At 32.3% G+C, this 61,694-nt stretch overlaps 1 protein-coding gene across 1 annotated transcript; it reads left to right on the top strand.

The window, feature by feature from the left end:
• Window positions 1–17,708: 17,708 nt before the first annotated feature.
• LOC148283367 (lysosomal acid glucosylceramidase-like) lies at window positions 17,709–31,953 on the top strand. Its single transcript, XM_088223632.1, has 8 exons — window positions 17,709–17,715; window positions 18,241–18,370; window positions 21,737–21,893; window positions 24,310–24,470; window positions 25,294–25,417; window positions 30,227–30,371; window positions 30,682–30,761; window positions 31,672–31,953. Exons 1-8 carry the CDS (start codon window positions 17,709–17,711, stop codon window positions 31,951–31,953), a joined length of 1,086 nt encoding a protein of 361 aa, XP_088079758.1.
• Window positions 31,954–61,694: the final 29,741 nt, after the last annotated feature.

Below are 61,694 nucleotides of genomic sequence, written 5' to 3'. Positions count from 1 at the left end.
CCTTCTCTCGTTTCTTTTTTCAAACAGGAGAAAATAATTTCAATAAGAAAGTTTTTTTTTTAAATATGTAAAAAAAACAATTTTTCAGTAGGCACAGTTAGATTACATTATAATTATCATTTGCAATTTACAAACTGCAAACTTGCAAACTTTTAGCATTTTCTTTATGGTTGTTTAGAGTGAGGAAATATCTCTCGATATACACCGATTTAATAAAAAAATTTAATATAATTTTAAAATATAATTTCATATTCATCATTTGTGAGTATCACATAATTATCCCATTTTACACATAAAATATTTATTTCAAATTATACCAATGTAGAATGTATGTCATTCAAACGATATTTTATTTAACGTCTTTTCCGGTGTAAAACATCGTATGCGCATTTTAAAAAAAACCGCAAAACGTTTATAGTTTTTTGTATGCTTATATAAAAAAAAAACAGGTTAAAACTAAAATGTTTTTTTTTTGAATCGGTCTATATTTACATTTATACCGGACAAAAATGTGTTCAAATTTTCCTTCTGTAAAATCGTGTTTTGTGGGTTACGATGTTACACATAAGATTTATTAAGATGGCAAATTATCTTGTGGACATGCTTATTATATAACATCAATGCAATGCCAGTCACTTTTTACACCACATCAACTTTTTACTCGCGCACAATCTATTCTGACTGCTGATTTTCAAATATTGACCATATCGTAATGTAGTTTCCAGGAGTGTCTCCAAATAATTTGCAGACAATGGATACAACTTCTATCAGCGTTCAGCGATGCAGAACTTTAGTTCCTACTTCAATATTTGATTCTCAGCTATGTACCCTCAACAAAATGGGTCAAGGAGCTTGCTATGTGAGTATACCTAATTATCAACTACATTATTCTTTCTTTATCGAAGAATAATTATGCACAACTTAATTGAAAGCACCCCCCACAAATCTGAAAAGCGTTTAAAAGACCAAAGATCTTGTATTGCACTGACTACAAGTATTTTTAGTAATCAGTGGAATACAGGCTCCTGACGTCACTGCGACCTGTAAAGATCTATTGTGACGGATCCCCGTGAATAGTTCTCGTCCTCCAAGCCCAAGTCCATAAAGAGTCTGGCTACTGTGTGGAAGGCGAGAGTTCTCATTTTGCTAAACCTTCCCCTCCAAGCCCAGATTCGTAAAGTATCAGGCTGTTAGGCAAAAGACGAGCCCTTTAACATTCTCAGATTTAACCAGTGGTCCCTCGAGGATCAGACTTCTTTTATGATGCAAGGCATCACATTCACGTAGAATATGAATAGGTGTTTTTTTATAATTATATACAATATTCCCAAGGAGTTTTTTTAAAAAAAAACTCATTTAGGGACATACAGATAACAAATTTATTTAAAGACGTTTTTATATTTTAAACTATAATATTATTTACAAAAGAAGAAAAATTAAAATTATGATATACTACATATTAAAGAAGGTATGAAAAATACTTAAAAATAACAAAATAAACATAGTACAAGGCATGGGAATAAATTCAAAATAATGTATACATTATGCAATCTGGGAAAGAAAATTTAAAAATTATAAAAAGTTTAAAAATTACATGTATGTACACCGCAAGACAAAAAAAATTACGAGTTTACCTGCTACCGCGCCCCTTGACTTTACTGAACCCTTTTTCTAAGAAATCCTTTATCGATACCTCTTTCTTTTGTTTAAAAAATTAAGGACACTATGTGTCACCTTTCTACAATATTTACATTTTAAAATGTCTCAACAGTCTTGTTTTACCCGCGTTTGAGTGAACATAACACAACAATCATGGAAAGTGCAAAGCAAATGTCGATTGCGATAAAATCCAAAATAATCACATTGTCGCAAGAAAACATATCTAATTGTGAAATATCTCGTCGAGTTGGGTATTCAGAAGGTGCAGTGAGGTTTTTATTTTAAAAAATCCAAGAAACTGGATCCATAGAACGGAAAAAAGGAAGCGGACGGGGGCGCGTGACATCTGCCCGAGATGATCGCTTAATAAAAAAAATTGTTATGCGCGATCGATTTTTAACGGCACCTGAAATACACGCAGAGGTGCAGTCTACCAGCACATCAACATTTTCAGTAAAAACAGTGTCCAGGCGGCTGTTAGAGCATGGTTTCCAAGCACGGAGTCCCGCCAAGAAACCATTACTCACGGACAAAATGAAGAAGGCTAGACTGGATTGGGCGAAAGAGCACCAGAATTGGACCTTGGAGGATTGGCAAAATGTTGTTTTCTCTGATGAATCAAAATTCAACCTTTTTGGTCCAGACGGCAGAAAGATAGTTCGACGAAAACGTGGGGAAAGATATCATCCGTCGTGCGTCACTCGAACCGTTAAACATTCACCCTACGTGATGATTTGGGGGTGCATGACAGCATACGGTTTAGGACCTCTAAATTTTGTACAGGGTACGATGAATGCCATTCAGTACAAAAAAGTGTTAAAAAAACATATTATTCCAACAATCGAGGACATTACGCAGTATACCGCGGACCCAATTTTTCAGGACGATTCTGCGCCGTGCCATAGAGCCCGCACTGTGAGTACAAATATATATATTTTTAAATGCATTTTGTGACCACATGATAAATAATTTATTGTTTTTTTATAGATCAATGAATTCAAGGAGAAAATTGGCTTAAAATCGTTGACGTGGCCCGGGAATAGCCCTGATTTGAACCCGATAGAAAATTTATGGGCGATTATGAAAAAAAAAGTCGGGAAAAAAAAATCAAAAAACATTGAGGAATTAAAAAAAAACTTAATTCAAGTTTGGGAAGAAGAAATAACATCAGAAATTTTAGATTCGCTTTACGCTTCTCTAAATAATAGAATTTTACATGTTATAAAAAATAAAGGTGAATTCACTAAGTACTAAATATTTTTAAATGTTATAAATATGTTTAAATGTAAAATACTTTAATTTAAAATAAAGCGATAAGAACCTACTTCTTAAATATGAATTAAAAAATAACATGTCTTTTATTATTCCATCACAAACACTCGACCATAAATGAACCGTTATGGGTCTCTAAGGTTCGGGTAATCTGATACCTGATATATAATGGCAATTTCTAAGTACAATTCATGAGTAAGATTTTTTATTTTAACCTTGAAATAACGAGTAGTCATCACATATGTCAAACAATATAAAAAAAACTAATTAAATATCAAGAATAATTCATTATATGTCAATTTTAGTTTTTTTTGAGAACTCGTAAATTTATTTGTCTTGCGGTGTATATATACAAACTGAACTAGTACAAAATAAAATTATTTTTTTTAATTAAAAAAATATGCGCACACCCAATATAGGTTAATTTTTTTTATCAAAAACGTATTAAAATTACGTATACAAGCTAAAAAAGTATAAAAAAACACAAATAACATTTCAGTAGTATTAAAAATTACATATACAAACAAAAACGGTAAAATATTAAAAGTTATATGTTCAAGATGCGCATTCTCTGGATAAACTAACTTACCTTGTCTTGTTTTTGTTTATTTTTCAGGCGGATTCAGGCAGTCCGTTAGTCCAATCTGGTTATCAGGTCGGAGTTGTATCATGGGCGTATCCTTGCGCAACTCCTACTCCCGATGTCTATACTAGGGTGACGTCATATCTTCCCTGGATCTTTTCGAACATGGTTTATTAGCAGCATTCTAGAACACCTTATTTCTCCCTACATCTTTTCACCCTTTTTATTAGCGATTCTACGATTTATGTATCCAAATATTTCTATTTTTTATTTTTTTATTTTATTTATTGGGGATATCAACAGTAATACATTTAACAAAAATACAACAAATAAAATATACAGGAATAAAACCAATGACAGATATCCACAGAAATACATTAAATACACGTACAATACATACTAGTGTGTTTGTGTGAGTGTAAGTGAGTGAGAGGGTGGGTGTTATATTGGAATGAGGGTGGACATGTGTGTAAATATTGCACAAGTGTCAAGTGTCGAAAATATAAATATATTTTAAATATTAAGCATTAGAGATAAAATATAATAAAATAAGATAAAATAAGAATTTATTATTGAAACTAAGGAACTTTTGGAGCTATATCTAATATAATTAATTATTTTATTTTATTATTTTTTGACGACTCAGTAAAATTCATACATGTCTAATTTATACATGCTTCATAAAGTTAGTTCATAGCATCTTAAAAATATATGCTAATTTTACATGTATATTTATATATATATGCTGATATTATCCGTGGTTGTACCCGTCTGACTTCATACTGGGAATGCTTGGCTACAATAGTTTGGAGAAAAGAAGAAATGCATACTTGCTTATGTATTTTTCCCATTTATCCGTGGTATTACGATCAACATAGGTGTAATTTAGAGTATTTTTCTTTATGTTCCTAATGACTACCTTAGACATAGACAGCTTAAGCTGTTTTATCTTCCTGCTTGCAGAACCAACCTGCCGATGGTAATGCCAGTAGGAAGAGCAATGTCTTTACTCAACCGTATCTCATCGGATATTGACATCTTTCATATTAGTGAAAAAAAGTTCAGAGAGGATAGCATTCTTTCTCTATAATTGCTGGGTATTTTTATTTTACCATTTTTGTAGGTATATTTAAATTTAAGTATAAATTTTTTCGTGTTATGTGTATATTTAAATATTTTGTAATGTACATAAACGTTTATAAAATAAATAAATAAATAAAAATTGAAATATGAAATAAAAAAGTGATTGATTTTATTATTTCATTGTTTTCCATTTTTTCGGGTAACTCTCTGCACACTGTTCAGTTTTAAACCATTGCAAAATGAGTTTTGAGATTCTGTTTTTTGCCTCATTGGTATTTATTTACAGTTTTGTATGGATGACAGTGTCTGTTAAATTTCGTGATATTTATTTTATACTAGCGGACCCGACAGACGTTGTCAGCGTTGGTTCAGCAAACGTTTTTTTCTGTATTCTGAATTTAAAAAAAATGTGCATTCATATAGACTCTTTTTTGGCAAGTTCAACCTTAAGTGTTCCATTTTTTTACTGAATATATTGTTTATTTATGCTAAAAAAGGTTTAAAAAAAAAAATAATAATAATAATAATAAAATATGTTCAAACGAACTATTTTGTCTATACAAGTATATTCCTATTATTTTTTTAAGAGTTAAAACCTTTTTCATCTAAAACCAACATATAACAACAGAGATGAAGAGCATTTTAGAGAAGGTAATACAGAAGTCTAGGCATCTACGGGGCTTATGACCTGTCAATGGCTGTTTTAAGTGGCCACTTTACACACTGTGTAACATTCACTATTCTACCCATATTTGAACATCTATATTCCTTCAATTCTTTCATCTGTTGATGTTAGTGAATTTAAAGAGCTGAAACCTTTATTTATGCGGGTGAGATTCATATAATGAAATTATATCACCTACATACTAGGCAACGCCTGAAAATGTTATTTTTTCAATTTCTTTACTTCTTCATGGCCCAGGTGGATTTATCAACAATATTTTGAGTTTGTCTAAATGTTTGTTGACAAGAACTGGATTCAACTCCCCGGGGAGCTGTCAATACCAACATACAACAACAGAGATGAAGAACATTTCAGAGAAGATAATACAGAAATCTAGGCATAAGCCCTGTAGATGTTTGATCCAGTCCTTGTCAACAAAAAATTGGACAAACTCAAAATATTGTTGCTTTATTGTGTGGGTGAGATTTATCTGGCTGAACCAATTGACCTTCTAGGCAACGCCAGAAAACAATTTTCCTATTTTCATACTTCTTCTTTTACCAATAAATTGATTGAACAATGTTTTGAGAATGTCCAAATGTTTGCAGATAGGCTGGATTTCCTACCTTAGAAGTTATTTAGATCTAAATTTGTTATACACAGTGTGTAAAGTGACCTTTTAAACCGTTACACAGTGTGTAAAGTGGTCACGTAAACCAGCCAACGACTGGTCATTATCCCTGTAAATGCCTAGACTTTCAAATTCCCTTCTCAAAAATGTGTTTCCTCTCTGTTGCAACAAATGAATAAATGTATGTTTATGTTTATAAAAGGCATTCGTGCCGTGTACGCTAATAAATTAACTTATTGAAAATAAAAGTAAATAACATATTTATTGAGTATGCAATTGATCGATAGAATTTCATATTCAAATTTGGTAAGGTATCCAAAAAAAAAATTTTTTTTATCTAATTATTATATTTATTTTTAAGTTTGTACCCCTAAAAATATTTAAAAATAATTTGAGGCTTTCTCAGTATACCTATTATGTACTTAATACAGTGAACTCAGTATATCCTAATTGACTTTTAATTACGTTACTTTTCTTGGTCTAAATAAAAATCCTCAATTTTCGTTAAATACCACCATAAACTATTAACTTTAGAGTAATAATGCGTAACCTAGAGAGAAGCCCTATCACTATATTTCATATAACGCAAGCGATGTTGGTTTGTTGGTTAGCAACCAATTGGTGGCCATTTTGTTTTATCTGACAACATAAACATAACGGTTCGATTGGATGCTTTTGTAGCTGTGCTTGGCTTTGTTTGTAAATAACTTGGATATTTACGTTATAATAAATAAAAATCGACTATGGTGAATTGCAGTATGTTTGGTTGCAGCAGTAGGAGCGTCAAAGGTGTTAAAAGAGACAGTTTTAACAGGTAATTGATTTCGAATATTTTTCCATGATTTACATTGATTTTTGGCATTTATTGTCCCGACTCTTGTATTATGTTGCATAAAAACTTTCCTTATATCAACATATTTACTTCAGATACTATTTTTTCTCAACTTCGGTGATAAATTTGTGAATAAAAGTATGTTTACTGTTGATAATGACAGTTGATTATGGACAGTATGTCAAGGCCGCACTAGGCATCCATATAAAGTTTGAGTTTTTATCGCGTAGAGGTCGATTCAAATTTTACTCAAAAATAGCAACGTTAACCTTGAAATCGCATCGTAAATGACGTGTCCAAATTTCAGGCCGCTACGACACGCCGTTTTGGAGATGTGACGGACAAACAAACAAACTCAACACAGGACTTTGGTACCATGGAGTTGGGATTTATGTCTCAATAAATATAACATAAGTATATTGTGAATAAAATGAATAAATAAATAAATATAAAAACACGCACATGTGTGTATTTTCAGTTTTATCAAATAATTATTGGCGAATTATAGAAAAATAAATTGGAATAACCCTGCAATAATAAATACATAGGTACATATTTAAAAATATTAACAATGCAAATTAATATTCATTTGTCAATTCTCGACCTGAGTACGACCTATTGTTTTATTTATTTATTTATTTTGTTCATTAACGCCCAAAAGGCATTTACAAAAAATAAAAATGAAATACATGCTAACATACTAAATAATAAACAGAATATACAGAAAAAAATTGTGAAATTAGTTAAAAAGGATATGATAAAAAGTTTTACAGAATTAAAAAAAAAAACAATAATAACAAAGGTATGCAAGAAAAAACAGTAAGAATATAAACAAAAAATGCAAAGATATAGGCTTTTTAAATAAATTATGTAAAGCAAACAATAAATACAGTGTTACGGTAAGCAAGAAAGACATTTTTAAGTTAAATTAATAAACAAGCAAGCATATATTATCACGAAAAAATAGGAAATAAAAATATGTATCGATGAAGTGCGTATTTGCCAATACTACAATGCAATTTGATATAATAGTAAAAAATAAAAAACAAGTAAAAGGTAATAAAAATAAACAAGTAAGTATTTTATTTTTAATTTATGAAATAGAATTGTCAATAATAGTTTGACGAGCAGCTACAAATAAACTTGATATTGTGGAAAAACTTGTTAACTTGTTTTGCTGCGAACTGTAGCTAACGTAATACCCAATACTCATAGAATGGTTTTCCTACGTTTGGGCTCCTCTATAGGTTGGCGCATTATTACTTTGAGCTATTAACACTATTATGCACCTATATCATTAAACATAAATTATTGTTAGTATATAAGGAAGTTTCCTAACGCAGTTGTGTAAATATTTAAGTAAGTTTGATAATGTCATAACTAGACGAAACGCGTCACTCTTGGATATGAAAAAAAAAAGTAGAATTGAATCCAATAAAAGTACTGTATTTTGGATACTTTGCCTAATTTTAAAAGATAATAGCAAGTGACATAAGGAAAATATTATTTTAATATTCGTTCTTATATTTATGATTATTTTGTCACTAGGCAGTATGATAATATAAATGTATACATTAATTTTTTTAACGATTTTCAATTCATCCGACATTTTTTTGGGCTTAATACCGACTGGGAAAAGACTGCTTACCACCCAGCTCCTGGTTTGATTCCTAGTAAAACGAGAAATGTTGTATGGTTTTAAAAAAAAAACTACATCCGGTACCTACATTGAATATATGGTTTTTACAGATACAGGTAACTGAATTCGATTTTTTTTTACATTTTACATTTTTTACATTTTTTTTTGCACCACAACAGGCCAAGAGGCCTAATTACAGTGGTGAATTACATCACAGAGCACCCAGGCTTGAGAAAAATCACACTTTAATTTTTGTGTTCTCACCGGGAATCGAACCCGGAACCTTCCGTGCGTGAGTCAAGCGTCTTGACCACTACATCACGGAGGCCGCCACGATTTATATGTACCTGGCACAATTGGAATTTTACCTGTGTGATAATAATAATAATAATAATCATGGTGTATGTCACCATGGTTGTTTAATCTATTCATGGACAACTGTATGAAAGAGATAGAATGTATGGGTATTGGAGCAAAAATTGATAATTTTTCAGTAAGCTGCTTGTTGTATGCTGACGATGCAGTTCTGTTAGCAAGCAGCAAGGCTGATTTGCAGCAAATAGTCTCTAGAATGTATGATGTATGCCTGGAGAGCGAATTGGCGATGAACGAAAGTAAGTCAAAAGTGATGGTATTTGAAAGGGATAGTGAGGTTACTGACTGCATAGTATATGTAAACAACGAATGTATCGATCAAGTAGAAGAATTCGTGTATCTGGGAAGCATGTTTTCAAGAGATGGAAGAGTAGAAAAAGATGTTGAAAGAAGAGTGAATGCGGGCAACAAAATGAACGGAGCACTAAGCACGGTAATTTCTAATAAAAATATGTCAATCGAAGCTAAACTGGCAGTGCACGACGGAGTTTTAGTCCCAACACTTATGTATGGAAGTGAAACATGGAATTGGCAGAGGAAGGATGAAAGCCGAGTGAACGCGGTTAAAATGCGATCTCTTAGACGAATGTGTGGGAAATCAATGTATGACGGGGTTACGAATGATGAAATCACGCGAGAGTGTAAATCTGAGACAAGTATAATTGATAAGATTAAGAAAGGGTCTCTGAGATGGTTTTCTCACGTAGAACGAATGGACGACGAAAGAATGGTAAAACAAGTATATCTGGCGAAAATGAACGGCAACGTTAGACGAGGACGACCAAGGAAGACGTGGCATGATCAGATCAACCAAAATCTTAAGTCTGATCATGTCGAAAGCAGACAGAACCGAAGGGCATGTATGACAAGATGTATGAATGTGGAAGAGGCTAGGATTGTATGCCAGGATAGACGTGTGTGGCGGTCCATTCTCTCTGCCTACCCCTACGGGGAAATGGCGTGATGGTAGTAGTAGTAGTAGTGTATTAACAAAAATAACAATTTCTTTATCTACTACATACACACTAAGGTAATAGATTTCTCTGGATCATGTCTAGTCTGCCTAACTGGGTACAACCTGTTTTAAGGCAGACATTTTTATGCAAAATAAACAATAACCTCACTACTTACTAGTTAATTTATTATACAGTTATGCAGTATTAATTTATACCATTTACTATTTAAGAATATTTTGAAGTAAATTTTCTGATTTTTCTCTACCTAATCCCAGTAACCAATTTTTTACAAATTTATTTAATTGAATTAGGGTCATAGTTTTGCAATGTTCGGCAACATATTGAATATTTTGGGGCCCAGAAACCTGAAATTTCTTTGCCCGAATTCAGAGTTTGTGAAAGACCCCATGAGCCATCCTCTAGTTTGACTTCTGGTAGTGTGGGAGTGTTCCTTTTGAGATTTGGTAGAATAATTTGCTTTCACAAACTTATATAAAATCTTAATATATATATATTGATGACTAGCACGCTAGTTTAATTGGTGTCCTGCCAATGAGATGAGTACGCCTCGAAACCGGTACACCTAGAAAACTCGGTAAGTGGTTTTATATATTATATTGAGTCGGGTTGTGGTCCCGTGGATAGCGTTGACTCACGGATCAGAGGTCCGAGGTTCGAGCCCCACTCTACCCCAACTTGATTTCCATTTTCTAATAGTGAGTTATTTAAAACTCGTTGAAAATGGCCACCGAAATTGAAATGTTTGGGCAAATCATAAGAGCGTTAATATTTATTTTTTCTAAAAAAAATAAAATATTTAATTACATTTAGTAGAATGTTTGACACAAAATCAATTGTTTAAATATTAATAATATCGATCCAGATGTCCTGTCTAATTGGAGTACCGATTCACCACTGGGTGCCAATGGGAAAATTATTATTATTTTAGATAACTTATATAGCGCCATCCTTTTTTTCATATATTTCCGAGAAACTGTGCGGCACAATTAAAAACAATTTTCATCAAATTTCCCATAGTACTGAACTTCATCATTGAACCTCTGGTGTTGATTCAACGGGACAGTATTGAAATAAGAAATTCATAACAGACGAAAAATGATTTTTAACCATACATTATCGAGATTGAATAACGGCCATAAATTGTTAGCACCGTATACTAGACAAAAAGTCATATCGTTTTACATATAAATAATGAATTGTAAAATAAATATTCGGTGTCTGGATAGATAGATTTAAGAAGTAACATACGTACAAAATGGCCGGATTTGTAATTCGATAATTGTTCAGAAATACAACAAAAATATATTTTTTGTGCTTCGTACACAGTAAATTAAATCAAGAGCGACATTTACATTGTGAATAACAGAGGTAAACCTAGTCTGATATTGTTTAATTTTAGGTTATAAGTTAGTGGCAACTAAATATCAGTTAAACAATGTTTTGAGTTTGTCCAAATTTTTGTAGTCATGAAATGGATTCAACCCCCTAAGGAGCTGTTAATATTAAATACTAAAACAGAGAATAACATTTAAGATCAGGAAATATCCAAGCCCAAAAATTTTAAAATTATTTTCAGGCGTAGATGAATCTCACGCACATCAATAAAGATTTCACCCCTTCAACTTCACAAACATCATCAGATAGAAAAATTGAAGGAATATATAATAGATGTTCAAATTAGGCATAATAGTGAATGTTACACAATGTGTAAAGTGGTCACTTAAATCTGTCAATGACAGGTCAAAAGCCCTGTAAGCATGGACTCGTATTTTTTATTCAGTCGTTGCCTAGTATGTAGATGAAATAATTCAATTAGATGAATCTCTCCCGCATAAATAAACGTTTCAGCTCTTTAACTTCACAAGAATCGAAGAAATTGAAAAAATATTAATGTTCGAATATAGGTGGAAAGGAGAATGTTACACAGTGTGTAAAGCGGCCACTTAAACCAGCCAATGACATGTAATAAGTTCTGTAGATACCCAGACTTCTATATTATATTCTCTAAAATCTTCTTTATCTCTGGTGTAATATGTTAATATTAACAGCTCCCCAGGGAGTTGAATCTAGTCTTTTTCTGCGAAAATTTTGACAAACTCAAAATATTGTTGATTACCTAAGTTTATAATTTGGAAGTTGATAAAAAGAAACACAAAAATATTTTTGAGACACAAAAAATCCACAGAAAGCGGCACACAACTAATACACTTTCATCGTGTAATATACATTTTTTTACATTTTTTTTTTTACATTTTACATTTTTATTTTTGCACCACAACAGGCCAGGAGGCCTAATTACAGTGGTGAATTACATCACAGAGCACCCAGGCTTGGGAAAAATAACATTTTTTAATTTTTGTGTTCTCCCCGAGAATCGAACCCGGAACCTTCCGTGCGTGAGTCAAGCGTCTTGACCACTACAACACGGAGGCCATATAGAGGCAATATAGTATCTTCTAGCCCCGCCACACTATGCTCCTTGCGCTGCTCATGCTCATGCTCATCGCGCTGCCGCCCACTCCTCCGATGTTGCCCTCTCCACCCACACACTGCTCTACTCGCGCAATTAATCGCAACGCTCTGCACTTGTCATTAGTATTTCTGTACAATAGACGATGAAACTGTGACAGCATGCGCGCTATGCATTTTTAGTATGGCATATTATATCACATGCGTACTGCGACCGCGCGGTTATGTGGCCAACCACTCGCGCTCATATTGCCGGTCCTCTGACTAAAAAACCGACAAAATTGGGAGCGATGAGCACGACGAGGAGCATGACGTGCGACATGACGAGTAATGTTGCCACACTACGTCTCTGCCTCCTTTCCTTTCTACTTCTCATGCCACTCGTCGTGTTTGTCAGGCCCATTAGTACTATATTATAATACAATCTTAAAACAAAATGTTCAAGTTCAGACAGGAATCAAATAACTGCAATTGTCCGTTTCATGGGACGTTCGTTTCATGAACTCTCTCCCCTATATAAAAAAACGCTTCAAAAATACTAAGGTTTTTTATTTTTATTTTTAGATTATTGACAATGTGGTGTAAGAGATATAATATTTGTGTCCCAATTATTTTACTTCTGATTTCATTAGTGGATAGTTTGAATGGTAAGAATTTTTATATTTTCTTAATAGTTTTATAGATTACATGTATAAATATTTGCTAGTTGTGAAGTGTCACTGTCTGTAAAATCTAATTATAATGTAATGTTGGAGTGTGTTTTTCCGTGTCTATGCGGATAAAAATATAAAGATATACGTATTTTATAATTAATTTATTTTCTATTTTCTTCACCCCTATTGTCACAATGAAACGGAAATATATTTTTAATTGGTGTTTGTTGATATGGTCAAGTATAATTAATTTGTCATACCTAAAAAATAAGTACAAACATAAATTTTCATATATCACTAACTATGTAATCGGTTAAGGTAATTAAAGATTTTACGCCAGCATTTAAGCTGTCGTATTTATACTTTAAAAAATGTGCAATTTTTTTTTGAGTACGGTTTGTAACGTCATTAAGCAAAATATGAAATATTCAGAAGATTAGACATTTGAAAAAAAACTGTTAAAAAATTCATTTTCGACGATTCATAAAAACAATAATATAATTTAGGTCTATTATAGCAAAATAAATTGAAAATCATTTTTATGCCGGTCATTTAACGAGCGTGCGCTCCCGCGCACTGCCAATAACCTACTGATTTGAACACCCACTTACCCGGATCTGTTTTTTTTTCAGTAGTCCTAATGAAAGAAGAATAAGCTGTTGTTTTTTTTAATGTTTTAATTTTTAACAGCTGTATCTATCTAATTATGGAGTTTCGTGTTGACTATCACTCAAAGAGCGGTGGTGATGGCGGTTTCGCTCTGAAGTTAGCCACCAGAACACAAAGATCTTTTGATCTTTGTGACCTTTTGGGCTGTTTCGAGATTTGGGTAGTTTATTATGCAAAATTCATGGGAGTCTTTTTTTTTAAAAAAAATATGACTGATTCAAATCTTATTTTTGCAATAAAGCGAAATTTCGGGGTTTTCGATTTGTTTTTTTTAAAGCAGCGATGCTATCTGGATGCTGTTGTCTCTTTTACACAAACGCCGGCCAAAAAATAACGTATTATTTGTCTTCATTGTTATAAATTCTATACTCGTGCTCTTCCTTATATATATATTTATTGTTGCATTGGCCTCACTTTCATTCATAGACTAATATTTTTTATATTAAAATCCTGCATATTTATACAAAATTATTTTCCAAATTCGGTGTAAAAATGTCCATTTACAGATTTAAAAAAAACATAACTTCTTCATTTAAAAATATAAGTGAGAAATATCAAGTCTGGTATCTCCATTTGTATCAACCGCCTTTGGTAAAAAGCAATATAATGTAATTGCTCCAAAAATATATATCAATTTAATGCCAAATATAAAAGACTTAAAATGTAAAACAAATTTTAAAATAAAAATAACTGCAAACATAAATAGTATAGCAAAGAGAGTTTTTTAAAAAACATATGTAGATAAATAAACGTAGTACTTTTTATAATTAAAAAAATAAAGTTATATTTATTTTAACAAATAAGTAACATACATAATTGTATTTTTGTTACTCATATTATTTATAATTTTATTTATTTCATTACTTTATATTTGTTTTTTATTATGTATTATACTTTATTATTTATGTTTATGTAACATGTATTCTTGGCACATTTTATTTTATTTTATTTTATTTGGGAAATCATCATTTTTACATACATATTTATAGTGAACAAACAGATATAGTGTATAAACTGAGAACTAATAACAGATTTCCACATATTATACAAAGTAAGTAAATAAAATATATTACATATCAAATAAATACATATAATTTATATATTTAAAAATGTCATTTTCATGTACTCAATAATCAAAGATTTTTTTGTATTTATTTTAAGAACATTAAGTTACTGTAAATTGGGCGGGATTAGGACAAGAATGCTTGAAGAGAGGATAAGGAAAGGAAGGGAGATGTACATATTTATTAATATAATGTCTACTAAGTTACATAATGCATTTTTAGTGTAAATTTTAAATCTAACAGAGTGCTGTTTGTGTAATCTTTATTTTTAAATTTTGTATTGTACACTGAAAAAGTCCTTCGAAAAAAGATATTTTTAATATACGATGTACTTTATATTTGTATAATAACGACTATTAATTTCTTAGATTTGATTAGCTAGGCATTTATAATTAAGTTGTTTTAATTTTTTTTTTGTTATTGTTATATTAGTATAGAACTACTTATTCTTTTAAATATAAAAAATCTCCATCTTAGAACTGGCTTAGTCATGTTAGATGGAGACTATCGTAAACAGAGAACACTCCGTTTTCATTTTCTATCCACTAGTTTTGTATAGATTCCCTGTTTTTAAATATGTATACTTATTTTATGCAACAAATTTATAAAATAAAAAAAATCTATATCTTGTACACCATAGCCACGCAAGAATTAAAATCTCGAATTGAGTATATGGACAAAACTAATAAAAATTTTAACCAGCTTCTTTACGTTACCAAACAGAAAAATCAATTTCTTACGAAGTGGTTTTAACAATTTAATTATTGTACATTTTTTTTCTCATGAAAACAAAACGAATTATGGAAATTATTCAATGGTTTCAATATGTCGGTAGAAATATATACATTCATTGTGTCTCAATTACATTATGGGGATAAATTTTATTATAACATAATAATATTTATGCTAAGTACTTGTTTTAGTTACAAAAAAATAGTATATCAATTTTATTTTTGTACATGTTAGTAAAGGCGAGAATATATACTTATATAGTGTGAGAAGGGTGTGTATATGTGTTTGGGGGTGTGAGTATTGTATGTATGCGAGAGTGTGTAGTGAATATGAGTTTATATATCTTTTATGTAATCGTATATAGATAAAATTAGTTATACTAAGAAAAGAGTAACAAAGTTATATTCAAAATTCTTTTCTGAATACTTTTTTATCGTAAGTGTTTTTTAGAATATTTTAAACGTATTATCACTATCATCAAACCCGCATCCGCTCTCAGTGGAGCATAGGGCACTGCACAGTTTATTAACTTATTTACGGACATGGTCCATTTATACAATTCACAGGGATAAATATTACAAAATAAGAACAGTTAAAAACATTTAAAAAATATAAAAGAACCATTGACAAACATAAGGGATATCGAGACAAGATGTGGACTATTTAGTTAATGCTCGTTAAAATCGTTGTAAACTTAAACCAAGAAAGCCCAGATCTTGTCTTGAGTTAACAATACGACAAAGACGGATCATTGAAGAATTACGGCCATAGTTTGATCTAGGCTGATCGATGAACAGTACTTCATTTTTTCTCAACCTACGAGTCGGAATATTGAATTTTACCTGTCCCAGTAATGATAACACATTGATTATAATATTTAGTAGTTAATTACGTAAAATTAAATGCAGCCTTTTTTGATCATCTATTACAAGAAGGTAAGGTGATAAGATTTACGCTTCAGATTTCAGTCCCGGGACTATGAGATATTTCAGTAAAAACCACCTAATAAACAAATACATTTCATGTCGACCAGTAGCCTAACCCAAAACTGCAAGCATGGCAAACGAACGGGCCAACCACTACACTACAAGGCAGAGTTTTTTCGAATAGTAATCACTCGTCCAAAGTTCGGGTTCTATTTCACCCACAGAACTGTATTCGCCATCCATTCGGACACATGAAAAAATAACTATACAACTTAATTTAAACTTCCTAAAAAAATATTCAAATACCAGCCTAGAAAATGTTTTTATTAGGAAGGCTGTTGTAACAAAAAAATCTTTAATAGATTTATTGTATTATAAACTGTCATAAAACTTTATGGCAGTTATAATAGTTTATGTACAAATTAGTTATTCATAACAGTTTGATAATTAAATCAGCCTTCAAAAATATAGTTACAAAATAAAATAACATATATTTGAAAAAAACAGATTGTAAAATAATCAATAATTTAAAAAGGGCTACATTTTTTTAAGCACAAGACCTACCATGTATACAGCGAAAATATAACCATAGTTCTGTGGTCTGTGTCTGTAATTCTACCTATTGTGATGAAATCTCAAAAGTGACACCTTTGTCTCCGGGAAAGTTTGTTCTCTACACGTCAACCCAAGTAAGTGACCTATAGCATGTCTAGAGCGAAAATATAACCACAATTCTGTGGTCTGTGTCTGTAATTCTATCTATTATGATGAGATCTCAAAAGTGACTCCCTTGTCTCCGGGAAAGTTTTTTCTCTACACGTCAATCCAAGTAATTACCTATAACATGTCTAGAGCGACAATATAATCACAGTTCTGTGGTCTGTGTCTGTAAGTCTGCCTATTGTGATGAGATCTCGAAAGTGACTTCCTTGTCTCCGAAAACTTTGTTCTCTACACGTCAACCCAAGTAAGTGACCTATAGCATGTCTAGAGCGACAATATAACCACAGTTCTGTGGTCTGTGTCTGTAAGTCTGCCTATTGTGATGAGATCTCGAAAGTGACTTCCTTGTCTCGTGGAAAGTTTGTTCTCTATACGTGAATCCAAATAAGTTACCTATAGCATGTCTAGAGCGACAATACAACCACAGTTCTGTGGTCTGTGTCTATTAGACTACCTATTGTGATGAGATCTCAAAAGTGACTCCCTTGTCTCGTGGAAAGTTGGTTCTCTATACGTCAATCTAAATAAGTTACCTTTAGCATGTCTACAGCGACAATAAAGCCAACATTTATTGGTCTGTTAGTGGTTTAGCCTACTATTTTGTCTTTATGTACAAAAAAAAATATGAACCATGTTATCAAGAAAATATTTTTTACAGGACGGTTTGCGCTTCCAAAAGACTGGAGGTTCCATAAGTCTTTTAAAATCCTCTCCATTTTCAAGATTTATCGACAATCTTCTTAGTGGGGTAAAGGATATGACAAGTATGTATTGTGTTTTTATTATTAACGTCACACGTGAAGTGATTTCAGAAATGAGGGAAACAGATGCAAATTTGGAAATTTCCACCAAATACGGAAAATTTGTTATTGATGCCAAAATAAACTATGCCTATAAACCTACCCTTCTAAGGAATAGCGTTATTCAAAACTATCTTTAAATCTTGCAAAAACAGATTTCAATTATAGGTTCTACTTGACACCGCAAATTAAGCATTATCCATTGAATTGGTGAAGCATTAGAAATCCCATGATTTTTTCGTTTTCAAAAAGTTTTTCGTAAAAATCTCAGTAACTCCTTCAATGGAGATTTCTAAGTTTGCTCCTAATATCCTCAAGTGGAAAACTTAAAAAAATCATAACGCTGATAAAACGATACATTCAATTTTTTAAAAAATCAAGCTTAGTTTAAAACATGTAAAAAAAAAAACAAAAAAAACACTGAACTACCTTATTCTGAATGGTGATAACTTTTAATTTATCTCTAATATTTTTAAATTTTTATTTCAGAAACTATCGTTCTGGAAATCAACAGAAATAAAACATATCAATCTATACGAGGATTCGGAGGAAGTATTACTGATTCTGCAGCAATAAATTATTTTTCCTTGAGCCAAGGGGCAAGAGATAATTTTATTAAGTATGCAAACTTATTAATTGAATTTTCTTCTTCTTTTTCTTCAGCTTTGTTCTTTTCAGTGTAGGATAAATGCCTCTTTCAAACGTTTCAGCTAATTTTTATCCCCGCTATTATCATCCATGTTTATTCACTCTACTTACATGAGTTTTTGACGGTTTTACTTTGTGAGGAATAAAGCAATTAAATAACGGACACAGCAAACTCCGGTGACAACCGATGCTAGTACCCAAGTATGTGTTCCTTTATCTTAAACTGATTTAGTACTCATGGTAGGCCTTTACCCAGTTTCTCCCATTTTTCCACCCATTCGCTCACAAAATGAAAAAAATGCTTTAACGTTAGTTGGATTAGCCAATAAGCTTGGATTCCACATCGGCCTCGTCACCTCTGTCAAGCCGTTCAGCATGTTTTCTCTCTCAGTATCTAAAATCGTGCAATGCCATAGGATATGTTCAGCCGTCCGACGGGGCTTCCCGCAAGTCCATGCATACATGCATATGCAATAATATGCATACATACACAGTATACACACACATGGCAGACGCCGTGGCGCAGTTGGTTAGACGGCCAACTGTGAAACTGGCGTCACGGGTTCGATTCTCGCCAGCTGATAAAAAAAAATCCACGAATGATATTTTTCTCAATTAATCTGGGTGTTGTAGTGTATTTTCCATTACCTCCTTCCATATCCCCTTTATCCCACCTGCTGACAAGCCTCAAAAGAGAGGTTTAGCGGGTTATTCCAAAAAAAATAAAAAATAATTACAGATACCTGTAAAAAATAATGTAACATTTAGTCAAACTTAGCAAATAAAAAAATATATTGAAAAATTTTATACAGCTTGCCCACCAAATACCGCACACCGCATCTAAGGACATAAGTCTCATTGGCAGTGCCCAAATACACGGAATTTGCTCGTTGCCGAACGAGAAAAGCTGCCCGAACTAGCTCTCTGTAATCTGGTACCCAAAATTTCAACGCTTATCAGTTCATGGTTTACCTCTTCGTTCTCATTCTCAAGGCACTCTCTTAATACCCATACACAATTCCATTTTCTTCTCTAACTCATTTAGTGTCCATGCGGCTCGACTGTGGAATCATCTCCCATCCACCATCAAAGATGTTACTACATTATCTCTGTTTAAATCACGTCTGAAGAAACATCTCCTTTCTCTTCCTTAATCTCTCCTCCTTTCCTTTTTTTTCTTTCCGCTTTTTTCCTTTTCCCCATTGAGTAATAGTTTTGATTTAAGGTAATTTATAAACAAATACGTTTATTTCTATTTTCATATATTTTTAACTTTTTAATCTTTTTTTTTTTTCTATTGAATATGTTCTGTAACTTGAATTATAAAAAAAATAATTTTTATTTTATTGGTTGGTTGGAAGAAATTGCCATTTAGCAATAAGCCCGCCAATGTACAAATAACATTATGTACAAAAAGTTAAATAAATAAATACCCTTAGCACCTTTGTGCTGAAAGTAAGTAATCCAGACGTACATTATTTGCACTTCATTGGATTGAGAAAAGAGGGAAGTGAGTTTTTCACCGACTGGGATTAAATTGATTGGACATGATCAATTCGCCGAAATGATTACAAAACTTTTAAAAAGCCTTAATATTCTCTTTGGAATCCACAAGATATATTTATCTGACAGGACCTATTACAGGACCACGGATAGTAGCGAGAAGCTCCATTCAGTGATCATCGAAAGGGGGAAAAGGACAATACCACAGGATATGTTCAGAAGACTGATTAGGATATCCGCAGCAGCACGTAGGGGAATAAACAATATTGAAAACAAATAATTTTTCATAAAATTTACGATAACCTGATAAAAAGCGTATTCCAGTGATCGAGGATAAATCAAGAAGATTTTAAACGCTGATGGATTGAAGGAAACAAAATATATAACCCTCCCTGAAGGGGGGGATTCCCATCGCGATTACCAAGCATCAAGAGGAGCATTTAAAGTCACTTTTTTTATATTCGATTGAGACATTCTTTCAGTTGGGAGTAGACGGAAGACACCAATAACAGAAGAACGCCTTTTTTTTAGTGGAAATTTGCTAATCGTCGCTGGACCTCCAGATCCATAGGGAACAAGCCAAGAAATTTTCATTCAGATTAATTTATAGCCTTCAGAATATTCTACCTATAAATATATAATGACCAACGAATTATACCAATTTCACCAAGCCAGTGTAGTCTAGGATTTAGAATAAAATGTATGAATACTATGAATAATAAATTAATTTATGCTATGCGAAGCAATTATTTTTAAAAATATGCAAACTATCGCCAACTGCTAAACATAGTTTTTGCGGTAAGCAATTTAAGTAAAAAAACTCAGAACTGAGTTCACATACTTTTGACGATCGAAGATTTCAACAATATTTCGAGTGTGTCCAAATGTTTGCAGACAAGACTGTATTAGCAGCTTAAGGAGTTATTAAAATTGAAATTTATTGCGGCATAGAGGAAAACTATTGTTAGGAAGGGAATATGGAAGTCAAGGTATTTACAGGGCTTATGACCTGTCTTTGGCTCGTTCAACTCTCTGAAGCACAGCGGTATAAAAAAACGTACGACATATTTTTTTAAATTTATACTAGAACCGTGGTAAATGTTAATAATATTGATAATCCAAATTAACATTACATTTTCGCTAAATAAGTTCCCAGCATAAAATTAAAATAGTCCAGAAACCGCAAACGGGCATCAAACTGAATCCAACTTAACTACTCACATTTGAGTAGTTTTCCATTTTGGCCATTATGTACTCTGTAGACGTCGTTTAGTACGCAACTGCCGACATAAATTCAATTATTGTTATTGTGGATAATTTATATAGCACCATTTTTGTAATATAATACCTTAAGAGCGCTTTACATAGTAGGTCTATAGATACATAAATTGAATGGAAGCTTTTAAATTTGTAATTTAATTAAAATAATTAATTTTGCTATCACATGCTACGCATTTATTCAAATGATTTAGATAACAAGTGGGTTTTAAGTTTTTTTTTCTGAAACATCGGTTCACTCTTACAGCCTCCCACCTCTGCTAGAAGACCATTCCATGCCATAGGGCCTGCGAATTTAGTGCGCTGTTTGCGTAGAAGTATGAAAACGTTTTCTCTCGCCGTAGACGTAGCGTAAGACGCCCGTCAGTTAGTTCATTTGGAATGCATAGTTCCCTTAAATATTCCGGAGCAGAATTATGCCGAGAATTGTAAATTAGAAGAATTATTTTTTTCATCCAATTTTAATCTAACATTTCTCTTATCTCGTACACATTTACATTCAAAAAAAATTCTTCAATGTATCAATTTTTTTACCAAAAATAATATTTCTATTTAGATCATGCTTCAGTGACAAAGGACTGGAATACAATATGGGAAAATTGCCTATAGGAGGAACTGATTTTTCCACATATCCATATGCCTACAACATGCTTCCAGTCAATGATCTTAAACTCACAAATTTCTCTCTTGCTGAAGAGGATTTCAAGTACAGGGTAAGCTGACGCAAAATTAATTATCAATCGTGGTCTGATACTAAATCTAAATCAAGTTATTTAAATGATTTCACAAAACAATTAAACATGTATTTTATACAATAATTAGATAACAATATCATATATTTTCATCATATATTTTCACATACATCCTTGCCTTACAGTCAAGACAATGTTTTTCAACACAAACACAGCTTCAAACTATCAATATAGTCATTATTTCAGTCTGAGGCCGTGTCGACCTGTTTTCCGTATCGGTCGCGTACGCGAATAATGCAAAAGGTCCATTTATTGTTTTTTTTCCTTCTAATATACTCGTATACCTGTATTAGTTTTCATCTGCTTATTCGGGGTGTATTACTATCTTCATAATTTAACCCCATTGCGCTAGAGTCAAGCGGTCTGCTAATATCATGCAGGAGGCTTACTCTCCGGGTCAACATTTCTTTTCTGCTGTTCTGTACGACTCATTTAAATGAGTCGTACAAAGTATTAATATACTCACTTACGTCATACTTAAGTATTTTAGGGTATTTCTGTAAGCTTCTGCCTTAGTCCTTTTAGGCATAAAATCAACCAAAAAAAAACTCCCTTACAGTCCCAGAAAACTGATGTCATATATTTTCTGGCTGAGTGGGTCGTTTTAAACTTCTTGGTGGATGAGGAAGATAAACGACGCCACTGAAGAGATTGTTTTTTGGATTCTGGGGTGTAGTGACACATCCACGTTTCATTCTCCGTCACGGTAGAGTCAATAAAAGCTTTTCCTTCCTGTGTAAAACGATCCGAAAATTCCCGCGCGGTGGCCACGCGATTTTGACGGATAGAAGGTGGCGGGAGCGTGCGACGTGCTCTCCATCGGAAAAATTTACTGCGACTAAACAAAATGGCCGACAAACACGCGCAACCCAATAAACGGACCGCTAGCATTCCTCCTACACGTCAAGTGCGCCAACTTTGGAACGAAAAATTTCTCGTAGTCTCAAAAGCCTTTGTAACCTTATTTTCCGGGTGACCCTCGTATAACTGTTTGTTTTGCCTCTACGTTACATTTTTCTACATGTACGAGAAGATTTTGAAATTGTATTTTTTAGTTATAATTAATGTATTGTGATACTTTTTTTGTAATATTATTTCAGTGTTATGTGTTGCACTACCTAAACTTCTATGTTAAAATGTTCTGTCTTGAAATGAGTTGTATATAAATCTAATATTTTGATGATTATGAAAGACATAAATATTTTTAAAAACACGCCCTAGCTTGACTTACTTAAATGAATCAGGTTCTCTAGTCCTGGACGTCTAATGCTGATAGTTTTTTTGGCAGTTTACACCCAAATGGGATGTAGATTTGGTGCGAAAGTGGGCAGCCCCAAGTAAGAAACCGGCAGAGCAAAGGAACATTTATAGAAAATACCAATGGCCTTTAATTTCATATCCCATCGGAAGCGGACATGAAATTAGATCTCTGACGTGAAGTCCGCTACAAATAGTTTTTTCATGTTTTCATCTTTTATATTTCAAATATTATTAATATAATATTAACTTTTGTTGTAAATAAAGTTGAATGAAGCAATTCCCTATAAATGTTCCATTTTTCAGATTTTAAATCCCTCATTTTAATATGTGTATTAACTACACAGCATCGATTTTTTTAGCACAGTGAGGGAAGTTTTATGTCTTCGGTGTTAATAATTATTTTACTGTTTGTATGAGTGTCCCATACAAATAATACAAAAAAAATGTATGTATTTTACATATTCTTATTCTTAGAGGTAAGGATCAGTGCTATGCAAGCTCCTGATGTCACTGAGACCACTATTGTGACAAGTTTCCAAGAATAGTTCTCGCCCTCCAAGCCCAGGTCTAGAAAGAGCCTAGCTAATGTGTGGAAGGCGAGAGTTTACATTTTGCTAAATCTCCCCCTCCAAGCCCAGATTCCTAAATTAGGCAGAAAGCGAGCTTTTTAACATCCTCAGGTTTAACCAGCGGCCCCCCGAGAATGAGGCTTTTTTTATGATGCGAAGCATCACACTCACATAGAATGTGTATAAGGTATTTTAGATAACGGTTGCTTACAAATAAAAAAAATAATGGAGAGTATTTTAGGTATGGTTCATTTGATCATGTCCCGATAAGACGAAATGCGTCAAACTGTATAGGTACTCCTGTATATATTTAAAAAATAAACGTAGAATTGAATGCAGAAAAAAGGTTTTATTTTTGGATTCCAATTATTTGATGTTTGATGCTGTGGCACGCCCAGTTTTGAAATAAATTACAATGTTGCTTCAGTATCATGTTCCACAGCTGCCATAAGTTTGGGATTTCGTAGTGCTGGGAGAGCAATAGCAACAATTTGTCTGTTCCATATTAATTTAATTTCTTTTTATAACTCAATAGCAAATTGTTTTAGATTCCTCTGATCAAAAAGGCGAAACTAGCATCAACTGAAGAGATTTTACTAATGGCGAGTGCTTGGTCTCCGCCAGGATGGATGAAGGTTGATGGGAAAATCGCTGGACCTTCTCATTTGCTTCCAAAGTACTACCAGACGTGGGCAGATTATCATATCAAGTAAGCGATTTCTCGTTTCGATAAAATTACATACCAATTTTATCTACCAAAAGTAACAATTTCAAGTTTGTCTTTGAAAATTCTTGGAGGAAGTGCATTGTGATTTATTATAGAAATAAAAGACGAGTGATACTTAAATCCACTTATTTTGAATATCAATGGCCTGTTTCATTGCTTTCACGACGTTTTCGAGACTAGTTATGATAAAATTTAGTGAATTTATACCAAAACACCAATGACAAAAATTCAAAATTTTATGAAAGATTTTTTTTTCCTAAATGTTATTAAATCTTTGTATATAGCCACTAACCGACCTTTCTATGTCTACCAGTTTTGAGATATGCTTGTCCCCTCATCAGGACACCAATTAAACCAACATGCAAAACCCACTATACACCTTCACCATAGTTGTTGCTCAAAAACAAAAAAGCCAATACGACATGCATTTAAATAAGCATTCCTTACAAGCACTGTTAGTGAAAATATTTTATGTTATGGGAGAAAAAAATTTAAAAAGAGGAAGAGGATGAAGGGAGGGGAGTGAGTTTAATAGGTAAAGGGTGACCATTACAATGGAACATCGTAAAACGGGCTATATTGAAAGTTTGGTTGATTATTGATCAGAGAAACATTATTTTTTACAGCTTTTCTTATGTGAAATATTTCCATTTTGTTCACTTTTAACCCTTTATTACTTTTATGTAAGATTTTAACTACTGTATCTTTGTTAAAGCCATGATTAAAATTGAAAACTTCTCAACGTGATCCATAATTGATGCAAAAGATTACTTTGATGATTAATGGACAATATTTTTTGTCAAAGGTTTTTACAGGAATACAAAAAGGAGGGTATAAACATGTGGTCGGTATCAGCAGGAAACGAAGCGAGCAATACTTTTGGTGCGGTGTATTCCTTTAACACACTTGGCTGGACACCAGAAAACCAAGTTAGTCGAACTCTTTATGGCAATGTATTTATATCAATCAACCGAGAAATTATGTTTCAATGAAAATAAGCAACGGTTAGATCTGGATATATTTAATGTCGTATAGCAGTATAAAAATAAATTAAGGATAGTTATATAATAATTATTTGTAAGTATTCCTGTTTATTTTTCATATCAGATCAACATCGATTTTTAAGAAAGATACATTTTTGAGTTAGAAACTACCTTAAATATATCTTCTCTTCAAGACACTCTCTCTCTAGTCCTATTAAAAATTCTCAACTCACTTTTTGATGCGCCTGAACTACTGAGCTTAATAAAATTAAATATCCCAACTAGAAACCTCAGACAAAACTTACTCTTTCATACCGATAACCATAGAACTAACTATGGTTTTCATTCCTCTCTGCTGATAATTCTTTGGCCTACCAACAAACAAACCAGTCTTAATTTCTTTGATAACAAGTTGTCTTCTTTCAAACAATCACTGAATCTAATTAAATTATAAACACCTCTCTCCCGTTTCCACTCCCACTAAGTCTTATTAAATATGAAATAATAATAAATGCTTAGTAAATAATAAATTTAACGTACTTAATTCAGCCAGATGTTTATTTAGTAATAGAGAATTCAGCTACTTATACATGCGTTTTCAAAAAAATTATAATATTTATAAAATACTAAAGGAAGCATTTGTTGACATGTATTGTGAAATAATCAACCTTTAGATAATTACTCGTACTCTGGTAATTCTATTTATATTATTATAAATTAGTGTTCCATGATGTATGTGAGTAAATGTTTTTAAAATTATTGAAAATCTAAAACTAACTAACTAACTAACCATCACGCCATTTCCCCGGAGGGGTACGCAGAGAGGATAGAACGCCACACCACTCTGTCCTGGCACACTTCCTTTGCTTCCTTCACATTTATACATCTTCTCATGCACGCACGTCAATTATTCCGACTTTTCACATGACCACTTTCAAGAATTTGTTGTACTTGATCATGCCATGTCTTTCTCGGCCTTCCTCGACTTCTACAACCAGACACATTCGCATCATAAATCTTTTTAGCCGTTCTTTCATCATTCATTCGCTCCACATGACCGAACCATCGCAAAAGACCTTTCTTAATTTTGTCGATAATGCTTAACTCAGCCTTGCATTCTGCTCTAATTTCGACATTAGGGCACCTATCATACATTGTTTTTCCGCACATTCGCCTGAGGGATCGCATTTCAACAGCATTCAGTCTACTTTCGTCCCTTTTTTTCCAACTCCATGCTTCGCTTCCATACATTAGGGTTGGTACCAGAACTCCATTATGAACTGCTAATTTAGCCTCTTGCGATAGACACTTATTTGCTACGACAGACTTTAAGGCACCATTAACTCTGTTACCGGCACTAACCCTCCTTTCAATATCCTTGTCCATATTTCCATCTCTAGTAAACATACTACTCAGATATACAAATTCTTCGACCTGTTTCAAACTATCTCCATTTACTACAATCTTACATTCAGTCATAGTTACATTTCTTTCAAAGACCATGACGTTCGACTTTTGCACATTCATTAGCAAATCACTCTCATTGCACACTTCGTAAACCTTTGTAAATCTACATTAATAAAAATGTATTTTTGAATTATTTATATTAATTACACGATTTGAATATTATAAATAATGAATGTAAACATAAACGTTTATTAAAATGAATTATTTTCTTTTTAAAGACGCATCATGCAAACGCGTACATAAAGTGAAATAATGTTATTAATTCAAAATGTTTAATAGTGGTGAAGACAATAGGCTCATTTGTTCAGTTATTATTTTTAAATTTGGGGTGTTTAAATATTTATTAATTTCCATTTGCTCTAGTATGGTTAGTTTACGCGCTTTGCTTTCAATATGTAATATTACAATTATAATATGGAGTTCTACAAAATAAACACTAAGTCAATTAATAAAAAAAATGTAAAAATTGTTTAGGTTAAGACTGTTTAGGTTAAGTTTATTTTAATATGTTATTTGTCAATAATTCCAATCAATAAGGGCTTCCATAAACCCATTGATTGGCTAAAAATAACTTAATTTGAGATCAAAAAATGATTAATGCAGAGTTGATTATCGTTAAGTTCAGCAAGCCCGCCCAATAAGCCCCGACTAGATTTATGGTGGCAAAAGTTAGGTTAAAAAAAAACGGCAAGATTTGGGATCAAATGGTTATTATAAAAAATACAATCAATATGTAAAATATCAACACTTATGTGATCGTAGGTGGCTGTTTTTGTACGAGTCCAGGATATATAACAAAAGCATTTTTTACTTTTTAGTCTCAAAATAAAAAAAGCGTCCGTGAACCTTAATTGTTAGCCGTGCGGCAACTAACGATCGCGCGATGTATTTTTTTTTTCTTTTTTTCCTTTTTTTCTTAGTACTTACTTATCGGGCCCGGACTTCAGACTTTTCCACTCCAATGTGCAGCGACAGATATCGCCTTGTCAGTGACTATCCTCAAATCATCGTCTTCACAAGTAAACCGCATTTGTGGACTCCGCAGCTGATGAGGAGCATCGTGCACTTCTCCATAATTGTAGCTTGAGTCATCTCCCTCTAGAAAACTCCACCTCTCTTGGTTTTATTTGCAACCAGTCACTCCTACCCTTCGTCTGTTGAGAACTTTACACGTAAAGAAGTCCAAACTGTGAGTAGTGTTTGTTCTTTCGGATGGCATTGTCTAGAGTCTATCGCCAAGTTCCTCTTTCCGCATATCCTGTCTGCGTTTTTCTGCAGAGGTTTCCAAGTCAGATGTGACTTTGAAGAAAACTCTTCTCGATCTAAGCCTCGGAGGAGTCATTCGATGGTCGCGAAGACGGGTCTAGGGTCATGGATCTGTTTGTGTTTCTCGGTGTCCGCTTTTGCATTTCTCCTGATGTTGGGTGGAGTAATTCCTATCAAAGTTTTATTTTTTTTATCTGCTCACGACTTTTGCTCAGAGAAATTCCTCTTTTGTGACCCAAAAAGTGTTAAGTATCCTAGATGAACATCTTAAGTTCTCCAAAATGAAAGCCATTTTCAGGAGAAGTCTACCAAATTTGAATTTTTTGTAAGGAACTATACCATTACAGGAGATTGCTGCGAGATATTGCATAGATTTATTATATCAGCATAGAACAAACTATGGCCTAAATTCTCCAATGACCCGCCTTTGTCGTATTGTTAACTCAAGACAAGATCTGGACTTTTTTGGTTTAAGTTTACAACTGATTCTGACTTTTCTCTTGACGCTCAAATGAGTACAACGATTAGTTTTAACTTCTACCAGCTGAGACAAATAAACGTAAACGCAAAAATTTACCGGTTGATGCCGCCCGTCAATTAATAAATGTGTTTGTAGTGTCTAGAGTCGATTATTGTAATGGTATCTATGCAGGTCTACCAATGAACACAATGACTCGCATACAGTCTATTAAATGCTCCAGCAAAACTTGTTTTCGGAATCTCTAAGTTCAGTCATATCACTTATTACACTGGCTATGTTTTCCACAGAGGGTGGAATACAAACTCTGTTGGCTTATGTATAAATAACTGCACAGCTCTGCTCCGGAATATCTAAGAGAACTATGCATTCCAGATGAACTAGCTGGCAGGCGTCTTACGCTTAGATCAGCTACGTATACGGCGAGAGAAAATGTTATTAAACCTCTACGCAAACAGCAAACTAAGTTCAGTGAACGCGCATTTGCGGTCGCAGGCCCTATGGCATGGAAAGTCTCTTAAAAACTTAAAACTCACTTGTTCTCTAAACCATTTGATGATTGACTTGAGATGCTCTCCATGATGACCTGGTAAACTTTCGAAATATGTTGTTTCTGGCGGAGACTTTCTGTTGAGTATTGGTGCCATGCTGCGTATAGGAAAGCGTCCTATCCAGTGTTACCCCAATTTTTTTGGGTGTTTGGCAATGTTCAATTCTTTTTCTGCGCAGCCCCGCCCTACACTACCTGAAAGATATTAAAATATGCATATTTTTGGATATCATCTTCCTTATCCGCATCCTTTTTACATGCATCCCCGTTCATATCCCATCTCTTTTACAGTTGGTATATTTCTCTTACTTTTCACGAAGACTAGTTTTTTAGTTACTTTTTTGTGAACTTGGTATTATTTCCTTGCAATATTATTTACCTGCCAAAGTGTGTAAAAATGGACTGTGGGATTTCTAAAAAAACAAAATAATAAAATTCCATCTTGCTTTTTTTAGGCAAAATGGATAGGTGAAAATTTGGGTCCTACGCTCAGGGGAAACCCGGAATTTTCCAATCTATTGATTATGGGTCTAGATGATTTAAGATCGAGCTTTCCTTGGTGGATGCGAAAGGTAATAAAGTTCATCTACTCAATTTTAAACCCCAATATATAATCAAAAACATTAACAACCTATTTGAGAACGGAATATTATCAGTATAGGAGTAATCAATGAATGAAAAATCTTTGCTGAGAATTGTTCAAATACATGCAGAATAGAAAAAGACAACATGACAAAAAAGTCAGTCAAGCCTCACCTAATCGGCCTTTCAGGTCTCAGTCATACAAACCTACCGGACTTATCTGATGGACCCCTGCTAGTTTTTTCCATCGATTTCCCTGGCTTAAGATCAGCATACTGAATGTCTTCAATAGAACATGGAGTCGATGTTAGTTCAACGATAGCGATACATTTTAAACTTATTATATTCTCACATAATGTATGTAATTTCCACTCTTGATGACTATTATCCATGCTATTAACATTGTTTCCAGCTTGCCAAGAACCCAACAGCCTTAAAGTATATCGATGGAGTTGGTTTGCATTGGTATGTCGACTTTATTGTAGGGCCAGAAGCCCTAGATGATACTCACAAGGATTTCCCTAAACTGTTTATGATTGGAAATGAAGCCTGCGTTGGTATGCTGAGTTTAATAAACATTTTTGTTATTTATTCAAGAGATGATGCAATGTTTATATTGTGTATTGTATATCTATTATCTATATATTATTGAGTATTATCTTACTCTTATTCAATAGAATAGGACTCATTGGTGTTGGCGCTAATGTTACGCAGTTTGGCTTTTCGTGTATTTTTTCCAGCCAGACACACCTCATCACGACCATAACAACTATTACAGCTTATATAATTGATTTAGCTTCAATGATTATATTTTTCACTTCCGTGAGCTCCGATTTCGTACGTATTTTTAAAACTTTGTTATTTCAGGTGCGTTGCCGTGGGAATTTGAAAGAGTTCAATTAGGATCATGGAAAAGAGGAGAGAGCTATATTTCTGGTATTTTACAGGTAAAATCAAAATTATAATAGAGTTATTGATACCATAGCATTGAGTTTTCACAAATTTTCGGAAAAAATCATTTGAATGGATCTGAAGACGAACAGAGGCAAAATGATAAAACTGTTTTGTCTTCGTTTTGCGACAGTCAAAACGATCGTTAGAATGCTTTTCAAATATTTTTTTTGCGTAACATAAATAAATGTTCGTAAAACCTGATCAACACTACTATTTTGATTATTTATTGAAGATAGCTTTCAGAACTCCGGGTGATCGCGCCACTTGCCTGTTGGCAGATGAACGCTTGAAATGGTTTGGTCCGAGGAATGCGTTATCTACTTTGCCACCGAACCCTAATACAATGAATACAATTACCTACCTTGTACCGGGGTTCTAGCACCTTATTGTTTGGAACTTCTGTCACGGCAGTCAGGATCCAATCAGATCCTGTCGTCAGCAAGGAGGGGCACTTAACTTGTTTTTATGAAAATTAAATGCGATTACACGACACAAGAGATTTAATGAGTTATTGATCACAAAAATAACTTATTCGCGATCGTGCTGAGAATATCAAAAGCACATGCACTCACGTTCATCAGCTCAGTTGTTATTATGGGGTCAAGACAATATTAGTACTTACGGTACAACATTTTAACCAGAGCCCAGTAGGTAGCAAATAAATTTGAACGCCTCAGCCTAGTCAATGTGGTATACACATGTAGAGTAATGTGGCGTAACCACCGGAATTAAAGAATTTAAAAAAAAAAGTTTTTAGGTTTCATTCTGTAAACTTTAATGGTATACAGCAATTTGTTAACATTCTGTGTATTCAGTTTTTCAGATAAGTTGCCAAAATATGATTAGTAATATACATAGATTTATATATATATATATATATATATATATATATGTCGTTTTCAGAATCTAAACCACTGGTTAGAAGGTTGGGTGGAGTGGAACATGGCTTTGAATCCAACAGGAGGACCCAACTGGTTTGGAAACCATGTGGATGCAGGGATCATAGTTATGGCAAGTGATGACGAGTTCTTAAAGCAGCCGACATTCTACGCTCTTGGTCACTTCAGCAAATTCATACCCAGGGGTTCAATAAGGATTGACGTGAATAATCTAATCAGTTCTATAGAAAATGTGGCTTTTTTGAGACCAGATAATGGAGTAACAATCGTCTTCTTCAATCCGTGAGTACTTAAAAAAATATATTGACCGTATAATAATTTACAAAAAAATCAAGTAATGATTTTGCACCGTGAATCCGCAGCCTATATTATGCAGGTTATGTGCAGTTCTGTATGTAAGCACATAATAAGTGTACACTGTATGATCAACTAGAGTGTAATATATATTATAATGTGCAACTGTATGACCAATATTAAAAAGTAGATTTATAATTTTTATTATGTGTATTAGATTTTTATTTGACAACTTCTTCCTCAAGTAAAAGAGATAAAACCATGTGGGTGAGATTCATCCGGCCGAACCATTTCACCTACCAGGCAACGCCTGAAAATTAATTTGTATTTGTTATACCAGTTAGTTTAATCAACAATGTTTCGAGTATCTCCAAATGTTTGTAGACATGCTGGATGTCCTTCCTAAGGAGATATTAAATGGGAGATATTAAATGCCTAGACTTCAATGTCCACTTTTCAAAAATGCTGCAACAAATTTAGATCTTTAAATTAGGTTATTAAAACTCTTTAGGGAGAAAAACCAGCCTTTATAAAAACATTTGTACATTATCAACACATTGATAGTGTTTATTAATTTGAAAATCTTTTTTTATTTGACATTACCATTGTTTTATCCCGATTTTTGGGCATATCAAACGAGTTTCATTATAAACGTGTGCTCTTTTAATAATATTGAAAATTGTTTAAGACGTATTATGTCCTTCAGTTTTAATTTGGATTTTTTTTTCTCCATAAATGTTTTTTCTTATGTTATTTGTTAATGTTCCCTCACAGAAGTGTCCCGTGCCGAGGGAAACATTTTACAAAAAGTATAATGAAACATGCCATTAATTATTAAACATTATAATAAAATAAAAACTTAATTAATCTAATTAACCTAATTATCATCATCGTAAAACAAAATAAGCGAAATAAACTAAAATAATCGTAAAAAACATAATAAATTCATATAGACTAGTGGGAATGGGTGGGAAAACCAATGAATGGCTAACAAGTTATCTATTCCAACGACCACAAATGGTAAAAATAAAATTTGCGTATTGGCAGTTGCGATTTTGGAATACCCCAGGATACGGTGATAGGTCCGCTTTTATTTATTCTCTATGACATAGTTTGTGAAGATTTAAACTCAAAAATAATATAATATGCCGATGATACGGTTGTTTTAGTTGAGGGAGTTAACTGGAACTCAGTAAATTTAGTAGCTAATGATGTTATAAATAAATTGAAATTATGATTTGACAAAAATATGTTATCTTTAAATACGGAAAAGACAAAAATCATCCCATTTTTATTAACAAACCAAACTTAGATTCAGTAGAAAAAATAATTATTCACCAAAGCATTTGTAACAAAACTAACTGCGATCTCACATGTTCAGTACTTGATACAACAGACAAAATTAAATATCTTGGTGTATACATAGACCAAAACTTAAAATGGAAAGACCATATCAGTTAACTAGTTAAACGAATTAGATAATGTATTTACATATTTATTAGATTAAAGAATGTTTTAAAAAGCATACATTTAAAAATAGCTTATTACTCAATTGTACCATCTTTGTTACAATATGGTATTGTAGGATGGGGTGGTGCATATGCCAATATATTAAACCCTCTTAAAATAGTACAAAAATTAATTATTAAAGTAATTTTACAAAAACCCTCAACATTCAATACGGAAAGTCTATTAAAAATATTTAAGGTTCATCCAGTAGACACTCTTCATAAAATAAATTTTATTATACAGATGTATAAAAAAGAAAAAATAAAAGAATTTTAAATGAATAAGTCACTCAGATACCAACATAATATCAAAATCCTAAATTCCATACAAGTCATGGTCAAAATAGCTTTGTCTTCAAAGGTGTAGAAAATTATTATAATCTCCCTAATGAACTAAAAACTATTAAAAATAATATATCAATAGATAAATTTAAAGTTAATCTAAAGAAATTTTTTGAACTCGGGTAAAAACAACATTAAATTTTAATTAGTATGAATGTATTATTGTTTTATTTTTATTCTTTATATATCCTATGTTTTTATTTTTCTTTTCATGTACTCGTATTAAAATTATATAAACTCGTATAAATAAACAACTAAAACAGTGTAAGTCACTCTCCAAGCACAAGAGTTGGTCTCTTTTTTTGGAGAGTTACAGTGATAAAATTTACTAGATGTGTAAAAGTAGTTATGTTTAGAATTTTACAAAAACTTGAACTTTTTATGAAATTTATGAATAAAAAATAAAAAAGACTTGTAGTCGAAGTTTTATAACAAATATTTGCCTATCTGGCTTGATTCACTCGCATTCGTAATATTTTTTTACTGGCTTAAATAAAAATGGATTTTGTGACTGCCGTTTCTCTAAAAAATAGAATGCTTTCTTTTTTCAGGAATACATTCGATGTTAGCCTAACCGTGCAAGAAACAGGAAAAGGACGAATGACCATAAAGATTTTAGCCAAATCTTTCAACACGTTGATATATTGGTGATATATTTAGTGACAAGCTTAAAATAAAATATTTACCAATGTTACCAATAAAAACATTTTAGTTAAAACAAAATCTTTTTTTTTCCACATCAGCTCCCGGAGCATAATGGCATCACCGGACGCTTTCGGAAGACCCTATCGACAACCTCCATCAAACAAAAATCAGTAGTGTTTGAGTATGTCCAAATGCTTGCAGACTGGCTGGATCTCCTACCTTGGGAGTTATTTATATTTAAATTGATCTCAACATAGAGGGGAAACATTTTTGAGAAGGGAATATGGAAGTCTAGGTATTTACAGGGCTGATGACCTGTCATTGGCTGGTTTAAGTGGCCACTTTTCATACTGTGTAACATTCACCATTTTGCCCATGTTTGGACATCCACCTTTCCTCAACTCTTCCATCTGTTGACTTTTGTGAAGTAAAAGAGCTGTCTATTTCATCTGCCAGCAGTTCGTACGAACTATGCCCAGAACTCTCTACTTATACGTTTTGTTAGTGAATATAATTTGAACTTTCCCCTTATTGATCCATTTGATTGTAAAAAAATAACATTCAAAATGCGCGTCTTAAAACATACTTTTTTGTCTTATACTTAGTTTCAATAATAAAGTCTTATTTTATCTTATCTTATTTTATTTTATTTTATTATATTTTATCTTTAATTCTTAATATTTTAAATATATTTATATTTTCGACACTTGACACTTGTGCAATATTTACACACATGTCCACCCTCATTCCAATATAACACCCACTCACCCACCCTCTCACTCACTTACACTCACACAAACACACTATATAGTATGTATTGTACGTGTATTTAATGTATTTCTGTGGATATCTGTCATTGGTTTTATTCTCTGTATATTTTATTTGTTGTATTTTTGTTAAATGTATTACTGTTGATATCCCCAATAAATAAAATAAAAAAATAAAAGAAACCTTTATTACGTGGGTGAGATTCATCCGGCTGAACCAAACCATCTACTAGGTAACGTCTGAAAACAATTTTCCAATTTTTAGACTTCTTCTTTTACCAGGTAGTAAATTCAACAATGTTTGAACAACATCCACTGTTGAAATAAATTTAAATATGAATAACTCTCTAGGGAGGAAATCCAGCCAGTCTACAAGCATTTAGACATACTCAAACATTGTTGAATTTACTACCTGGTAAAAGAAGAAGTATAAAAAATAACGTCACTAGGGATGTTACCCAGAAAAATCGAATGTTGATAATTTTGTTAAATTATGAACTTATCTTATTTAGTTCCTTAAATTTACGATAGAAAATAACAATGGGACAGGAATTCGACTTATGATTTTAAAAATAAAATTACAGTACCCATAAGTACTTTTTCATAGTAACTGAATTCAATTCACAAATATTATGTTTGAAGTCCGAATCGATTCATTTACTTTAATCAATGTTTTTAAGCAGGTCACCTCACTATGAAACTAAAACCGACAAATGTCAAATGTGACCTTTTAAATTGGCCCTTCTATAGCTTTAGAGTAGTTTTATAGACAATTGTCGATAACCAAATATTTTTTTAAAACTAAACACCAAACTCTCTCATTGCGAACTCGTATTGTCAAAATAATTATCTGAAACATGGAAGGTTTCAATAAATTAATGTAACTGTACTACAAAATTTTCGGTTTGAGTCTATGATAAAAAAGTAAAGCTTTTAGAAATACTGGATAGATGGCACTCATAGTATGTTATGCATGTTATTTCTTAACCTGAGAAAATATTAATAATGTACTAAATTGATTAGGAATGCAATGAGGAAGTTCAGTGCTACGGGAACTATGATATCATCATCATCATCATTCCCTTTCCGCACCGAATAGTGCTTAGGGCACTGCATTGGTACACCAATCGCAGCGCATCTCGATCATTTTTTTGTTACACAAGGCAAGGTGATCAGTCTTACGCCTCAGGTACCAGTCTTGGGACTATAAAATATTCTAGTGTAAAAACGCCCTTTTAAATCATTTTCTCTTCTTTGAAGTCTCTTTTTTGAAGAGTTACAGTGATAACATTTACTAGATGTGTAAAAGTAGATATGTATAGAATTTTAAAAAAACATGTAAGTACCTTTTATGAAATTTATTAATAAAATAACAATAATATGTAATATTATATTCTAAAAGATGCACAATTTTTACTGTACATAGTTCAGGATGGGGGCGGGTCTAACGTGTTTTTTTAATATATTTAGATTGAAATGTTTTAATATTTACTTATGATTAAAGATTTCTGCAAGATTATTAAAGTTTTTTTTACCAACATATAAATAATAATTTAAATTTGCAGCTGTATTGCATCGGTGTAAAGTTAAATTATTTTTAAATCTAGGGGTTCCTAAAATTTTTAAAATTAGTTAAGTTATTTTTCACCGAAAGTTTGTTTGTAAAGATGTCATCATCAGGGAATATCGAATTCTTTATACACTTAATTTAAACGGTAAGTTCTACGCTTTTTTAATATAATTTTAGCGATTCTTTGGGTGATCTTGTTCTTGTGATGTTTATCTGGGTTATTGTGCCGTTTATTGAAACTTTTTCTTGCCAACGTTTTGGACAGCGTCACAGCGTCCATCATCTGGGCTGATGTAGTTTTGATATCGAAGTCAGTTAATGATAACACTATTTTTAGTTTGTCCAAATTTTTGTAGACAAGGACTGGGTTCAACTCCCTGGGGAGGTGTTTATATTAACACATTACAACAAAGATGAAGAACATTTAAGAGAAGATAATATAGAAGTCTAGGCATCTATAGGGCGTATGACCTATCAATGGCTGGTTTAAGTGGGCACTTTACACACTGTGTAACATTCACCATTCTGCCCATATTTGAACATCTATATTCCTTCATTTCTTTCATCTGTTGATGTTTGTGAAGTTAAAGAGCTGAAACCTTTATTTATGCGGGTGAGATTCATCTAATTGAATTATTTCACCTACATACTAGGCAACGCCTGAAAATATTTTTTTTCAATTTCTATACTTCTTCATGGACCAGGTGGATTTATCAACAATATTTTGAGTTTGTCCAAATTTTTGTAGACAAGGACTGGGTTCAACTCCCTGGGGAGCTTTTTATATTAAATCATTACAACAGAGTTGAAGAACATTTAAGATAAGGTAATATAGAAGGTAACATAGAAGGTAACATCAACAGATGAAAGAATTGAAGGAATATAGATGTTCATAAATGGGCAGAATGGTAAATGTTACACAGTGTGTAAAGTGGCCACTTAAACCAGCCATTGACAGGTCATTCAATTTATAAGCCAAGTCATAAGCCCTGTAGATGCCTAGACTTCTATATTACCTTCTCTTAAATGTTCTTCATCTCTGTTGTATAAGTTAAGAGTTCATTAATTAAATAACTATTATTAAATGACCATTTACTTATTTACTTTGTTGCGTCAATCAATGTTTCCGCGTGTAAAATAAAATTTTAGAGAAATTAATTAAATTGCTTTTTTTAAAATATAATTATCTTACATTTGTGTTATGATTATATTTTTTTGCGATCTGGCAACATTACGCGGCGGCTTTACGTGTGAAAAAGTCAAAATATCCGAATTTTCGACTATCCGATTTGGGTCCGTTCCTAATTGATTCGGATAATTAGAGTTCTACTGTATGATAAATAATTTTGAAAAACATAAAAGTTACCGACACAGAAAATTTTATTCTGATATTCTATCTAAAAATATTTTTTTTTTTTGTTTAAGGAATAACCCCTAAGCCTCTATTTTGAAGCTTGTCAGCAGGTGGGATAGAGGGGATATGGAAGGAGGTAACGAAAAATACACTACAACACCCAGACCAATTGAGAAAAAAATCTTGAATCTTTTTCTTGCAACTGGCGGGAATCGAACCCGCGACGCCAGTTTCACAGTTAGCCGTCTAACCAACTGCGCCACGGCGCCTGTTCAGTTTTGATTCTGATTTTGTCGATTTTAGTTGGGCATAATCAGTCCGACGTGGGAGGCATCTGCAATCTGCATTTGGAGTGCGACAGAAAAACTATGTTCAAATACCTATTCATATTTTGTTTGGACACTGCATATCCTCTTAATGTTGTTTATAAGTTAATTTCGATTCACAAAACATACGGATTGAAAACGGGTGATCCATTATCAAACTATGGAAAATGGTGAAATTCAACACAAAACGAATTTTGCCAACTTCTAAGTAAAAAGTGCAAAATCATCACTCGTATACATATTAGTAAAGTTTTACCCAAAAGTTAGCATCGAGCAATTCATCAAGGTGGTTAGAGAAAAGCTTTGTGGAGAAAAGTTATAGTGGAACTATTTTTGAGCCGTGCGGTACACCGCTCTACGAGTTAGCTATTTTGTTTTTTCTATGTTGTTTATTTTTCCAAAATCCTTTATATTATATATGGCACCTAAAATGACAACATCGTTTGGTCAGAGAAGTCATGTATACCTTACTTGAAAGTGAATAAAATAAACAGCACAAACTTGTCACTCCACCAAAGAAATGAAATTGGCAAACATTTAGTAGGAGAGACGGAGCTGGGTTGAAACAGTTTTTATATTACCTAGTATATCTCAGTCTAAAATATACATTTTTTAATAGTTATGTATTTTTTTTTGTTTTTTTACAATATACATAAGAGGTAAAACAGAGTATACTAAAAATAAAGGATAATGACATAGCAATGAAATACATATTAACAGTAAAAATAATATTTAAAAAATCCCACAGAGGCATGGCCTGTTCGTGGGTATACAATAAATGTTTATGAATTTTTGCTCCTATAATTAATAGACAGGTACAATATTTTTTATTGTAAAGAACGAGATAAGAAAATATTGCGTAAAAGATTATTGTATTGTTTGTATTTGAGATGAATATGTCACTCAGATACCAACATAATATTAAAATTCCAAAATTCCATACAAGTCATGGTCAAAATAGGTTTGTCTGCAAAGGTGTAAAAAATTATAATAATCTTGCCAATGAACTAAAAATTATTTAAAATAATCAATAAATAAATTTACAGTTAATCTTAAGAAATTTTTTGACGAAGTGTAAAAACAACATTAAATTTTAATTAGTATGAATGTATTATTGTTTTATGTTTTTTCTTTATATATCATATGTTTTTTTTTTCTTTCTCATGTAATCGCATTTTAAATTATATAAACTCCTTAAATAAACAACTAAAACAGTGTAAGTCACTCTCCAAGCACAAGAGTTAGTCTCTTTTTTTGGTGAGTTACAGTGATAAAATTTACTAGATGTGTAAAAGTAGATATGTTTAGAATTTTACAAAAACATGTACTTTTTATTAAATTTATTAATAAAAAAAAATAAAAAAGATTATTAGGTACTTTTTTACTTAATAGTAATGAAGTTTACCTCAATGAGTTTTATATCTTAACGTTGCCAATTTTATATACTATATAATCCAAAAAAAATAACAGGAAAAAAAATCGGGTTCAATGAGAAAATCGGCATAAACTAAAAAAAAGCCCTGAGTTACAACTTTCCTAGTACCGAGGTAAGTTAAAACAGTTTGGTATTTAGGGATTATAATTATTTTTTAAATAAAGACAATACTATTTTTAGAAAATAAGAAAAAATATTTAGAAAAATACGTGTGAAACAAATGTCACTGCTGTAATCAACAGTTGGTATGTTTATCAATAAAAATATGTTGGTTAGGCTTTATCTTGCAGTAATCATAAATTATAGTAAAAAAGTATTTCGTACGTATTGATTGGGCATTCTAAAACAAGAACAATTAACAATTCGGTGTCCAAATTCACGCCACAAAACATTAAAGTAATAAAATTAATCAAAGAGAAGAGTTAAAACAGCTTGTTTCAACTCTCCTAGATCCAAAAAATCAGACCTCGTTCAGAATAATAGCTTTTAACGTCTAAACTATAGGCGAGCTATAAAAAACAATATTACGCTTTGAAATTTGAATAGTCAATGTATATTGCAAATAATATCAAGTAAGCGTCCACGCAATACTTATCGAATAACAGGCTTTCAAAATACTGACCAAAAACTTGTTTTTGTATTTTTTTCCGTCCAGATGTCGTATACACACAAGCACTCCCTGCAGACTGCTGTTGCCGACTCTATCAAGTGGTAGTCTCACGTTAAAAAAAAATGCGCGATGTTGCCAGCGTGACTCTCCTCTGTTACAACTCTCCTCGGTCTCCCCTATATTGAGAAGATCCGCGTTGTCAGACAATTTTGATGAATAGATATTTGAATATAATTTTTCTGTCACTCTCGCAAATGGAAAGAAGAAAGTATGCTGACGAAATGCAATCTTTCAGGCGAATGTGTGGTAACACGTAGTATTTATTTATTTTACAGAAACAAAAAGTCGACAATGATATAATAACATAAAAATATACGGTTTAAAGACAGACCAGCAAATTTTCTAAATAAAAATTATACGTATTGAATTGTGGTACAGCAAAAGGGTGTGTTTATGTGTATTTGTATGAAAGTAAGTGTAGAGGTGTGTTTGTGTGTATTTATGTGGAAGTAAGTGTTCAGGTCTGTGTAAGCATTATTGAATAGCAAGTGGGGTCGTATCGCAGCCAGAGAGAATGAGTCTTAATTTTTTTTTAAATATTAAATAAATTAAGGGGCGTGTTAAATATACCAATAGATGAAAAAAAGCATTATTGTTAGATCAAGAACGATAGAGGAAAGAGTGTTGTGCATAGTTAGTGCTGCAGACTGGCAGATGAAAAAAACACTTATTTCTCGTCACGCGAAAAGGGACATTAAGATCAATTTTGGAGAGTAGGTTAAAAGAGTCTAACATATTACAACAGAGAGGAAGAACATTTTAAAGAAGGTAATATAGAAGTCAAGGCATCTACACGGCTTATGACTTGTCATTAGCTGGTTTAAGTGGCCATTTCTACACACTGTGTAACATTCACCATTCTGCCCATATTTCAACATCTATATTACTTCAATTCTTTCATCTGTTGATGTTTGTGAAGTTAAAGAGCTGAAACCTTTATTTATGCGGGTGAGATTCATCTAATTGTATTATTTCACCTACATACTAGGCAACGCCTGAAATTTTTATTTTTTTATTTCTATTCTTCTTCATGGACCAGGTGGATTTATCAACAATATTTTGAGTTTGTCCAAATTTTTGTAGACAAGGACTGGATTCAACTCCCTGGGGAGCTGTTAACATTAACATATTACAACAGAGATGAAGAACATTTTAAAGAAGGTAATATAGAAGTCAAGGCATCTACAGGGCTTATGACCTAGTTGCCTAGTATGTAGGTGAAATAATTCAATTAGATGAATCTCACCCGCATAAATAAAGGTTTCAGCTCTTTAACTTCACAAACATCAACAGATGAAAGAATTGAAGTAATATAGATGTTCAAATATGGGTAGAATGGTGAATGTTACACAGTGTGTAAAGTGGCCACTTAAACCAGCCAATGACATGTCATAAGCCCTGTAGATGCCTTGACTTCTTTATTACCTTCTTTAAAATGTTTTTCATCCCTGTTGTAATATGTTAATGTTAACACCTCCCCAGGGAGTTGAATCCATTCCTTGTCTACAAAAATTAGGACAAACTCAAAATATTTTTGATAAAAGAGTCTACTTTATTATTTTATAATTTATATAAATAACATAATTCAGATATATGGATGGATCTAAACCTAGTTTTCGCTGTCATGTAACGTGTCCTAAAAGCTACTTGTATTTGCCATATCTTCGAAAATTAAATATTAGGACTTCACATTCGTTTTTTTACCAAAAGTTACCGTACAATACCGTAAATTACGGTATTTTACCAAAATTTTGTAAAATTCTAGTAAAATACCGCGGTAATTTTACCACCTTGCATCTCAAGTAGTTATATACAAATATTCACAAACATTATAACATATTGAAATGTTTGACCACTAACTTGATGCTGTAAATATTAATCATAATTATTTAATGGGTATTTTATTCGAAATAAATCTTTTTTATTGTTTTCAAAAATATTTTTCACTTTGTGGTATGACATTTTACACTTATTTGTTTATAAATTTATATAAACCACTGAATTTTTTTAAATATTTTTTTTTAAATTACACTTCGACTGGTTTCGAGGTTACTAACTCATCGTCAGGAATTTAACTAACTTATAATTACACGCGTTGCTATTTACATAATAAAATATTGTATGAAAGAGATAGAAAATTGAAAGAAAGAGAGAGAAAGAAGATAAAATAAATCATTACGGGAATAGTTTTAAAAGAGGACTCGAAGTTAAATTTAATTGATTATTTATTATTTGAAGTTTTTGATTAATGGCTTTACTAATTTCTAATCGTCATTTATCACATAAACACTCTGCTTTCCATTCTATGATACATCGGCTTACTTCAATACCACTAAATAAAAATAATTTTGACTTAGAATTAAATACTATAAAGAGTATTGCTTTCAATAATGGCTATGAACTAAATTGACAATATTTTGAATAAAAAACTTAAATCAAACTATAGGAAAAAATACTTATACAGTTCCCAAAATATTTCCAATAAAAATGAGAACTGGCGTAGAATTGTGTACATTCATTCATTTTCTAATAATATAGCACAAATTTTACCTAACAATATTAGGCCAGCTTTTTATACTAATAATAACATAGGTAAAATATTAACAAATTGTAAAGATAAGGATGATAAATTAAATCATTCGGGAATTTATAAATTAAATTGTTTAAATTGCCCAAATTTCTATAATGGAAAAACTTCACGTAAATTTAAAGTTAGAATCAAAGAGCATATAAAATGTCTGAGTAATAATAATTTTTCAGAATTCGCAAATCATCTTATATCCGAAAACCATGAATTCAATCAAGAAACGTGTGTAGAAATTTTGCATGTCAATAAAAATGGTTTTCGTTTAGATAATTTAGAACGATTAGAAATTAGTAAAGCCGTTAATCATAAACTTCAAATAATAAATAATCGATTCAATTTAACTTCGAGTCCTCTTTTAAAACTATTCCCATTATGATTTATTTTATCTTCTTTCTCTCTCTTTCTTTCAATTTTCTATCTCTTTCATACAATATTTTATTATATACCTACATTGCTATCAACGCGTGTAATTATAAGTGTGTAAATTCCTGACGATGAGGTAGTAACCTCGAAACCGGTCGAAGTGTAATTAAATAAAATAAAAAATTTAAAAAAATTAAGTGGTTTATACAAATTTATAAACAAATAAGTGTAAATCTTTTTTATTTATATTTTTAACTTATTTAAACCCAGTTTAGTTTGTCAGCTGCTAATGTCTCTTCACTTAATCCTTTTGTTGTCAATGGTACCAATATTTAATACAAGAAATCCGTAAAAAATCTAGGAGTACAAATGGATGAACATCTCTGCTGGCGAGCTTATACTAATGAATTAAGCCGCAAAATATTTTTCAGTCTACACTCACTTAGAAGGTTGCAAAAATTCTTACCCATTAATACTAAATACACCCTTGTACAAGCATTACTACTACCCATTCTAGATTACGCTGATGTTTCCATGACTGCAACTCGATAAACTTGAACGACATCAGAATACATGCATAAGGTACATTTTTGGTCTTAGGAAATATGACCACATTTCTGATTATCGTAGGCAACTGAAGTGGCTCAAAATTAGACAGCGGAGAGACGATCACTCCCTCTCACTTCTGTTCAATGTACTTTATAGTCCTAACGCTCCTATATACCTGCATAAAAAAATTAACGCTTATCAGTTCGTGGTTTACCTCATCGTTCTAATTCTTAAGGCACTCTCTTAATACCCATCCACAATTCCTCTTTCTTCTCTAACTCATATAGTGTCCATGCGGCTCCACTGTGGAATCATCTCCCATCCACCATCAAAGATGTTACTACATTATCTCTGTTTAAATCACATCTGAAGAAACATCTCCTTTCTCTCTGTCTTAATCTCTCCTCCTTTCCTTTTTCCTCTTTCCTCTTTTTTCCTTTTTCCCTTTGAGTAATAGTTTTGATTTAAGGTAATTTATAAACAAATACGTTTATTTCTATTTTTGTATATTTTTAACCTTTTAATCTTTTTTTTCCATTGAATATGTTCTGTAACTTGAATTATAAAAATAAAACTTTTATTTTATTGGTTGGTTGGAAGAAATTGCCATTTGGCTATAATCCCGCCAATGTACAAATAACATTATGTATAAAAAGTTAAATAAATAAATATCATAAATATTATGACGACGCAAATAACTTTTAATATTTGATTGCCATGCGTAGGTAGGTACCTACTTTGTACTAAGCAAAAAACATTATTGTCAAATAAGCACTATTTAGACGTGAGCAGTAATATTATTTCAACGAGACAAAAAACATGCACTATTTGCAATATAAATATGCGATACAAGTCACTTTTGTTGACTTGGCGGGTAAAACAATATTTAAATAAATTATTTTCACATTTTTCAGTTCAAATAATGTTGTTGAAAAATACCGACATTCTCAGGTTTAACACTTAGCTGCCCAGCGGTGCTATTCTGAACCGCTCTTGCGGCCGTAGAAAACACTTTTGTAAACATTTTTTAATGTAAATACGCGACTGCGGCCGCGAGAGCGTTTGGAATAGCATCCCAGAGCCGCGATTACAATTGGAAGTGGTTACGCCACATATTACTATATGTGTGTATAGCACATTGAAATTTATTTGCTACTTACTAGGCCCTGGTTAAAATGTTGCAATGCCTACCGCGGGTACCAATTATTGTCCCAGCCCCGTAATAACAATTAAACTTTTCGCGTGTGCATGTGCTCTTGATATTCTCACCGCGATCGCAAATTAGTTATTTTTGCAATCAGTAACCCATTAAATCCACTGTGTCGTGGAATCGTCAAGTGCTCTTTTTTCCTAATCACAAGATTTGATGTGATCTTGACGGCCGCGACAGAAGTTTAAACAATAAGGTGACAGAACCTAGTCCAAGGTAGGTATTTGCATTCATTGTATCAGGGTTCAGTAGCAAAGCAAATAAAAAATAGCGCATTCCGCGAATAAGACCATTTTGAGCGTTTATTTGCTAACGGGCAAGTGGCGCAATCAAGAACTTAACGTTTATCTTAAATTCTATCTACAAAGTAAAATTAAGTTTTCTGTATGAAAAGCATAATGTGCATACATTTTCTTCTTCTTTACATGTTCAATTATAGATTACCGACAAAGACACTTTAAATATTCATGCAAATATAGGTACTCATTTTCGTACACAAATATCGGTTTTTCTTTATAGACAGTCGAAGGTAACTCTGTTAACTTTTCATTGTAATCGGGGCCCAGGTCCGCGATTACAATGAAAACCCAAGGACGTCATGCCTTCATCATAACGGTATAGTTGAAGATAAATTCTCCCGGGCGATTACGAAGATACACTACTGACCCCCCAGAAATCGAGTGGAGATAAGTTCGTCTCGTGGTGTAGTGGTTGACGCGTAGCCTCTTTTGTTTCTCACCAGCCAAATAAAAACATTGAGTAGCTTATGGAGTTACGATATTAAAGTATATAACTATGAATAGGTAGATGTTCTTTATAAAGAAAAGCCGCTTTCACGCCCGTCAATCAAATTTATAAAAATCCAAAGGATATTACGATGACTTAATTAGCCGGATAAAATTTGAACAGGTTCACAGATCAAAATCTACCGATCTCAAACCTTGTATTATAAAAATTGTAATATACCTATACGTTAATGTTACTAATGTATTACAACAGAGATGAAGAGCATTTTAGATATAGCTATATAGGAGCGTTAGTACTATATAGTACAGTGAACAGAAGTAAGAGGGAAAAATTATAATATAATCGGTGAATGTTACAAAGTTTGTAATTTGGCCATATAAATCAGTCGATGTCAGGTCGTATGCCCAATTAATACCTATAGTTCCATATGCCTTATGTTTTTTTAAAATATAAAGTTGTAAATAATCTTTCTGATGTTCCTGATTTGGGTCAAATGTATTTATTTTAATGTGCCTAATAGGCCAATGAGGCACCATATTTATTTTAGATGTTATTTTTTTTATTAATATTTAATTCCACAATACGCCCAAGGGGCATTTACAAAAATTATACTGGTAAGTACAAACATAGTAAGTAATAATTTAAAAAATAAACAACACAATTAAAAATATATGTATATTTTATATACATCTAGAAACAATAAAAAAGCATACTGCAATGCAAAATAATAAGTGAAACTTTGCAAAGTAAAAAAGATATAAAATTGGATATATAAAGAAAAATATTAGAATTTTAAAAAAAAATGTAAAATGTAAATGTAAAGAATAAAACAAAATATACATATACGCATAAAAAAAGTGTTACTAACATTACATTAATATGTCTAAGTCGAATTCGTATATTAATTCTCTGATTCTGAGAATGCACTCTCTCGAGAACAAACACACAGATTACCAAAAAATAGATCTATTTGCCATAAACCAATTATTCTTAATTAAAAAAAATAATGATTGAGTTTTTAGCACTTTCATTTTTTCTCCATGTATACATATTGTTATTTCTTATTTTAAATTGTATTTTTATATTTTTTAAGTTTATAACCTCTGTATATGTAAATGCCTTTTCTAAATATTCCCTTCTCCATGTTCACCATCTCGGTTGTAATTGTTAATCTTGATAACTTCCTAGGGATGGAATTCAATCCTTGTCTACTAAATTTGTACCAACTCAACATTTTGTTGATAAATTTGTATTTTAAAATAATTATACATATATTGTGTATATTCTTTATTTTGGAGATTGACTCTAACCATTCTCTCTAAATAATAATATTTTAATATGAAACGACAGGATCTTCAGCTAATTTGGTCGGCGTGTCACAATCTGTTATGTCTCTTTATCGCTGCATTTCGTTGGTTCGTAATTCATACGAATATGTAAGATGTTATAAATTCAAAAGTAAATGGACCTTTGTAAAGAATGTTCAATGCTTATTTGTTGTGAGTATATCAAGCTAAATAATGTATGTATATTACTAATATTTAAACATCAACTTTGTGGACAATAGTAAAATGTGAAGACGGACATGTCAACAGAATGCTGGAAAACAGGCTTTTGAATGTCGTGCTTTAAAGGAACATTAATATCTTTCGGATATATAGAGGGAAGAACGAATGGAAGACAATCTCAGCCAAATATTCGCCTCTGTTTACCTGAAGATTTAACAATAATTGTAAAAATCAAAATAAAATAAAAATAACATAGAAAGCAACAGCCCTAGATAGTTTGTTGTACGAGGTGTGTTCAGAAAATAACGGAAATGTTTCAATTTCGCGAGTTTGGAGAGTCCGATTGTTATTTTTTAAATAATTATGTTGGTATACATGCCAGTCAATTAATAAATGCTTTTGTAGTGTCTAGAATCGAATATTGCAATGGTATCTACCAGAGGCGGTTCCTTAGTATGTGCATAAGTGCAGTGCACTGCCAAGTAAAAACATGTGGAAATAAATTACTAATTTTATTGATAGTAAAAATATGTTACAAGTAGGTAGAAAGAAACAGGAATTCGGTGCAATATTATACACGTAAACAGAATAATATTCAATACTAGCGCAGAAAGATCTAGCGAGATCGACTCAAGCGAACGATTTTCTCATCTTGTCTACGCATGCGCAATCGTCCCTGTGCATGTTCTATTTTGCACAATTCTTTACCCTGAATTTGTATGAAATATGTAATTTCTCTTAAGATCGTCATTTGAGCGAGATAGACAACGCTTTATACCGGTGAATCGTGCGTTAGAGGGAGAAGGTCATATACATACTCCGGGCATTGCCAACGCATGCGCAGATTTGAAGTTTGAAGTTCGTTTGCAATCTCACTTTGAACATGCGTAATGACATGATATTATTACGAATTTAGTTGATTTAGTATCCTATAACGTGCGTATAATGTTAAGCGTTCCTTATCCCGATGCGCGGGTTTTCATCTGTCATACTATTGCCCGTTTATCACGTCAGACCTGTCATATTGTTATAATATTATTGAACTTAATATATAAGTTTACAAAATGTAAAGAAATGCACTGCCCATATTTTCGGGCAGGAGCCGCCAATGGTATCTTCGCAGGTCTACCGATGAATAAAACTCGCCTATATCGTCCATTAAAAGCTGCAGCTAGACTTATTTTTGGAATCTCTAGGTTCAGACATAATATCACTCCATTACTCCGGGAATTACACTGGCTACATTTTCCACAGAGAGTGGAATACAAACTCTGTTGGCTTATGTATAATCATTGCACAACTCCGCCCCGGGATATCTAAAAAGAACTATGCATTTCGCATGACAAATGTCTTACAATTCGATTAGCTACATCCACGACGATAGGAAAAGTTCCTCAATTCGGTGAACCCGCATTTGTGTTCGTAGATCCTATGGCATGGGATTCTCTCCCAGCAGAAGTACGAAACTATCACAGTGAAGTGATATTTTGGAAAATACTTAAAATCATTTTTTTCATTAAACCATGTTAATGTTTTCAGTTCTCCAAAACGAAAGCCATTTTTGGGAGAAGTGTACAAGTTTGGATTTTGTCTAAGGGAAGAGACTATTGCAGGAGACTGCTGCGAGACATTGCATAGATTAATTTATTGATTTTTTTATTTATGCATATTCCATTATAAACTATGCTTAATAATAAAAATAATGTGACCTCACTGGGAATACATAACACTGTACTTTTAAAAAAAAAATCTTTTTACATTTGAGAATAAACAAAAAATACTTAACAAACAGAGATAATAATATAACCGATAGGAAAAAATGAACTTCTGTTCTTTCTACTGGAATAAATGTATGTATGTACCATATGTAAGATTAGTTTTACATATTTTTATTTTCTTTTTCTTATTACTTCATTTTAATTTTTTTGCTACTTTTGTGTAAAATATGTCTGTTCTCTACATATAGATATATGTAAAACATGTAAAAGCCTACAAGGCGTTTAAATAAATAAAAAAAAAAAAAAAAAAATAATAATTAACAATATGTTCAAACTTTTTTAAACACTACGTATTTATGTTTTTAATTAATTTATGTACATCTGTATTACAAAACGCACAATGAAAGAACAAAAACATAACATAAGCTATACAACTATACATTTGTGGAGCAGTTGATTGAATATTGGTTTGGGAGAATGAGACAATCCATTTTACTTCTACCCTGTATCACTATTCATTTTTTTATACCCTTTTTAAACATTTTTCATTAATAATTGTTTTAATAGATAGTGGAAGTAGATTTTAGATTTTAATTGAATAATACTAAAAATCCCTTTGTCTGAAAGTAGTATTAGTTTGTATTTGTTTAAATTGTCTTTGTGTTGAAGATCTAGTGATTATATTATTTATATGTGATGTATTCTTACTTTTATTTGAGGAAGAATAGTTTTTGAATCTGTAAGTGAGTATTGTTTTAACATTTAATTGCTTTGGTGTCATAAGTTGTGATTTGTGGAATATTTCTTCAGTAGATGTCTGTATCGGGACTCTGAGTATTATTTTGACTATCGATTTTTGGGCAAGTTGTCCAGATGCTTATTAAAATTTATGTTTGTGTTTTCATTTTCGTTTGTAGAATTCTTCAATAATTTGCACGCCTCCACTTTCCATTATGTTGTATCCCAACTCAACACAGGGCTCTTGGCCTCATAGAGTTAGGGATACGTTATTATTTTTTTTGGAGTATAAATAAATATATAAACAAAATTTCTTAAGACGTTATTTAAATAAAGATACTGTAGATTATGTATATTTATTTTTTATATTAGATGGAAGATGATTAAACGGTCATAAAACTGGAAAAGAAATCAAAAGCAATGTCCCAGAACTGCCTTATGTACAAGGGGATAAAGTTGCTTGAAGAAATGCCAGAAAACATGCAAAATTAGAAAACAATAAATATATTTAAAATTATATGTAAAGAGCATATATGTGAAAAATACAAGGCTAGATATATTATTAGTAGTGAATAATATACATACGTTAATATAATTATTGTACATATAAAAGAACAGTTTAAAAATTATAAATTAGGAAAATAAGCGTGAAATTGTAATAAATAATGTTAAATGAAGTAAAATAATTACAACAGAGATGGAGAACATTTTAGAAAGGGGAAATGGAAGTCTAGGCATTTACAGAGCTTATGACTTTTCGTTGGCTGGTTTTTTTTTGGTGTGTGCTTAAAAACCACAGAAAATATTGCAATTTATAGTAGGTATATTTAACTTACATTATGTAGGTACAAATAAATGTTTTTTTTTATTGCTTACCTGTATATAAAATCACCGTTCGCTACTGCTACCTACATAACTATTATTTTGCCTTGCCGTACCCACATTCGTTGTTTTGTATTTCAATCCATTATAATAATAGGGTTTCTGGATAGAGCGCCAAGAGATCCGTATCGCATAAGTAGGTTCACCATTGTGTAATACCCGAGATATCACCATTGTTCGACTCGTGGAATGAATACTTAATTTTAAGGAGATATTTGTTTTGCTTTTGAGTGATGGACGAATATAATAATGTCCATATGTGTATAAAGAATGATACATATACACGGTTTTTCAGGGCCAGACCGCGAAACTTCAGAGGAACATTCCTCATGTTAAGTTTTTAAAAAAACCTTACTAATTTTTTTCCAAAAAGTCATTTAAAAATAAAAAAATTAAAATCACTGAAAATGTAGTAAATCCTTAATTTTTCGGACCAGCCGTCCCTCCACAAACCCTTACCCCTCTCCTACCCAGCCGCTTACCTTGTCCGCGTCTAGTGCATATCGCTTCGATCGTCAAATACGTTTTATCGCAATTTTTTTGTCTTTTTTGTCTCGAAGGAGATGAATTTACAATATTTGAAACATTCGTTTATGTCATAAGTATATGATATATTATATTGTGTAGCTATATTATCAATTAATTTAACACATAACTTATTTAAAAGATTATAAAATATTTGCACAATGAATTCAGTCAGTAGTCAGTCAGGTATTCTCATAACAATTGAAATGTCAACTGGCCGATTTGTTCTAGAAATAGATACTGCCAAAAACGACCGCGTCAAGCGCCACATGTGTTGCAAAGTATAATCTCAAAGAAAAATAGTCCTTAAGAAAAAATGTTTGAAATGCTGTTTTCCAAATCGAGAATCTTCAAAGAATTTGTGTAATCTAAAAGTGTACTCTAGGAGAAAAATCCCGCCGCTGAGTTTAAGATGTTCAAAATATAGTACACTTATTTATATAAAGAAATAGGCTGGAGTAATCGGCCCATTGCTGGCGCTGGGCGTGCTTTATTAATATTTATATTAATAATTTTTTTTAACACAAGATTTATAAGAAATGGTAATTGTTTGTTTGTTTTTCTGTAAATAAAGTTACGTTAAAACATTATTATGGATAGTCAACTATAATGGTAAGCTGCGCATAATCGCTTCTATACACGGTTCGCCCCTAGTAGGTGGTGTATTCATGTATTTTTTATTTTATTTTAGTAATTTGAGAAAACCACTATAATTATGTTAGATGGAGAACATAGTAGACAACGAAACATGGAAATCATACATTTACAAGGCCTATGACCTGTCATTGGCTGGTTGACTTTACAAACCGTTTAACTGCATGTTTTACAGTGTTGTCATGTACTTATATAGTACATATTGTATTTAGTTAGCTGGTGGTAAAAATTACGTACTCCACAGAGTGAAATTAACATAAAGCTCTGATGCATTTGGCACTAGCCATCTGGTAAAATCCCCGTGGACCAATTTTAATGTCTTTCGCAATACAAAATCATGTATTTTTATTTAAAATGGTCGCTAATGGTATTCACTCGAAAACCATATGCTTTTAGTTTCTCAGAATGTCTGAATAAATAAATGTAATTATTATTTTTCTATTAACCGACTCCTCCATAGGACCAAAACTTACATTATTGTACAAGCATTACTACTACCCATTCTAGATTACGCTGATGTTTCCATGACTGATTTAAGCTGTGAGCAACTCGATAAACTTGAACGACTTCAGAATACATGCATAAGGTACATTTTTGGTCTTAGGAAATATGACCACATTTCTGATTATCGTAGGTAACTGAAGTGGATCAAAATTAGACAGGGGAGAGACGATCACCCCCTCTCACGTCTGTTCAATGTACTTCATAGTCCTAACGCTCCTATATACCTGCGTGAAAAATTTCAACGCTTATCAGTTCATGGTTTACCTCTTCGTTCTAATTCTCAAGGCACTCTCTTAATACCCATCCACAATTCCTCTTTCTCTTACTCATATAGTGTCCATACGGCTCGACTGTGGAATCATCTCCCATCCACCATCAAAGATGTTACTACATTATCTCTGTTTGAATCACGTCTAAAGAAACATCTCCTTTCTCTTCCTTAATCTCTCCTCCTTTCCTTTTTCCTCTTTTTTCCTTTTTCCCATTGAGTAATAGTTTTGATTTAAGGTAATGTTTAAACAAATACGTTTATTTCTATTTTTATATATTTTTAGCTTTTTAATATTTTTTTTTCTATTGTATATGTTCTGTAACTTGAATTATAAAAATAACACTTTTATTTTATTGGTTGGTTGGAAGAAATTGCCATTTGGCAATAAGTCCGCCAATGTACAAATAACATTATGTACAAAAAGTTAAATGAATAAAAATTATATCAATCCATATGCAGTCCTTTGGAAGGTAAATAGAAACGTAGCATCACGTTGTTACTACGTAACTCTGACGTCATAATTAGTTTTAATAAATACGGTAGCTTTAGAGTGTAATGATAAAATTTATTTTTGCAATGACTTTTCAATAATAAATTAATATACAAAATCTCCGTGTCAATTGATCTGGTGGACTTCGAATAATCCTTCTAAGTGTGCTACCACTTTGGCACATAACATTTTATTCTCTAAAATGTTCTCCGCCTCTGTTGTAATATATTTGTCTTTCCAGTATTTGCCCAGAAAGATGTTTTAAAATTGAAAAATGTTTTCAAGCGGTGCCTAGTAGGTGAAATAATTCAGTCAGATAAATATCATCCTCATCAGTAAAGGTTTCGGCTCTTTGACTTCACAAAAACGAACAGATGGAAGAATAATGGAAGAAATATAGATGTTTAAACAAAGGCGAAATTGTAAATGTTTCATAGAGCGTATATGGGCCGCTGAAACCAGCCAATGACAGGTCAGCGACCATGTAAATGCCTTAAGTTCCATGTTTCCTTCTCTAAAATGCTATTTATCTCTGTTGTAAGATGTTTGTATTTATCATTCCCTGAGGGGCAAAATCCAGCCTTAGCTTACGAACATTTGAACAAATTAAAAATACTAGTACCGGTTTATAACATTAAGAGGAGTATAAAATAAAATATTCACAAACATTGCCATGTTAGATGGAGATTAACTAACCAGAAGACGTTCGGTATTTATTTCCTAATCCACTAGTTTTATTTAGATTCCTTGGTATCAAATATGTATACTTATTTATTCAATAAGTTTATAAAATAAAATACATAAAAATATTCCTGAACCAAAATTTTTATTCCAAACCGAAGTGATAATCATTCCCAGTTCGACCTCTCTTTCAATCTATATGGGACTTTGAAAAGTTTTTATTTTTTTAATTTTTGCATAAGTGAGATAGCGAATTTTCACGAGCTTACATAGCTGTATTCAGTTTACGCATTTTGGGCAATTTGTTAAAGCGCTGAAAATTTTTCCGCTTTTCTTGAAGAGATAAAATTAAAATGTTTTTTTTTTAATTTTGTCGTTCATGATATGCAAGGTTATTTATGATTAATTTTATATTTATTATTTATCCAATATAATATATTGTACAAATAAAATTTTAACTCCTAGTTATACCTATTTTCATATTTAGAGTCTTAAAATTTGTAGACGGTACCACCTGATCATGTACCAATAAGTAAAACATCGTATGTTAACAATGCTTTTTTTCGTAGGACTTTTTCAGTTTACAACACAAAATTTAAAGATATAGATTACACATACGTCACTCTGTCAGATTTAAAATTTACACTAAAAATGCATCATGTAACTTAGTAGACATTAAAATAATAAATATGTACATCTCCCTTGCCTTCCTTATCCTCTCTTTAAGCATTCTTATCCTAATCCCGCCCAATTTACTATAACTTACTGTTTTTAAAAAATTCTTTGATTATTGAATAATATTTACGAGTACGTGAAAATAACATTTTTATATGTATAAACTTATATGTAATTTAACATTTTACAACAGAGATGAAGAACATTTAAGAGAAGGTAATATAGAAGTCTAGGCACCTACAGGGCTTATGAACTATCAATGGCTGGTTTAACAGGCCACTTTACACACTGTGTAACATTCACCATTCTGCCCATATCGAACATCTAGATTCCTTCAATTCTTTCATATGTTGATGTTTGTGAAGTTAAAGAGCTGAAACCTTTATTTATGTGGGTGAGATTCATCTAATTGAATTATTTCACCTACATACTAGGCTACTACTACTACTACTACCATCACGCCATTTCCCCGTAGGGGTAGGCAGAGATAATGGACCGCCACACACGTCTATCCTGGCATACAATCCTAGCCTCTTCCACATTCATACATCTTGTCATACATGCCCTTCGGTTCTGTCTGCTTTTGACATGACCAGACTTAAGATTTTGGTTTATCTGATCATGCCACGTCTTCCTTGGTCGTCCTCGTCTAACGTTGCCGTTCATTTTTGCCATATATACTGGTTATACCATTCTCTCGTCGTCCATTCGTTCTACGTGACCAAACCATCTCAGAGACCCTTTCTTAATCTTATCAATTATGCTTGTCTCAGATTTACACTCTCGCCTGATTTCATCATTCGTAACCCTGTCATACATTTATTTCCCACACATTCGTCTAAGAGATCGCATTTCAACCGCGTTCACTCGGCTTTCATCCTTCCTCTGCCAGTTCCATGTTTCACTTCCATACATAAGTGTTGGGACTAACTTTGTATACTTTGTGGAATTCTGTTATTAGTTCTGAGTTTATACACTATATCTGTTTGTTTACTGTAAATATGTATGTAGAACTGTTGATTTCCGAAATAAAATTTAAAAACTCAATAGTACACGTGAACGGGTCACAAAATAAAATAGATAAATCGCAACAGAATATACTTTATATAGTCTTATAGTTTAGCTTCTGGTAAAAGCCCATTTACGTACTTCTATTGTATAAAAATAACATTGTTGGACTCATTTGTACAGTTTTGAACCATGGCTGAAAGATGGCTTCGAAACTGACTTTCATGGTATGGATTTATGGATTATGGTAATGTTGTGAACTGTTTTCGTGGTTAAAGGTTGTTTGTATTAAAATGAAATATTCACTCTTATATTACGTGGAGTTTTCTTACTAATTTTTCTGATTTCATCATTATCATCATATACGAGGGCATTAAAAACTATTTTTATTCGGTATTGTATGGGAGTGTGTTCACTTAAGCGAACTGCCACTATCAAAGATCTGGGAATTATGTTTGATGCTAGACTGAAATTTCATACTCACATAGGAACTGTCTGTGACAATGCGCGCAAAATGTTGGGATTTGTTCTCCGAACAGCTAAGGTGTTCTTGAATACTCGTGTTCTAAGGCTTCTTTATAACTCATTGGTGCGAAGCAGACTTGACGTGTGGATCTCTGATCTAGGCGCCCCACGAATTGAAGTACTCTCTTATGCTGGAGATGGTTCAGAAGAAATTTCTGAGGTATCTTTACTTAAGGGAGTGCGGATATTATCCGTGGTTGTACCCGTCTGACTTCATACTGGGAATGCTTGGCTACAATAGTTTGGAGAAAAGAAGAAATACATACTTGCTTATGTATTTTTTCCGATTGATCAGTGGTATTACGATCAACATAGGTATAACGGAGAGTATTTTTCTTTACGTTCCTAATGACTACCTTAGACATAGACAGCTTAAGCTGTTTTATCTTCCTGCTTGCAGAACCAACCTGCCGATGGTAATGCCAGTAGGAAGAGCATTGTCTTTACTCAACCGTATCTCTTCGGATATTGACATCTTTCAGATTAGTGAAAAAAAGTTCAGAGAGGATTGCATTCTTTCTCTATAATTGCTGGGTATTTTTTATTTTTACCATTTTTGTATATTTAAATTTTAGTGTTCATTTTTTCGTTTTATGTATGCATTGAATTTTTTTGTTATGAACATAAACGTTTTCAAAATAAATAAATTGAAATTGAAATCATAATTTTCTTTGACTGAATTGGTACACCAATCGCAGCGTATCTTGTTAAAAAAAACTTCCATGGAGGTGATATGATCAGTCTTACGCTTCAAGTACCAGTAAGAGGTCTCGGGATCAATTCCTGGCATGGTTGATATGAAACATTTATTTTAAAATATTAAAATTCTTAAATTCCAAACAAGTCATGTTCAAAATAGCTTTGTCTTCAAAGGTGTAAAAAATTATAATAATCCTCCCAATAATAATAATAATTTAAAGAAATTTCTTGAACACGTGTAAAAACTACATTAAATTTTAATTAGTATGAATGTATTATTGTTTTTTCTTTATATATCCCATGTTTTAATTTTTTTCTCATGTTCTCGTATTTAAAATTATCTAAACTCTTATAAGTCTCTTTTTTGGATAGTTACAGTGATAACATTTACTAAATGTGAAAAAGAAGATATGTGTTGAATTTTAAAAAAACCTGAAGCGTAAGACTGATCATCTTACCTTCATGTAACAAAAATGATCAAGATACGCTGCGTTTGATGTACCGATGCAGTGCCTTGTGCACCATTAGGTGCGGAAAGAAAATGATAATGATGAATTTTTACCGCGCGCAAGAAAATTTTTTTGAATCCAATTTCCAGCAGGGCTGAAGTTCCTCATCATGGCAGCTTTCGTGGTGTAGTGGTCAAGACGCTTGACTTACACGCGTAAGGTTTCGGGTTCGATTTCCGGTGAGAACACTAAAATTTGATAGTGATTTTCTGAAGCCTGGGTGTTCTGCTATCTAATTCACCACTGTAATTGGGCCCTGTGGTCTGTTGTGGTGCAAAAAATAAATGATAAAATATGTGTGCGTCGTTTGTTTTTATGTGTGTGTATGGGCATGTTTGAATATGTGCGTGGATGCGTGAGGGAAAATATTTATATATATATTCTTTCAAGTCGGTTCCTCTATGCTGAGGATCGTGATCACCATGAACACTTCTGATTAGTCTGTTCCATTCCAGTCTATCCTCAGCCCGACGAATTGACTCTTCAAATTTTAGCCCCGTAGTCACCTTTATTTGGTCAGTCCATCTATATGGGAATCTACCCCGGCTTCTCCTACCTTCAACTCGGCCAGACATTATTTCCTTTTCTAAATTGTCTGGCTCACGTCTAGCGATATGTCCAAAGTAAGATAGTATCCTTCTCAAACACACCACTGACAGACGAGTTGTAATATGGAGCTCTTCCAGTATCGATGCATTCGTCCTTTTGGCTGTCCAAGGCACACGCAGCAGCCTTCACCAAGTCCACATCTCGAATGCATCGATCCTCTTCCTTTCGTAGGCACGCATTGTCCACGTTTCAGCCCCATAATATGAAAACGGAGAATACCAGGACTTCCATCAACTGCTTTTTTATGTATATCTATGTTCATTTATATGGAAGAGCGTCTAGCAGAGAGCTTGATAAGAAGTTGCATTGTTCAAAAATGTAAATATATGCAAAACCTATTAAAAAATATTTTAAGTTAAATAATGTTATGATATTTCGATTATGTTTAGTAAAAAGGCTTTTTTGATATCGTTCAAGAATTGTTAATAGTTATCAATAGTTCTTTCCAACATTCCTGATTCAAAGTACTTCTATCTTGTTGTGCATAGATCAAAGTTTCATAGGAACTATGATATATGTCTTAGCCTTAACCCAACAATGTGATAGGAGATTGTAATACCTACTTTAAAGAGGGCGTGGTACTTTAAGATTGATTCCCTTTGTAAACAAGATGTAGTCGGTACTTTATATATCTCGAAGATAATTACACAGTACCTTCATATTTTAAGTAAATGTGGCCGCCCCAAAGTATTATTTATTACCTTTGGATAAGTTGAACACACAGGGGCGGGGAAACCGTTTTTTTGTGTAAATTATAACAGTGGAATGCCGGTTTGTGGTCCATGGAATCAAGGATCAAAGATTCAAGGTTCAAATCCTACTTTTCCAGAAAAATCTAGTCCTGTATGCTTCCCTTGTAAATAGATTTGTTCCTTGAGAGCTTAATACGCTCTTCCAAAATGCCCCTCTGTTTGCTGGCCACCATAGATAGCTTTGGTTTTTAGAGCGTTCATTTTGCGTCTGAATTCCTTACATGCATTGTTTACCTTGTCGATAAGTTGCTGTAGATTATCAGCAATATCAGGCTATAATTGCAGTATCATCAGCGTATCTTATATTATTAATTCCTTTATCATTTATTTTATTTATAAGTCCCATGTCAACATCTTTCAAGACCCCTTTAAATACAAATTTGGTGTGTAAGTTAAAAAGCATTGGCGAAAGTATGCAAATTAAAGCAACATTTAAATTTTCATTTAGTTATGGAGTTGAGAGATTGTTAAGTTTATTTTTAACAACCGAGTTTTTCCAATTTTTTGTAGACAAGGAATGGATTTAACTCCCTGGGGAGCTATTAATATTGGCACATTACAGCAGAGATGAAGAACATTTTAGAGGAGATAATATAGAATTCTAGGCATTTACAGGGCTTATGACCTGTCATTAAATGGTTTTAGTGACCACTTTACACACTGTGTAACATTCACCATTTCGCCCATATTTGCACATCTATATGCCTTAATTTTTTTCATTTAATGGTGTTTGTGAAGTTAAACAGCTGAAACCTTTATTTATTTATTTATTTTATTTATTTATTTATTTATTAACATACATGGCACGCAGTGCCTTTTACCTTAAAATAATATAAAAACAATATAAACATTTCAATATAATGTGAAAAACTTAAAAACTAAAAATAAAAGTATTATTTTACATAAATACTAAATATATAACACAGTAGTTTTGTATAAAAAAAACATATTTAGATATAAAAATAATTAACAATGTGTGCAAATAAAATTTTAAAAGGAAAATAATTTATGTATATTTTTCTTAAATGGTACAAAATATACAGTAAAATCATTTTGTATCAAAAAAATAAATTTAAAAAATATATAATAATGACAATGAAAGTAATTTAAAAAATAAGTAAACACGTAAATATGGTACACAATAGTACCCATACAAAAATAAACATAGAATGCACTAAAATCTAAAAAATGTAAATTACCGTTCATCATCTTTGAAATGATTAAATAGCGTCATTTATATAAGCTATACTTTAAATGAAAAATATCAGCAACGTCGGAATAGTTATTGCCGAGAACATGTTAACTATGCAGTTTATGTGACTGGTGAAAGACAACTTTTGATCAAAAATGACACCTAGATCTCGCACTTCAGAAACAGAAATTAGTTGTTCCCAATCGAATAATCAAATATGATAGGATTATGCGGTAATTAAAGTAATGATGGCACATCGATAATATTGTTTAGTATTCCGAATATATATTTAAAGTTAATATTAGTTTTGACGAAGAGACAAGTACGTCTCGAAACCGGTAGACATCAAAACTAGGTAAGTGGTTATATACTAACACTTACAACTCTTTATTTAAATGTTTGACCACAAAGTTAATGTTTACATATTACAACAGAAATGAAGAACATTGTAGAGAAGGTAGTATACAAGTCTAGGCATCTGCAGGGCTTATGACATGTCATTGGCTGGTTTAAATGGCCACTTTACACTCTGTGTAACATTCACCATTCTGCCCATATTTGAACATCTCTATTCATTCAATTCTTTCATCTGTTGATATTTGTGAAGTTAAAGAGCTGAAACCTTTATTTATGCGGGTGAGATTCAATTAATTGAATTATTTCACCTACATACTTGACAACGCCTGAAAATTTTATTTTATTTATTTCAATACTTCTTTATGGAAAAAAAACAGGCATTGCCTTGTATGTAGGTGAAATAATTCAATTAATTGAATCTCACCCGCATAAATAAAGGTTTCAGCTCGTTAACTTCACAAACATCAACAGATGAAAGAATTGAAGGAATTTACTCCCTATAGATATTTAGTATTGGCGTATCTGTATTGTTTTTATTTTTTGATGAATAGCATATAATGGAAACTAGAACCATCCAAAAATCTTTAAAGAATTCAATCAAATGAATCTTACCCGTAACAATTAAGGTTTCAGCTCTTTAACTTTACAAACGTTAACATAAGGAAGAGCCGAAGGAATGTAGATGTTTAAATATGGGCAGAATGGTGAATGTTACACAGTGTGTAAAGTGGCAACTTAAACCAGCCAATGACAGGTCATAAGCCTTGTAGATGCCTAGGCTTCTATATAACGTTCTCTAAAATGTTCTTATTTTCTGTTGTAATATCTCAATGTTCACAGCTCCCCAGGGAGTTGAATCCAGTCCTTGTCTACATAAATTTGGACAAACTCAAAAAATTGTTGACAAAGTTACTGCTTTAAAGCTTGACTTTCATATTCCCTAATTTAAGGTATTCTCCATCCCTGTTGTAGTTTGTTAATAGAAATAATATTAATTTAATATTTTTTTAGTAATCGCTATAAACAACATTTCTAACTACGCCCTTGGGTTGGATTCCAATACTTTGGGAAAAGATAAACGGATTTAAATGCCTAACATAATTATGTTATAATCTCATGTTTACACAGAAGTAATAAATTATTAGGGAACAAAACTCAAATAATAAATTATTATAACGTCCGTGGCGTCTGGGATGATAATGTAAAACCACCTTCATTCCCTTTCCGCACCCAATGGTGCATAGGGCACTGCATTGGTACACCAATCGCAGCGTATCTTGATCATTTTTTTGAAAGATGATCAGTCTTACGCTTCAGATGCCAGTCCGGGGACTATGAAATATTCTAGTGTTAAATCACCATT

This window comes from Micrasema longulum, unplaced genomic scaffold (assembly GCF_059751315.1).
Source record: "Micrasema longulum isolate JH-2025_06_02 unplaced genomic scaffold, ASM5975131v1 h1tg000244l, whole genome shotgun sequence".
Lineage (NCBI taxonomy): Eukaryota > Metazoa > Arthropoda > Insecta > Trichoptera > Brachycentridae > Micrasema > Micrasema longulum.
The sequence above is the reverse complement of the archived record's forward strand: the minus strand, read 5'-3'. Positions and strand labels throughout refer to the sequence as shown.

What these genes read in the sequence shown, in the direction of transcription:
- LOC148283367 (XM_088223632.1), top strand. An exon ending in GCAAGAGATAATTTTATTAA is followed by an intron (nt 18,371 to 21,736) that starts GTATGCAAACTT and finishes ATTTCTATTTAG; the next exon opens with ATCATGCTTCAGTGACAAAG. An exon ending in ATATTTCTGGTATTTTACAG is followed by an intron (nt 30,762 to 31,671) that starts GTAAAATCAAAA and finishes TGTCGTTTTCAG; the next exon opens with AATCTAAACCACTGGTTAGA.